Here is a 72,089-nt window from a genome sequence, read left to right as displayed (position 1 = left end):
GCCAGCATCGCTAATCACCAGGTGGAGAAAGCACCCACCCCAGCATGGCTCCCTTGGAAGGACCCGGATCGAGCACATTGGCAGCAACTGAGGAAAGGTGTGGTGTTATTTTATTTGTATTTTAATAAATAAACTTGCCTGAAGATCAGAACGCAAAACGGTCACATTAGTCAGCCACACAGGCCAGGCAGTGGTGGCACACACCTTTTATCCCAGCGGCCACACTAGATAGCCCTAGAGGCCGGGTGGTGGTGGTGCACGCCTTTCTTTAATCCCAGCACTAGAGAGGAATATAAGGCAGGATGAGACAGGAACTCGCTCTCTTTCAGTCTGAAGATTTCATAGAGGTAAGAGCTCTCTAGTGGCTCGGCTGCTTTGCTTTTCTGATCTTCAGGTTGAACCCCAGTATCTGTCTCTGGGTTTTTATTATTCGTGCTACAGAAAGGGGACTTCCACCCTTGGAACGCCTTCAGAAAAGGGAAATGCAAGAAGTGCCTCAATAAAATAGTTTTCTGGTTCCACACGTGTGGGAAACGGACACACACACACAACACACACACACACACACACACACACACGTGCTCGCGTGCGCATGAGTAAATTCAGGAATTAACTGTGATGGAAATGCAGAGGCTGTGGCAGGAAGATGCTGATTGAGGCCAGATTGGGATGTGAGGAGAGAAGGCCTTTAATGAGAGACCAGAAAATGGGGGCCAGTCCACCCTTAGGGCATCTTCTCAAGCTGCTGGCTGCAGCATCCTGTAACCTGACACCAAAGGGCCTCTGAGCACAGTTACCTTTGTTTTCATGACCCTGGTCCCCAGGGCCCAGGTTTCTGTAGCAGGCTTTATACAACCTGAAATTATGGGCATGGCCATGTGGGCACAAAAAAACTTGACTCTCGTCTTAAAGAGAATAAAAGAGACAGTCTTTCTGAAGCCATCTTGAGAAACATGGCCCAGGAATACAGATTTAGGTAACCTCAAATTCCATGGAGCAGTTTCCTGAAGCTTTACTGTTTTACAGAAGAAAGAGTCATAATTCAAGGCAAGTTTAAAATGCACTGGTGGATATATCAGAGGGGCTGGTACAGCAGGAGGGGGAAGCTTTCCTATGGGTCCAGATGCTAGCTGATGGCATCCTTAGCTTTTGGATTGATGGAAGCTAGTGGTCTGTTAAATTAATAGATTCCAAAGGGTTCTTTCTTCCTTCCTTCCTTCCTTCCTTCCTTCCTTCCTTTCTTTCTTTCTCTTTCTTTCTTTTTTTCATCCTTCATTCTTTCCTCCTTTTTTTTTTTTTTTCTTTCCAAGACAAGGTTTCTCTTTGTAACAACCCTGGGTGTCCTGGAACATGCTTTGTAGACCAGACTGGCCTCAAATGCAGAGGTCTGCCTACCTCTACCTCCTGAGTGCTGGAATTAAAGGCTTGCACCACCATGCCTGACTCCCAAAGATTTTTATCTATGAGTTGCAAGATAGTAGTTCAGAGAGGTGGGCAAGGAAGGCAAGGAACGGCTGCTCCAGAGGGCTCGACTTAGTTTAAGATAAGGTAATTAGTCTCTAGACCTGCGCCATTCCAATCTCTCCACAGTACTGGGATTCCAATCAATCGACCAGTCTCTGCAGACACACTGTCTTCTCAGGAGTTTTCCTTCACAGTAGTTTGTACTGAATCCCCAGAACTCTACACTGGCCAATCAGAACTGTCCTTCACCTGGTGTAAATTACAGGCTTGGAAACTGCGTGACCCCGCCCCCCACTGCTCATCCGTTGTGCACTACAGACAGCACAGCACTTTATCTGCTCCCTTCCCAGCCCAAAGGCTTCTTGCTATACTCAGCAAACCATTTTCCCTGTTGTGGTCTAAAGAGAGATTCATTCACTGCATGTAAAGTCCTTTCCAGCTACCCTAGTGCTGGATACCAGTCCACTACCTAGCTCCAAGCTGGCCTAAACTATACAGTGTATACAGTGTAACTGTCTTAACAACAAAACAAACCAAAAACCAGGGATAATTACAACTTCCCATTCACCTTCTACACTTTCTTCCTTTTCCTTTTACTCATTTGTTTTGTTTTGTGCTATTGAGACAGAGTCTCACTCAGGAGCCTTAGTTGGCCTGCAGCTCCGTATGTAGACCAGGCTGGCCTCAAGCTCACGGAGAGCCACCTGCCTCTGCTTCCCGAGTGCTGGGATGAAAACGTGCACTACTATGCTGGGCTTGTGCAGGGTTCGCCCACCCCAGGATTATTTTTGAGGGCTCCTAGCTGAGCACATGTCTTGGTGTGGGCCATGCATGGGGAAGACAGAGGGAAGGTATGACTGAGATGTGGGGTGAGGCATGTCTAAAAGTTCAGAGGTGCACAGTGACCTGCGGAACCTTGCACCTTGGGGTTACTTCCGTTTTTATTTCTCAGCAATGTCGTTCTCTAGGTCTGTGCCTTAAAGCTCACTGCACTTCTGTTCCTCATCCACGTGCGTGCGTGTGTGATTGTGTATGCGTGTGTAGGTTTGTGTATGTGTGTGTATGTTTGTAAAGGCCAGAAGTCGACACTGGGTGTCTATCTTAAGCACGTACCACCTTATCATTTGTGACAGCATCTCTCTTTGAGTCAGTGCTCACTGATTGGTAGGCTGGATGACTTTGAACTTGGGATCTGTCTGTTGCTACCCTGTCTGTTCTCAAGCCTGGCTTTGTGTGTGTGCTGTTGGTGATCGGATTCAGATCCTTATGCTTGCGTGGAAGGTACTTCACCCACACAGAGCCATCTTTCCAGCCTTGTGCAAGTATGTAGGAACCCCAAAAATCTAGCATGAAAGCATCAGCATTATGGAACTGTACACCTAGAAATGGTTACATGTGAGCCGGGTGGTGGTGGCAAATGCCTTTAATCCCAGCACTCTGGAGGCTGAGACAGGTGGATCTCTGTGAGTTCTGAGGTCAGCCTGGTCTACAGCAAGAGTACCAGGACAGGTTCCAAAGCTATACAGAGAAACCTCTGTTTTGAACCCCCTCCACCACCAAATTGCATGTATATTTCACTACAATTAAGAAGCCAGTGGGGGGGGGGGGAAGAAAAAAAGAAAAAAAAAAGAAGAAAAAGCCAGTGGGCCAGTGAGATAGCTCAGAGAGTAAAGGTTGTTGCTGGGCAAGGACTGGGGACCCCAGTTCCATTCCTATAAACCATATATAGGTGGAAGGAGAAAACGGACCCCACAAAGTTATCTTCTGATCCCCACAGGTGCAGTTCTCTATGCTCCACACACAAAATAATAATAAACAAAAGAAAAAATAGTAAGGATATAGGCTGAAACAGACTGGGAGGGGCCAGCCGGCCTTCTGTCATGGTTTGACACCCGTTGGAACAGACTCAGGTCGGGCTGTGGCTGGGGAGTTCTCCGCAATCATTCCAAGGCCCTTTCCTTTCTAGTAGACATTTCTTTGCCCCCTTTGGAGCCAGTAGAGTCTGTGGGCAGGAAAGGAGAGGATTGCGGAACAGCGGTCTGAAAAGCCCGTCAACTGCAGACCATCTGCGAGGGCGGCTTCCTTGTGCTTGCAGTTCTGAGGGTCCCTCGGGCCCTCTTCGTGCCTCCTCTGGCCCTTCCATCCGGATCGCCTCCTGCTGTATCGACCCGATTGTGGCGCAGTCTCTGACAATTGCCAGAGCACTGTCCACAGCAGGCTCAAGAAAACACTGGGAAAATGGCTAGGGAAAGGAGCCGGTCAGCCAAAGATAAATACAAGCCTGTGCTGCCCCCTGCCGGAAATCTCTGCGCATAGCCCTCTCAAACCAGATTTAGCTGGTTCCCCAAAAAGAGCAGGGATAAGGGCCAGAATGAGAGCAATAGTCTTAAAAAGGTTGTCCAGAATCCATGACGACCCCTCATGAAAGTTCTTTGCCAGTCCCTGTGGTGCCCCCATCGATAATGCTACCCTAGTGTCCGGTAGGTGAGCTCCAACCGCATCGTGGGGCTGTTCTGGCTCAGCTTTGATCCCGTCCTGTCGTCCTCTGGCCTCCTGCATTCCCCCCCACACTTTTTCCCCCCTAAGCCGGTCTGCCCAACGTCACTCGGGTTCCGGTTCTATCATCAGAGTTTCCGAAGAGTCCGTCTGATCTGTCCAGAACCTTATCACATTCCCACGTTCTGCCTGATTTCCTTCAAAGTCAGCCTGACTCAGCGTTGTTATGGAATCCATAACAATCCTTGATGTCTGATTCCCATCCTATCCACGTTTAATCGCGTCGTTATCCTCTCTACATTTGCACGGGCCGTGGATTCCCGCGGCAGTTCCATTTGCTAATTGTGAGATCTTAGCTGAGCGACCCCTATAGCCTGCCTCGATGTCTTCATCTACGACGAGGATAATGCATTAGAAGCAGGTTTCTTGGGGTTCTGCAGTACAGGCACGAAGCAGGCAGTGCATGAGAAGTGTCAGCTTGCCTGCTCCTTGGAAGCGTTGGCCATCTCTTCCCTTTCACACCAACTTGTGCGTCTATCTGGGTTGCTTGAATATTCACTAACCTGCTCCACAAAGCTCAGAGCAGCTCCGTGACGTCAATTCCAGTCACTTTTCTCTTCCCTTTTTAAAAAAATATTTTTATTTTATTTTATATGTATGGGTGCTTTGCCTGCGTGTATATCTATGCACCGCTTCCAAGAGGCCAATTGGGAGGAGCGGAATCCCTGGAACTAGAGCTACATTCAATTGTGAGCTGCCATGTGGGGGCTGGGAGCTGAACTCCGGGCCCCTGGATCCCAGTGTAGCGCTGCGCCTTTCTCAGGGTACATTTTTCTATTTGCTGTTGCTGTTGTTTGTTTTAAGATAGGGTTTCTTTGTGCAGCAGTCTTGGCTGTCCTGGAACTCTCTTTGTAGACCAGGCTGATTTCGAACTCACAGAGATTCGCCTGCTTCTGCCTCCCCAGTGCTGGGATTAAAGGCGTGCGCCACTACCGCCCGGCTCAGGGTACGCTTTTTAAGCCCTAAAACCAAGGTCCCTGTGTAACAGCAGCTGTCACGTGCCTATGAAGCTGTGTCTGAAAGCAGCGAATCTGACAAAGAGAAAGCTACTGACAGAGTAGAAAGGAAGCAGGCTAAGTCATGGCCAGATACTCGGGAGAGGGAAAGCAGATAGACCAGTGGGTGGGCGTGGTGGCGAGGAAAGAACGTTAAAAGATGTTCGTATGGAAGGGGTCGGGCGTGAGACTTAGGTGGTTTCCAGTTTCGCAAGGAAAACCAAAGAGAGGCTCTCAGTCAAAAATGAGAGAAGAGAATGAGCAGGAGGGGGAAGGGAGAGGGACTGAGGGCTTTAGGGAGATGTGTAGGAAAGACGGCCAGGATTGGGATACCATCCTTTCAACGGAAGCCATCATTGGGTGAGTTGGATGGAGATGGGAGCTAGAAGAGTGGGTGAGAGCAGTTGCTGGTACGTGTGAGCCATAGTGAGCCAGGGCAGAGTGAGCCCAGGTTAGCCTACAGAGGAAGGCAGGAGAGAGAGAAAGGAGAAGCACCTGCGGGCTAGTAGTCTTCGCTCTCACGGCGCTGACGGTGTGAGAGGCCTATGAAGATGAACTCCAGGATGTCTTCGGGGATGGCTGGGTTTATGAGAAGAGGCCACTGTTGGTGAGGAAATCAGAGAAAACTTGGGTGGGACATCACCACGGAGTTGAGTTTCCCAAGAATGATGGGGATGAGGTGGAGGATGAGACTTCAAGACAAGAGATAAAGCCTTGGCTCTGTCTTCGAGGCAGCCGGAAATCACGTCCGCTAGCATCTCTTCCAACTATGTTTCTGTGAATGCTTTGGGATTTCATCTTTTCCATTTCTCTCCAAATAGCTTATCGACGGGCACAATTAGCTTGTCTCGCCAGCAGGGGGAGGGAGAGACTGCAACCAAAACTCTTGTGCTCGCGGTGGCTGATGACTCCACTTGACCAAACCCTGCGACCCGAATTCCGTCTCAAGGTTTATCCCACATAGCAAGAAAACCGACTCCCACTGCTGTTTTCTGACTTTCACTGACTTTCACTTGCAGATTGTGGCATGGCCCACACCAAGAAGTAAAAGTGTAATTTAAAAAACTTAAAAAGTTGGCCGGGCAGTGGTGGTGCGCACCTTTAATCCTAGCACTCGGGAGGCAGAGGCAGAAGGCCTGGTCTACATAGTGAGTTCCAGAACACATCCGGGACTACATAGAAAGACCCTGTCTCAAAAATAAAATAAAATATAAAAATAAAAAGTGAAGGGATACACGGTCCCCTCCTTGGGGCTTTGGTAACAATTACCACTGGCCTGGTGGTTTAAAACAACATAAATTTATCCCGAGAGACTGCTGCTATTTTCCCCCTCTAGTTTTGTGAGGATTAGCATTGGAAATTTGATGGAGATTACACTGAATCTGTAGATTGATTGTTTTTGGTAATGCAGTCATTTTCACTACATTAATTCTGCTAATTCATGTGCATGGGAGGTCATTCCATCTTCTACCATCTTCTTTAATTTCGTTTTTCTGTGTTTTAAAGTTTTCGCTGTAGAGGTCTTTCACTTCCTTGACTATGTTTATTCCTCGTTGTTTTTATTTGTTCCTATTGTAAATGGAATTTTTCATCTGACTGTTTCCTCAGCAAGTTTACTATTGATACATACAAAAAGCTACTGAATTTCCTGTGTTAATCTTGTTACTTTGCTGAAAGTCTAAAGACTTTCTGGTGGAGTCTTTAGAGTTTTTAATTAAAAAAAAATATGGGTAACAGCCCACCTACTGTGGCCTCCCTTTACTCTCTGCCCCCATTCCCAGGGGACCCCACAAATGATCTTATCCTTCCTCCCTTATACTGTCCCCTTGTCTTAGCCACCAACACCTGGAAGCACTTTTTGCTTGGAACCCACTGGCACACTGGCCTGGGAATCAGGTAGATGATCTTTAAGACAGGAAAGAGGGGGCAGGTTTACAAACCCTGCAACTACCCAGGCCCAGAATCAGGGTTCTGTGTTGTCCTTCATCAACAACCACCTCATCTGTGATCTGTTGGAGTGTGTGTGGGGGGGTCAGTCTCGGGGACCCAGGGCTGCAGAATCTCCGCGACATGGGGCTGCAATGGGTCCAGGAAGAGTCCCAGTGACGGCCCAGCATCGATGGTGCAGCAGAGACCAAGGGCCTCGAACCAAAACAATGATTCTTTGCTATAAACGCCTGCATGTAAAAATGTATGGATAAAGGGTTTACTGGTTTACTGTGTGACTCACTGTGTCACACTCTCTCTATGATAAGATTTCCCTCTTCTTTCTTTTCTTTTTCCTTTTATTCTCTTAAATTGTATTTGTTTTATTGGGGGGATGGGTGGAATCAGGAGGCGTGATATGAGAGACAAAATACTGAATCAAAAAAAGAGAGAGAGAGAGAGAAACTGTACTCCACAAAACTAGAATATCTAAAAGAGCTGGGTGGTGATGGCGCATGCCTTTAATTCCTACACTCAGAGGCAGAGGCAGGAGGACAGGAGGATCTCTGTGAGTTTGAGGCCAGCCTGGTCTACAAAGCGAGTTTCAAGCTGGGCAGTGGTGGCACATGCTTTTAATCCCAACACTTAGGAGGCAGAGACAAGCAGATCTCTGTGAGTTCGAGACCAGCTTGGTCTACAGAGTGAGTTGCAAGACAGGCTCCAAAGCTACAGAGAAACTCTGTCTTGAAAGACCAAAAAAAAATTTTTTTTTAAAAGAAATGTTTGTCTTGAAATGTAGATATGTACCACCTACCAAAGTTAAATCAAGATCAGATAAGCAATTTAAAAAGGCCTATAACCCCTAGTAAAACAGAAGCAGTCATTAGAAGTCTACCAAACAAACAAATGGCCAGGGCCAGATGGTTTTAGTGCAGAATTCTACCAGACTTTCAAAGAAAAGTCAACTTCAATGCTCTTCAAATTATTCCACAAAACAGATCACTATGATCAAGGAGGCTTCATTCCAGAGATGCAGAGAAGGCTCAACATAAACGAATCAATAATTGTGATCCACCATATAAGCAGACAGAAAGACAAAAACCACATGGTCATCTCATTAGATGCAGAAAAGATCTTTGGCAAAATTCAATACCCCTTCATGATAAAAGTCCTCACTGCGAGGTGGGGATCTTTCCCCCTTTTCCTCCTCCACAGTGCAGTCTGGTGCTGCTGTGGCTACATGTGAGAGGAGACTTGCCAAGCAAAAGGTTGACTACTGAGACCAGATGCTTCTCGGCTGAGAAACTTCATGCAAACCACAGCTTACCTGGAAAGTAACAGAGACGACAGCAGGCTTGTTGTCTGAAGCACAAGGGGAAGCCCCTCTTCCCTCAGAGGAGAGCTGCTAGAACCATCTGAAAACCACTGGACTCCACTGTGAGGTCAAGTGTGTGAATGAGAGAGCGAGAAGGGCAACAAAAGCTCACGTGGGAAGAGAAGCGAGGATGCTGAGGTCAGATAACAACGTAGTCGGAACAGTGTGTTGCAGATTGTTACAGATTATCAGCCTTTAGAGAGAGAAGTGCTCTTTGCAATTCAGAAAGGACATTGGGAGGAGTAAAACTAAAGCTTATAAACCTACTTTAAAGATGGGATGGTTTGAATGACAGTGGACCCAATAGGCTCGCATATCTGAATGCTTGCTCAGCAGTTGGTAGAACTGTTTAGGAAGGATTAGGAGGTGCCTTGTTGGAGGAGGTGTGCCACTTGGGGAGGGCTTTGAAGTTTCAAAAGCCCATACCATTCCCAGTTAGCTCTCTGGTTGCCTCAAAATTGTAGATAAGGATGTAAGTTCTCAGCTATTGACTCAGCACCATGCTGACTTGCCATTCTTACTGCCGTGATGGTCATGGGACTCACCCTCTGAAACTGTGAGCCCCCAGTAAATTCTTTCTTCTATAAGTTGCCTTGATCATAGTGTTTCTTCATAGCAATAGAAAAGTAAACTAAGATGTTTTAATAATGTTTTATCAGAACAACCTTCTCCACTAAACAAACCATATCAACATCATTAATTTAGGCCAAATCCTTTAGGGATTTTTATTTATCTATCTATTTTTTTAAGACAGGGTTTCTCTGTGCAACCTTGGTGGTCTTGGAACTCACTTTGTAGACCACACTGGCCTGGAACTGAGATCTGCCTGCCTCTGTCTCATGAATGCTAAGATTAAAGGCATGTGTCACCACACCTAGCTTAGAGATATTTTTTAATGTGACTTGTGGTATTCACCTGAGAGATGGCAAATTATTTTCTTCTCTGAACATTTTAATATTAATAAAAATTTTCTTGGTCTGGGGTAATGGCTTACTTTGTAAAGTACTTGCCATACAAGCATAAGGACCCGAGTTTGAATGTCCCAGACCCATGTAAAAAGCCAGGTGTGGTATAATCCCAGTACTGGCTAGGCAGATAGGCATTCCCAGGGTTCCGGCCAGTTAATCTTGCTGAATCGGTGAACCCTAGTTTCAGTAAGAGACACTGCCTAAAAGTAGGGTCTGGAGAGATGGCTCATCATTTAGGAGCACATAATATTCTTGCAGTGGACCCAAGTTCAATTCCTAGTGTTAGTGGGTGGCTCAAAAATGAATTCAATTCTAGATCCAGGGAATCTAATACTCTATTCTGGTCTTAAAGGGCACCTACATTTATGTACACACACACACACACACACACACACCCCAACACACACACACATTTAAAAAGGCAGAGTAGGCTGTGGATACCAGGCAAATAAATGGTGCATAGACATATATCCGTGCAAAACATTCATACACATAAAGTAAAATAAAAATAAAAAAATACTTCAAAGAAAAAAAAGAGTAGGATTGAGAAGACCAGCAGCAGCCTTTAGCCTCCATACATAGACACATGCATGTGCACGTGCACATACAAAACACATGCATGTGCGCACACACACAGATAAATAGAGAGTATTATCATTGAAGACTCAACTACTGAGATGCTGTTAAAATGTTTTCAGAAAGCTGGACATGGTAGCACATGCTTTTAATTCCACCCAACACTTGAGTGGCAGAGGCAGGTGGATCTCTGTGAGTTTGAGGTCAGCCTGGTCTACATGAGGAGCTCCCAGGACAACCAGGACTAGAGAGGCCCTTTCTCAAAGAAAAAAATCAAACCAAAAAAAAAAAAATTATCTGAAGCCTTTTCCTGTTGTGGTTAGAGAACACCAAGATCTAGCACGTGAAGTCTCCAAATTAAAGACATCATCTCTCCTGCTGCCAAAAGACGACAATTTCTTGTAGACTTCAAAGGTCCTTTTCTTTTTGTCTCTTAGACATGAAAATCTTTATTTTCTCCTCCATCAGGTATGAGTACCTAACGTAACAGCTTCTGCACTGATTTACAGTCACTGCAATACCTTCCCCATCATTTTGTAACAGCAAAAACAGCACTGTGGTCTAGGTTTGAGTCATCCGAGGCACATGAACATCTCAGGTTAGCCCAACAATCGGTTTCTTCATCTATAATTACAAGCCCGTTGAAGGTTAAATGAGACTGAACAAAAAAAAAATGCTCATCTCAGCCTACAGAAAGTGGTGCTATCCATTGCTCTCAAGCCTAGCAACTTAATGGCAAACACTCACATGCTATTTTTACTACTTACAATGCTATTTATCCACCATGTTCAAACCTGATGAAAAACATGGTGCGTAGGTAGGACCAGATTTACTTTGGTTTGGTGGTACTATGGGTCAGATCCAGGGCTTTGGGGGTGCTGGGAAGCACCCCCCCCTTGGTTGAGTTATACCACCAGCCCAGCTTTTCTCAGATTGTAACATGAATTAGAAACAAACACCTTGTAATTCACGACATTAAAGTATGCGTGCTGCAGCAGTGCTCATGCATGAGAGTGTGTTTACACAAGATAAAAACATGTCCTCAGGAGAAATTCATCAAAACTGGGGCAGTTCTATATGATTGCACTCATCTATATTTTAAAGTTGCGTAACAGCTCAGTATGTACACTTTGGAAAACATAGCTAAGAAAATCAAAAATATAATCCCAACGTAGATAAACTGTTATACTGTTCTGGGTTGGTACACAGACTATTTTATACACTAATAACTGGTCATGTTAAATCTGCATTTTTGTTTGTATAAAGTGACTTTGGAGCGAATAAAATTCAACTATAACTTATTTTTATTTTTTAATTAATTATTTTTGTTTTTTGAGATAAGGTCTGTCTACCCTGGCTGTCCTGGAACTCTCTATGTAGACCAGACTGGCTTTAGACTCAGAGATCCACCCATCTCCTGAGTGCTGTGTTCCTTTATCTGGCTTAATTTATGTGTGAGTGTTTTGCATGCATGTATGTCTGTGCATGCCTAGTGCCTTCAGAGGCCAGAAAAGGGCATTGAATCCTGCGGAACTGGAGTTCCAGACAGTTGAGAGGTGAGTCAACCTGTGGTTATTGGGACTCACACTGGGTCCTTTGGAAGTGCAGTCAGTGTTCTGAGCTTTTTCTCCATCTTTGTGCAATTTATTTTGATGTACATTTCCAATCTTATGAAAATACTTTACAGACTTTAATAACAGACATACTCTACCTATATAGGTATGGTTCTGAGAAAATCAAATGTGATTCTTTTGAAAGGACTGGTAGTTATGAGTTTTGCATGAAATGAATCTCACTCTATATAGCACAGGCTTCTGTAGTTCAGGCTGGCCTCCTACTTGTAGCAATCTTGTTTCAGCCTGAATGCTGGTCTGTAGGTATGAGCCACACGCCTGGCCAAAACAGTGGTATTTTATAGGAATAGTTTCATTTAGTACTGCTAACTCTGTGAGGTTCTTTAGGCCCTCTGGTGTGCTACAGCTCATAACCCGCGACTGTACAGAGAGGAAAGCAGTCATTATCTATGAGACAGGAAGCCTCTTCACGTGCAAAAGCCTAACTTGGTGTATGGGGCCCTCAAGCATTTTCACCGCTGCCAAGTTGGAAATGACAGTGCGCGCACTTACACATCATTCTCATGCTTTACGTGCATTTTTCTGTACAATAGTTTGTTCATATCAGAAATATGTCATATAGTTGTGGATGTAAAAATTTTAAAATAGTTAGGCCTGGATAAAACTTACAGTATCAAAATATGAATTAAAGTGTTGGGATCAACCTCAGAAATGGGAGTTAAATAAACAGTGGAATATATAAATTCTGAATTTTTATGTGTATGTGTTTGCCTGCATGCCTGTGTGTATCCATGTGTGTCTAGTGTCATTAGATTCCTTGGAACTGGATTACAGAGGGTTGTTAGAATCCACCCTGAGGTTCTGTTTGCTACCAGCTGGCAGCTAGAAGCAATGACAAAATGTGGATCAGTGGAAGTTCAAATAACAGGAAACAAGAAAAACCCACAAAAGTAAAAATACTCAGATTTCATTCTCATGTTAAACTTGTGCCCGTATACAAATCAATTACCTAAGCTCCGGCCTTATGACTTTGTTTGCTGAACTTGACAAGAATTTGTGACTTACTGACAAGGCTACCTGGCTGCTTCATGCTCAAGCCAAAGACTTGAAGCGTCACACACTTTTAGGATGAAGTGGGAAATGTCCATATGCTGGCTGTTTTTCTGTTTCTGACACAGACTAATCATTCTGGAAGAGGATGGGAGAAAATGCTCCCATCAGATTGGCCTATAGGGCCTGTGGTGCCTTTTCCTGACTGATGACTGATATGGGAGGGGCCTAGGACACTGGGCAGTGCCACCATTGAGTTACTGGTCCTGGTTGCTCTAAGAAGGCAGGCTGAGCAAGCCAGCAGGCAGCATTGCTCCATGGCCTCTGCAGCAGTGACTCCCCTCAGTGATGGAGTATAACCTGAGGGCTGTAAGCTGAAATAACCCTTTCCTCCTCAAGTTGCTTTTGGTCATGGTGTTTATCACAGCAATAGAACTGAATGGGATGTGAAGGTGAAGTCCAAGTTGTAAGAGATGCCAGGATGTTAGAAATGACAGCACCTGCCATGTCTGCCAAAGAAAGCTGCTGGCGTGTGATTAAACCTACACCCTTGCTGATTTTCCAATATAGATGGCTTTTATTTTTCAAGCCCTGGCTAGAACTTCAAGCACAACGCTAGACAGAATTGTGAGTGAACAACCTTATGGTATTTTAGTTATTTTTCTTCTGTTTGAAACTTTTTGGGGAGGCAAAGACTTTATATGTTTCGGGCTGGTTTGGTACTATGTATTTCAGGCTGGCAACAACTTTACAATAATCCTGTTTCAATCTCCTAACAGCTAGGATTAGAGAAGTCCACAAGAACACCGCCTTATTCCTGATCTTAAAGGAAAAAGAATTCAGCATTCAGTCTATTACCTTTAAATATTCTTTTCATGTCGAAGGTCTCCTTTATGCTGTTATCACGAAAGGATGTTAGAGTTGACTTTTTTCCTACTTACCAGAAGGATATACAAGATTATGTATTTGTGCTCTTACTGATTTGCTGTATCTACCCCCCAAATCAACACCTGTGGAAGTACTGTGGTTATGTGTAGATAGGATGTTTCCAGTTGAGGTCTAACAAGGCAATGCTCTAACTTCCCGCTGTAGCTCTCTGCAGTTGATAAAAGGATGGAGATGAAAATAAGGCAGGTCAGTATGTTATGCCATGGGCCAAGTTGGACAGGAAGTGAATTCCAACTACAGTAACTCCTGGGGTAGCCTCACTGAATACTCTGAACCTCATTTTCATTTTTGTGAAATCAAATCTAAGTTGGTGTGTTCAGCGACTTCTAGAACACAGCTACCATGAAAAGTGAAAATCAACTGTGTATTAGCCTAATTGACTTTTGGACACTAAACCAATCTTGAGTTCTTGGGATAAATCTTAATTGATAAGGTTTATAATCCCTTTTATGTATTGCTAGATTCAGTTTGATAGTATTTTATTAATGATTTGGTGTTTGTATGTGCAACAGATACTGGTTTGCAGTTTTGCTGTGATGCTTTGAACTTGGGGGGAATAGTAGGATATATTTTCTATTTTAGGAAGAACTTGCAAGAAAGGTAGGGCTAATTTTAATGTTTGTCAGGACCGAATAGTGACAGCATCTGTTTGTAAGATTTTCTTTGTTGGGGATCTTGTGATTACTGATCTTTTTGTTAATCTTGTTATTTCAAGTTGCTTTTAAGTCTGCTTGTAGTCAAATCAAAATGATAAGGCTATTATCTCTTGTGGCTTCTGAAGTTAAACAAGGAAGCAAGAAAGCCACTTTCTTTTTTTTTAAAAAATATTTATTATTTATTCATTTATTATGTCTGCTTGTATGCCTGCAGGCCAGAAGAGGGTTCCAGACCTCATTACAGATGGTAGTGAGCCACCATATGGTTGCTGGGAATTGAACTCAAGACCTTTGGAAGAGCAGGCAATGCTCTTAACTGCTGAGCCATTTCTCCAGCCCAGAAAGCCACTTTCAATGATGGGAAAAGTCAGCAGTCACCAGAACTATTCAGTTAATCTCTATTCTTAAGCCCTACTGTTAGCTTTAAACGTAGACAAATATTTTACCACCTCCTCATTGTTGCATGAACTTATGAACAAGAAATTTCAGTCTGTTCCACATAAGATTTATATACAAGCCTCTTGACTAACACTTGAAGCAAAGTTCTGTAATCACAAAATCATAAGCAGTTCTCAGGGTTATAAACAGCTCTCTCTCCTCCCTCTTCCTCCTTAGATACACAAATAATACCTACCTAAGACCCTGTAGGGAAGGAAGTGCATAGTAGGAAACCACTGGCATGGAAATTTGAGACTAGAACTCAGACGGCAGCTTGCCTCGGTTTTCTCCATTGATAAATTGAAGTTGTTAAGTCTGGTGATTGAAAAGGTTCTTGCTGGGGCTGAAGCAATGGCTCAGTGGTTAAGAGCATTTGCTATTTTTTATTTTTGTTTTTTTGAGACAGGGTTTTCTGTGTAGCATTAGCTGTCCTGGAACTTGATTTGCAGACCAGGCCTGTCTCTGCCTCCCGAATGCTGGGATTAAAGGCGTGCACCACCACCGCCAGGGGAGCACTTGCTATTCTTGCTGATGACACAGGCTCGGTTCCCAGCATTCACAGTGAGTGGCTCACACCTATCTGTAATTCTAGTTCTGAGGATCTGATACCCTCTTCTAGTCTCCATGGGCACATTATACATTCAGGCGTACACATACACACACATAATAACTCTGAAAAAGAAAAAGGGTTCTTTTTTGGTGCCAACAATATAACTCACTCTATAGCAATGCCATTCATACTGCTTTTCTGAGTAGTCAAAATGAAAATATTTGGTATATATACGTATACATTCAAATAATTTATTTCCCCCTCCAGTAATGATCAAGCCCAGGGCCTTCCACGTATTAGCTGAGATTGTACCATGTATTGTACCAGTTGTAAACACTGAGCTATATTTACAGGCCTTATACTTCACTCTTATAGAACAAATTAATTCACAAACTCTTAAAATGAGACAAAAGCAAGATATATAGTCTGATTAAATAATGTATTTTTTTTTCTCTTTTTGGTTTTTCAAGACAAGATTTCTGTGTAGTCCTGGCTGTCTTGAAACTCACTTTGTAGACCAGGCTGGTCTCAAACTCAGAGGTCCATCTGCCACTGCCTCCTGAGTGCTCGGATTAAAAGTGTGTTGTCACCACCACCCAGCTTAAACAATGTAATTCTAGTACCTCCCATTCCTGAGAGCCTGCTATAGACAGTTGTTGCCAGTTTTCATGCTATGAATATGCATTTGCTTTCTCACCTCATTTTATAAAAGTGCTATTTCATGTGAAAGCACTGTAATTATTCTAATTTTCAAACACATGAAGGTCAGTTTTCAGAAATCCTAAGCCTGTCAGAAAAACTGAATGGTATTTCATCGGTTGTCTCTACCGGCACATTACTTCTACCAAACTGGCAGGAGTAATGGTGGGTGGGATAACTTGAAATAAAGGCATGTGGAGTCCGGCTGCAATGACACCTGTCTGGTGGCATATCACTGTCTGAGTTACCAAGATGTGAATGGTACACACCATGGAAGGAGTCCTGAGACGAATGAAAATGGCCTGCTCCCCCTGCGGTAGGTGTGGAGCTGTGATAAGGCTCATCAGGCAAACGGCAAGCTTGGAAGCAAGTCTTCCTGCCCAGTCCTCGATGCATGTCTAACTTGGCAATGAGAGGCTTCCCAACATTCACTTCCTGCTTCTCCTCCACAGTGTCTTCCAGTCCTGAATACTGATATGACAAACATACTGTGAAGATCAGGTGTTCCTAAAAACGAAAAGAGGTTTACCATGTTTATTAACTGTGGAAACCTTGAAGTACCACTCCCTACCCCACAACGAAGCCCCACTCAGCTCCCTCTCTGAGGTTTCTTTCCAACACTCATAAGCCAACAGCAGGCTGTCTCGTTCAATATTTATCTGTTTAATGAAATTCCAGTTCTTACTAAAGTAAATCACATAATTTGTAAGCTACAACAAGTTCCATTTCTGATGCACTGTGAAAGGCATTTCCAAGCAGTGAGGCACTGAGATCTCAACCTTCCCCATAACCAGAAATAAAGTCCTTTAATGTGAACTCATCTATTTCACAAGGACATGAAAGTCCTAAGCTGTTTTAATGTATTACTAGACAGTAACTCAATCAGAAAATGGGAAGAGAGTTGATGTAGACTAGATATGAACAAATAATAATAGTATGTTGTATTCCTAACAAGTGTTCCTAATTTTTGCTACACTGCAATCATGTAGCCAAGGAAAAAATGAGGAAGATTTTTTTTACAAGGATATGTTTATATTAGAAAGCTTAACTGGACAGAACCAGCTTCTCATTTGTCAGTCAATAAGACATAGAAGAAGAAGAAGAAGCAATTCCTATTTTAATTTGCTGTTGTTTGTAGAAAGTGACAATAGAGAAATCATGCCCTAACTTCTCAACAGCATAGAAGACAGAAACGTCCCTAGGCAAGTATCAGAGACAGAATTTAATGCCAAAAGTATCACTGAGAAGACCCACTGTAAATTGGTTATTGCTGCTCCAATTTAATATCAAATGAAAAAACTCATCTATGGATTATGCCACAATCAGCTTTAGTCCCACAGTTTTTTCCTTAGTTGCTATAAACAGGAAAAGCAGTAACCTTCAATTTTTGTAGTGAACTGAGTCTGGTATAGAGGCAATGCTTGGGGAGCTCTTTGGATACTAAATAGCTGCCAGTTTCTTCAGGAGTCCCTTTATTTGCATGTTTTGGATCAATATCTAGGTCCTACAAAAAATACAAACAAATAAGTGAATGTCAGTGATGCCATCAATGGAAGTCATAATATTGTCTATAACATAAAATATCTCCATAGATACTGTTCTCTCAAGAGCACTGGTTTGAATAGGTAATCCCTTACCCAGGACTAAAGAAACATGCAAACAATCTTCTAAGGTTGCAAGTTGCCATAGGAATTCTGGCTTCTATACAATTAAAAAGTAGCTATATTAAAAGCATTTAAAATTGCCGGGCGGCAGTGGCACATGCCTTTAATCCCAGCATTCGGGAGGCAGAGGCCAGCCTGGTCTACAATAGCTAGTTCCAGGACAGGCCCCCCAAAGCTACAGAAAAACCCTGTCTCGAAAAACCAAAAGCACTTAAAATTATTTCTAAACAGATAGTTGCCTTCTAAACTACTCCTTGAAACACTTTGTAACCTATTTCAGTTTCCTTTCTAGTCCTATTATTTGACTCCTCAGTTTTCTCTGTCTTTATTATCATTCTGGGAAGGTACATGGAGATTCATATTAAAATATTTAGAAAGAATAAATGAGCAAGATAAAAAAAACTAGCCCCTCTCCTTTTCTTCTTTTAGAGCTAACCCACTAGTGAAAGACAGGAGGTGTTCTGCTCCTCCACAGGGAAGCCTGTGGTCTTCTCTGGCCCCAGGGAGGACTGCAGTCCATGTTACATAATTTGTTCTCACATGAAGCTATGTCCTTCATGAAGTCTCTATATGTAACAACAAAGATAGTAGGAATTTCTTTTTTCCCTAGTCTTTGCTTAATTTGTCACATGTACATAGGGAAGAAAATAGCTATTATTGTTTTTTTTTCCTCCCGAGACAGGGTTTCTGGTTTCTTCATAGCTTTGGTGCCAGTCCTGGAACTTGCTCTGTAGACCAGGCTGGCTCTGCCTGTCCCTGCCTCCCGAGTGCTAGGATTAAAGGCATGCACCACCACTGCTTAGCTTATATTTTGTTTTTAAAAAACTAGTCCAAAATGATATCAGAACTAAATGTCTGGGAAGAACAGATTTCTGTTCTTCTTATGGCTACCATAGCTTCACAAATCAACCTTTTTTCTTCAATGTTTACTTATTTTTTATTTATGTAAATGTATATATGCCTGGCTGAGTATATGTGTATCACATGCATAAGGATACCTGTGGAGGTCAGAGGATGTTGGATGCCCTGGAACAGGAGTTACAGGTGGTTGTGAGGTAGCTAATGTGGTTGCTGAATCCTGGTCCTCTGCGAGAGCATTAAGTGCCCACAACTTAGAGCTATCTCTCCAGCTCCAGCAGGGAATTTTATGTTGTAATAAAAACTTATACTATACACAAGTTTTTAAAATAAAGTTACTCAGCAGGGTGGTGGTAGTTCATGCCTTTAATTCCAGCACTTGGGAGGCAGAGGCAGGCAGAACAAAGCGAGTTCCAGGACAGACAGGGCTACTACTCAGAGAAACCCTACCTTGAAAAACCAAAAATAAATAAAAATTAGTAATAAGTAAGTAAATAAAGTTACTCATGACATTTATACATATACACACTTCGTATATGTAATATTTCATTCTTCTCACATTTAAAATTCTACTTAGAAGATAAGATACTGCAGACATCCTTCCAGAGTGAACTTTAAACACTTCTGAATTTGACAAACTTAAGGTACTGTGGCAGCTATTAAATACTATAATCAGTGTCGTACAAGTAAGCATGCATAAGAACATATACTTCCTTTACACTTATCATTGAATCTTATGGTTTTATTTATTTATTTATTTATTTGAGACAGGGTTTCATCTGTAGCTTTGGAGCCTATCCTGGAACTAGCTCTTGTAGACCAGGCTGGCCTCAAACTCATAGAGATCTGCCTGCCTCTGCCTCCTGAGTCCTGGGATTAAAGGTGTATGCTACCACGGCATGGTGTATCTTATGGTTTTAAAAGTTTATTATTTAAGTGACTTTTTTTGGGGGGTCTAGGGCTAGAACACAGGGTCTTACATATGTGACGTAAGCACTTTATACCTTCATATATATATAAGGCCTCATCTCAAAGTTTAGTCTTTAATAAATAAGACCCTATCACTCTAAATAAAAGAAACGAGACTTACAAGTGGGAAATCGGTAACGTAGGCATCACACATTATTATCTCAGGTGGTTTGTGGATTATACTTGTGTAGATTATCATGACATTAGAGAACTCTGCGGCAAATCCTAATTGAATATGAACACCACATTGAAATTTAAGGCACATACTTTCTGGAAGCTCTGGAAAAGAACAGCAGAAACAACATATAATACTATCATTTAAAGAGTGCTTGGTAAATTTTCTGATGGAAAGCAAATAAAACATGGGGAAGTATATGATTAGACCATTTGCTTAAAAACATTATGTAATGTTACTGGTGAAACATATACACACAATTAGACCAAACCCCAAATTTTTGCAATCTATATAGTTTTTTCTAGAAGTAGTAAAAATATACATAAATTTTTATTGATGACTCAATATTTACAATGAGAACTTGTGTGTGTGGTGTGGTATGGTGTGAAGGATAAAGTTAAGGGTTTTGTGCGTTTTAGGTAAGCTGTCTACTATCAAGCTAAAACCTCATACCCAAACAAAAATTTTATAAAATGTATTGTCACCAAGTGGCTTTGATAATTTGTTCACTAGTCATTCAGCCACTCCTGGATATCTACAGTATTTTTGGGATTTGATATTTTTCTTTTCCTTTCTTTCAAGACAGGGTTTCTTAGTATAGCCCTGGCTGTACTGGAACAAGCTCTGTAGATCAGGCTGACCTTGAACTCACATAGAACCACCTGCCTCCACCTCCTGAGTGCTGAAATTAAAGGTGTGCACCACCACTGCCCAGCTTGATATTTTTCTATTAGCCAATATTTAATATATTTAATACTTCAGATTGTTGAAGGTAGCTATTAGATGGTTCCTACACATGGATCATACTGTTAATTGACAAGAAATATAAATATACTAGTTCCACTAAAACAGGGTTATTTTTTGAGTGTGTGGGATTAAAAAATGAAATAAATGATTTTAAGTATCTCTCTCTCTCTCTCTCCCTCTGGTTTTTGAGACAGGGTGACAGATAGGTTCTGGGTAGCCCAGACTGACCTGGAAATCACTAACTAGCCTAGGCTAGTTTTAACTTTCAATCCTCCTGCCTCAGGCTCTCAAGGGCTGGGATTGCAGTAGTAAACCATCACACCCAGTTAGGTATTATCTTAAGAAAGGTTTTGTTTTCTGTTGAGTTTACTTAATTTTAATTTTGTGGTATGGTGCTGGGACCCTTACCTGAGGACTCACGTATGCCAGGCAAATAATTACAAAGCTAGACCCTATCCCTAATGTTCATCTTTACCACTATAATATTGTTTGTGTTGTACACACACACACACACACACACACAATGTTGTTCACACATACACAGTGTTGTTCACACACATATTTATATAAACGTATATATGTGGAAAAGACATTCAATTTTAATTATTTGTGCAATCATCTAGAAGATGATATATTTATAGCACTTTACCCCTTAATGTGCTCTAACATGCTAAAATTTGCCAAAAACTACAACTTAAGAGAACAAAGTATTATAAATATTTTTAAAACAGAAGTTCAAGAAATACATTATTTTTCTATCTTTTCTATGATGAAAGACTCAGAAAAGATACCTGGGAAATTTCACAGAAAAATCCTTTCCTTCAGGCATTAATTTAAGCTCAAATTTTTAACTACACTATATAAAACTACTAGAAGGTCATTAAGGTACAGATATGATTTTCCTCTGCATCTTCTTTTTCTTGCCTTTGCCACTCCACCCACCAATGAAGTGTCACAGACAGCGTGACAATAACAGCCATGAACCATGTAGTCTACAGAGGTGAGCGTGCAGTTAATATCTACAACCCTACGAGAAAGCAGCTGCTTCTTAATTCTAGACAAGCTGAGTGCATGGTAGAATCCAGACCTGCCTGGCTCCTGACAGCCGCACATTTCAAAAGTCACACTATGGAGAAGCAAAAGACTTGCCTGCATCCCACATAAATAAAAGTTTAACTTACTTTCAGAACAGAAGAATCAAACATGATCATTTAAGTTTTAGAGTTCTAGGCCAGCCTAGGTTACATGATGAGGTCTTTCTCAAAAGACAAAAACAAAAATAAATTTGTTTTCAATAATAGTAAAATAATAAACTAAATAACTTGGTATTTCTAGCATAAACCAGTATAATATATACAACTGAAAGATTAGTTTTAGACTTGCCTACTAGGTGAACATGCGCTCTTTTGTATGTAGACTGGCCAAAAACTCATGATCTTTCTGCCTCAGCCTTCCAAGTGCTGAGATTACAGGCACACACCACCCCAATTTCATTGTAAAACTTGGGGGAAAACTGTTAGAATAAAAAAGATGTATGATTTTAAAAATAAATTTATGCCTGGGAATGGTGGCACACACCTTTAATCTCAGCACCCAAAAAACAGAGGTAAGTGGGTCTCTGAGTTTGTGGCCTGCCTGGTCTATAACAGTGAGTTCTAGGCCAGGCAGGTCTACATACTGAGACCCTGTCTCAAAATGCAAAGCAAAATAAACAAACAAAAAACAAGACAAAAAGTAAATTTCCTACAGTTCTCACAGGAAACAGATTACCATACCATGAGCCTTGGCCCACTGTAGATTCCGCACCAGAGACTCTGCAGAGCAAGCTGTCCCCTGAATTGGATCAGTAAGTGCTCTCTTTTCAGACAAGCTGCTTCGAATCTCTAGAGCTTGTTTGCCTTTGGTAAGGTGACATTTACCCATATCTGAAAGACAAGAAGGTAAAACATTTTTTAAAGACTGATCCTTTTGTTATGTCTAAAATATTCAGCAGGCATGGTGGAGAACACCTTTAATCTTGGCACTTAGGAGGTAGAGGCAGGAGGAACTCTGTGACTTAAGGCTAGCCTGATCTATGTAGTAAACTCCAGCAGAGTTAGCAAATATAGAAAAATCATGTCTCAAAAAACAAAAACTTAAAGTTAAGCATTTCTTAGTAAGTCAGGTTATATTCCCAATACCATCTGTTAACAAATATTTACGCAGTACCTACTATGTACTGAGCATAGTTCAAAATGCTGGGGATGAACCAGTGAGCAAACATAAAAATACTGACCTAAAAGCATATTTCCTAATTACTAATTATGAGTTTTTTGAGAAAGGGTCTCATGTTGCATGTGCTGACCTCAAATTCATTCTCTGGACAGGGGATCCTTACTGAGTGGAGATAGTGAGTAACAGAGTGCATGCATTAAAACACGGCCTTTTCCTGTTGACTGTGGATGAAGTGTGACTGGCTGGTCCAGTCCCTACCACTACCACCTGGACCTCCTGTAATGATGGGTGTGACCTGGAGCTGCGACAAACAACCCTTTCTCTCTTAGTTGATTTTGTTAGGGTATTTTATCACCACGAGGGGAAATAAAACTAGGACTATCATGCTACATTTAACTAATACTTTATTAAATTGTACTTATTTTGTACAGTTGGTTGGCTGCTACCCATGGAATGAACAGTATGTCTAACACTGAACTATATGTTTTATTCTAGTCTTTTCTTGTATGGGCAATCTTAATTATGGAGGCATGCCAGCTCTGAAAGAACAGCAAAACTTAAGAAGTTAGTAAGAAGTTCAAATATACTCTAAGCAAAAAACAACCAGGTGAACATCATAGGTAAACAAGCATGTGATTTTTATTAAGTTTTAAAATAGTTAAAATATACTTTGGGCAAGTACTCTAACAAAAGGCTCCACCTCCAGCTTTAAAATATACTTTAAAAATCCAACAGGCCAGAGCATGATGGCTCATGCCCCTCCTACAAACACTTGGGAGGCGTGGTTGATCATCAACACAACTGCCGTTCCAGGATGGCTAAGGCTACCTACTTCCCACAAAAGAAAGAAAGTTTATCCAAAGAGAGTCTGGGGCAGCACCATACTCCTCAGTTTGAAGATAACTGAAGTAAATCCAAGGGCTTTAAATTTGAAGAAGCAGAATGTTTTCATACGAAAGCTTAAGAGGAAACTCAATATGTAAAACAGATAAAGAACTTCTCCAGCTGAAGCAGGCAGGGCAAAGTCTAAAGACCTGGCAAGTTAATGTTAAGTGATTATGTCACATGGTTTCTGTGTATGTGTGCTCACCTAAAAAAAAGTGATCAACAGCTGTTAACAAAATATTTTATTTTCAATGTGCTACATCTGAGTTGTTTGGTGGCCTGTGCCTGTACTACCTGTCCTCAGTAGACTAAGGCAGGAGCAGTGCTTGAGCATTTGAGGTCATCTTGGGCTACCGAGTGAAACACTATCTTAAAAAGCAAAACAAAGACTCAAGAAACAACTAAAACCTAACCTGTCAACTCTGTAAGAGCTGTGAAATGTTAAGTTTTTAGGGCTTGCAAAGGGTGCACCTTCTTTTTGATGTGGTTTACAAAAGTTCATTTCAAAAAATATACTGCAAAGCACAGTACTTAATAGTCTGAGGCAGGGGCTGGAGAGATGGCTAAGCAGTTGGCTGCTTTTGCAGAGGACCCAGGTTTGACTCCCAGCACCTACATAGGAACTCACAACCATCTATAACTCCAGTGAGGGGATCCAATGCTTTCTTCTATCCTCAGGGTCTAGGCATGTACGTAGTGCATAGACATACATGCAGACAAAACAGTTATACATATAAACAAAATTAACTAAAAAAATAAATTAAGAAGGCTAGGACAGAAGGAATGTGAGGTAGAGGCCAGTCTGGGCTACATAGTAAGTCCCTATCTCATAAAACAAAAACAAAAACACCAAATTCAAAAACCAACAAAACAACAAATTCAACCACACTGTAACCCACATATTTATTTAAGAGGTACAGATTTGGAATTGTCATGAGTTATAGCACTGTATGAACAGACAAAGAAGGGGACAAAAGGAAATGGAAGATATCATCTTTAAGGTCATATACTTAAAGCAGGACCTAGAAAAACCTGAGTTCATCAAAGAAATAAGGAGGCTGTTTTTTTTCTGGCAGGATGTGCACATTTCTGAAAGGTGAGTTGTAGAGGAAGACGCCTTGCTTGGCAGAGACTCCCCACCTCACATTTCCCCCCCCAACAACTAGACTGGGCAGCAGCAAAGCAGCAGGCTGATAACAAGACAGAGCTCTGAGGACAGAATTCTATCTCACCACTGCTCATGATATTCGCTGAGACAGCAAGGAAAGAGAACTGAGTAGCATCAGAGTTGCTGAGCACTAAGCCAAAAAAACTGCTTCCTGAACCACATGATAATTCCGAACCCACACAGTATTGAGAATAAAATAACTAGAGAGCAAGGAACCCCGAGTGGGTTTCCCGCAACTGCTGGTTTTCCTCAGTGGACTACTCGGGTTAAAATTTTACCTTCTGCAACTTCATCCAGTAACACAGTAATTTTCTTGTCTTCTAATAATCTATCTTTTAAAAATTTCATAAAAATCCCATTTGCCAATCCAGAATGCTGGATTTCAAAAGCTTCTGCTCCTTGGCACCTTAAGAAAAAAACAAGAGAAGAAGGTGAAATAAGCCAGGCCCAGAACAAAAAAACCATGTGTTAACTGACAAACCTGACACCAGAAGTCAAAGGCAGAACGGTGGTGACCCGAGGCTGGGAAGATGGGGTAGGAGGGAGATGCCAGTCAGGGCATATTGCTTCTTTCTCTTAGACAGGGGAAGTAAATGGGTATGAAAGGAAACTGAAATGCTAATGGGGTTCATACAACCAGTTCATGCTGTGTACATTGTAGCATCCTGTATTCCACAAATATATACGCTTACAATCTGTCATTTCCAACAGAAAAGAGACCAACAGAAAGAAAAGTCAGTGTTTGCTAGTAGAGTGCCCATACCCACAGATAAGCTTCCCTCTATCATTTATCCTTCAATGGCTTCCCAACTGGAACTGAGCTGGAGGCAAAAGTGAAAGAATCTGCTGCTCAGTGTGTAAAGGTACCGAGACAAGTGCACAGCTGAAGCTATCTATCAAGCATGTCAAGACGGTAAATTTATGCCTAGATGCCCATGGATATTTCTGTCTCTAATCTACAGTCAAAACAGACATACAAGAATAAAGACAACTGAATATAGGTTTTCTTACGTGGCATATCCAAACACAATATTGGCAGTGACTTTCAGTGCATCCAAGATTGGAATGGTATCATCATAGTCATTTCTATTTATATGTATGGGAAGGAGAAAAGAGCAAATACAAGTATGAGGAATTACACAGTGTTCTTCAATGAAAAATATGATAATACTTTTAGTACACATAAAATGACAGATTTAAATTCTTTTACTAAGAGAGCTACATACATACCAAAAGCAACCTAGGCGCTTACATTATGAAAATATTAAGCAGCCTTGTTCTCTCTCTCTCTCTCTCTCTCCCTCTCCCTCTCCCTCTCCCCTCCCCCCCTCTCTGTTTTTTCAAGATAGGGTTTCTTTGTAGCTTTGGAACCTGTTCTGGAACTCACTCTGTAGACCAGGATGGCTTTGAACTCACAGAGATCTGCTTGCCTCTACTGTCTGAGAGCTTGAACTAAAGGTGTAAAGCCGGGTCATGGTGGTGCATATGTTTTTAGTTTTTTTTGGTTTTTTTTCAAAAGCTAGGATCTTGCTGTGTAGTGTGGGCTAGCTTCAAACTCAAAATCCTCTCACTCTCAGTCTCCTGATCGCTAAGATACCGCTATACCTGGCTTTTAGTTTTTTCCAGACAGGGTCTCATTATGCAGCCCTGGCTGGCCTGAAACTTGCTATATAGACCAGGTTGGCTTTGAACTCACAAAGATCTGCCTGCTTTTGCCTCCTGAGTGTTGGGATTAAAGTTAGTTCACAACTGGCTTTTTTGTTAACTTTAAAAATGAAGTTATATCTGAACTCCCTCACTGAATTCTGATGGGTAAGCAAAAAATCTAAGGAATAATAATTGGTTCTGATCCTTGGAGACACAAAGGCAGATAAGCAGATTTAAGACTTTCAAAATCTACTCAACTATACTTTTTGCATTTTTAAAACAAGACAGACTGGTGACTACATGCTCTAAATTCAAGGGTGTGACTTGTTAATTTTGGAGAATAACAGCAGTGACTGCCAGCAACATGAATACGCATTCTAGGGAGCTGATGCTTTGGGACACAACTATGTAAGTTGTACCTTTTAGTTCCTTTTACAGCAAACAGAAAATAAGTTAAAATAATTAGATATCCATACTGAAAATATATTGTCTGCCATCAGTAGCTCACAATTCCCACTGGTTCTTAGCATTTTACTGAATTGCCTTAGGTTGCGTTTGTCAAGGTTGATACTTGATTCCAACAACAGCTTTATAGAGATTAGGAATTTTACCTTTTCCGACACATATCCAACAGGAACACATTGAGTCCAGTTTCCTTTTCTTGCATTAATTTCAGTATGTTTTGTACACATAAGCAATTTTCAGACCTATATGGATTTGGAGCATCAACAGGGACCATAAAACTGTTCCCAAAGTTCTCATAACCGTGTCCTGCATAATATAACAACCCTGGGGGTGGGGAAAGGAGAGATGTCAACTCTCAATGCATTTCAACATTTACAGATATATACTGTAATAAAGAAAACAATGTAATTTTCCTTCAGGCTGATGGAGGCATATCTAAAAAACACCTAATTGCAGAAATAAACAATAATCAAAAGTTGAAATATATTCTAATTTAAAGAAGTAAGACCCAGTTAATAGTATACTATTGAGTAGAAAAAGGTAGTGAGGACTTCTTTCCTAGTTTGTTCCCTCATGAGGCTAAAATGCAGAAAAGAACCTTGGTAAATATTTAACAGGTTCATAAGAAAACACAATTCAAGATGTTTAACATCATTTACCACTAACAAATCAAGACTATGGTAAGATACCATTTAATTCTTACTAGGACTGTAATAAAAAAACAGGCAACAAAGATGAGGAATCATCAGGATGCTCATTTACTCGTAGTGGTAATATCTTCACCATAAGATTGGCCTTCAGGAAATCTGTGGGATATTTTTTAAAATTAATAATTGACATGGGTGGGCCCAGCTCACTGTGGGTGGTTCCACTCTTAGGCGCCCTAGTCCTGAGTTATATAAAAAATCAAACTGAACAAGCCATGGGGAGCAAGCCATGAAGCAGTGTTCCTCCATGGCTTTAATTCTTACTTCCAGGTTCCTACTTGGAGTTCATGTCTTGACTTCCTTCCATGATGTGCTGTGATCAGAAAGTGTAAGTCAAAACTAAACCCTTCCTTCCTCAAGTTGCTTTTGGTCATGGCGTTTTATCACAGCAATAGCAAGTAAACCAAGAAAGTGCTGTAGGAAATCATACAGCCAATAGCCTTTAAATTAACCGCCCACCAGGGCGTGGCCTCATGTAAAGCACCTGTCCGCTTTCTTTTCTGGCTGCAGGATTCAGTCTCTGTTCTCTGTTCCAGCAGAGGATTCTGATTTGTGAGTCTACCTCTAAGTAAATAACTGTTTATTATTCTCAATTCTGAGCTAGTGTGGGATTTCTTTCAAATGTCCTTCTTCAAGAAAGTGTGTGTGAATGCTAGAGCTCATGGAGTCCAGAAGAGGGTATTAGATTTCCTGAATCTAGAGACACAGTCACTTATGAGCTGTCTGTTATGAGCACTGGGAATTGAACTTGGTCCTCTGCAAGAGCTGCAAGCGCTCTTAACTGCTGAGCCATCATCTCTCTAGTTCCAGTGGTTCCAATTATATGAAACATTTAGAATTGGCAAGTTCCTAAGACTGAAAGTACATTTGTGGTGGTCAAAGACTGGGTTAAAGAGACATACAAGAGGACGTGGCTCTCCTTTACCCAGTAATAAAATGAGGACTCAGACATATGACCTGTGCACAACTTGAGAATATTCTGACCCACTAAACTGTACTTTTAAAGAATGTAAGTTATACTTTTAGCAAGTGTTCAAAATACATCTATATTCTTTCTTCCCTGATGTGGGATTCCCCTCTGTATGATGTGAATATCATTGGTTAATAAAGGAACTGCTTTGGGCCTATAGCAGAGCTATAGGGAAGCAAAGCTAGGTGGGGAAAACTAAACTAAATGCTGGGAGAGAGTTGGCAGAGTCAGAAAGAAGCCATAAGGCTGCCGCTGGAGACAGACATGCTGAAACTTTTTTTTTTTTTCTCATGGTTTATTTTTATATTTAAAAATTTGACATGCTGAAACTTTGCTGGTAGGCCACGACCTTGTGGTGATGCACAGATTAATGGAGATAGGTTAAATTAATATGTAAGAGTTAGCAAACAAGAAGCTAGAGCTAATGGGCAAAGCAGTAATTAAAATAATATGGTTTCTGTGTGATATTTCGAGTCTGAGCTACCTAGCTGCCGGGAACCAACAAACAGCCCCTTTCCAACATATTGGTGCCCACGTGGCCAGCTAAAATCCACTTAAAACCTGAGAGGGCTTGCAAAGGAATTCTACACACTAAAAACCAAAAACTAAAAAACACATTTCCCCCTCCCCCAAATGGGCTTTGCTTGCTGGCGGCATGCTGCAGCTCCTTTAAGAGAGGTTTTCCTGAGTTAGCCATAGCAGAAAGAAAGTCGCAGTTTCAAAATGCAGGCTTTCTGAGTTGTGCTACCACCAGCATGAGGTTATTAAAACAGGGTCTTACTTTGTAGTTTGGCTGGCATAGAACTCATTCAGCCCAGGCTGGTCTCAAAATTGTAACAATCCTCCTGCCTTAGCATGCTGAGTGCTGGGATGACAGGTGTGTCACAAAAGAAAAATAATTAAACAGCTGTTTCAAGTCACATGGCTGAGGTGTCTGGACTCCACAGGCGGTATTTCCACCACTGTACTGTGTAATGTAACATTCTTGACTGACCACGTCTTTTTCTGTCCTTTCCCTGCATCTTTCTGTTATTACAGTGCCCCCCAGAACACTGTCACCTCTGTATCTGTACAGATGTAACAGGAACTCAGTAAGCACTTGACACTAGCAATCAACAGAGTCCAGCAGGGAAGGACCTTTTAGAACTGGTGCCATTTTCACAACCGGTATAAATTAGATACCCAGTCATAAAGCCTGGGTGCTGCCCCAGCTGGCTCTGACAAGATTCTGCTATGGAGAAGCAGCAGTTCTGAGAGTGGCTTGGCTCCTACTGAGACATAAAAGGGAGGCGTGGTTCCATCACACGGTTGCCATGTCCTCAGCAACCACTCAAATTAAGACATTTACTACACAATATGCTTCTTCCTTTCCAAAATCAATGTGCAAAATGTATCGAGTCTGCAATGAGATTATATAATTTTTATGTAAAGTAAGCCAGTAAAAATAGTTATATTTTAAAAATTCCATCTTCACTACTGCTAATTCTCTTAATTATTCAAGGAAAGGGGGAAAATAGATACCTTTAGAAATATCAAGCTATTTAGTGTAGTTAGAAATATAATTATGCAAATTAAATAATTAGAGAATTTTGTATCTTGGTAACATGATTTTCAAAAATCATGTTGGGGCTGGTGAGATGGCTCTTTGGGAAGGGGTGATTGCCACTAATTGATGATCCACGTTTGATCCCTAGGATCCACATTGTAGGAGAAAACCGACTCCTGCCAGTTGTCCCCTGATCATCTGGCACTGTGGTACACACCTACCTACATACAAATGCATACACACTAAATAAATACATGTAACTGAATTAGTTTTTTGAGACAAAGTCTCACTATGTTATTATAGCTAGACTAGAACTCACTATATAGCACAGGCTGGCTTTGAACTTAGGAATCTCACTGTTTCTGCCTCCTAAATGATAGGATTAAAAGTGTGTGCCACCAAGCATGTGCATTAAATTTTTTTTTAAAAGCATAGCCATTTATTTTTGGCTATAGATAAACTATTTAAGTGGTGGCACATACTTGTAATCCTAGTACTACAGAAACTGAAACAGGAGGAGCCTGAGTTTAAGGACAGTTAAGGCTACATAGTGAAACTGTCTCAAACAGAACAAAGCAAAACAATCAAATAAGAACAGTAACATTTGGATTTGCATTCTACTTTGCAGAGAGCTCTGTTGAGAATCTCAAGTCACCAGCTCTGGGGGACTCACATACTCTCCTAGCAAGGCAGGCAATGGCATCGATCCCCTTTTACATACACAGGAGCTCGAGACACTGAGAGGTTTAAAAGTTCAGTCAAACTCCAGACTTTGGATGCAGGTGAGCTTGATCACTGTGCTGGCTTATAACATTAATGTAGTGCACTGATATTTCATTGTGTTGACCGCATTATAGTTTATACCCCTACCACCACTATTATTTTCCCCAAAGAAATCTTAGGAAGACTCTTAATACACCAAATCTGATAAGTTGGTCTTCTCTAGTCAAGGCCCAAAGTGCTACCCAGCCCAAATCTCTAATCTAAAGGACAGTCTGAATTCCTTTAGTAGATTCTTAGAGTGTGTGTGTGTGTGTATACATGTATGTTGAGTACATGCATGTTTACATGGCTGTGTGCACACTTGTGTAGAGATGTGCATGTGTATGGAGGTCTGGAGTTGATGCTGGGTGTCATCCTTGATCACTCTCCATCTTATAGATTGAGGCTGTCTCTCACGCAGACCCAGAGATTGCAAAATAGGCTAGTCAGCCGGCTTATTCCAGGAGCCCATTTCTGCCCCTCAACTGCTTGGGATTACAGGCAGGCTTCTATGCATGCCTTTCAGTTACATGGGTGCTGAGAATCCCAACTGGTCCTTATGCCTATGCACCAAGCACTTTATCCACTGAGCCAACTCTCTAGCCCATTTAATAAAATGTCAAAAACTGTAATAATAAAGGATACAATAAACCAGGCAGTTTGAGTATGTCAGGCATGAGGGTAATTATTTTTTTCCTATAACAGCTTTGATAATTGAGTTCTAGCTACTTTATAGATCTCTTTCAGTTTGGAAAAATTACATAACGATAAAATCAAAAGCATGGATATGGGCGAATTTATTCCAATGCTTAACCATTGACTTACACTGAACTAAATGACTGACTCCACGGTAAATGGGTTTTTGTCATATTCTCATCAAGTTCATTTAATATTCTCTTCCACAAAAGGCATAGGTAAGTGGTAAGCAGTGATAAACACACAACACATTTGGTGAGGAGGACAGACCTCCATACAGTTACTTTTTTCTCTACCAATCTGTATAAGATAACTATATGTAAACTATTTCTATTTTTGGCTGTTGCTTGCTGACATGCTATAGACGGATTCACCTACTTTTCTGTTTTACTACTTTTCTTTTATAATTGGGCAATAAGAGAGCATCAACTTGTGTCTCGGTTTCTGTATCTAAAGTTCTTCATGCTGAAACTCCTCTACCTTCCCCTCATCCCTAAAGGACCACTAGTTACCTGGGGACACCAGGAGAGGTAAAGGCATGGTCCAAAAGAGAAATAAAAAGTCTCGTTATGGCATGCCCTACACCATGAAGCCTTTACCACACTTACATTTAATGTAGATGTGTCTGATGTTTTGGGTAGTCACAATACTTCAAAATATAATGCAGTCACCCTGTTAAGACATGAATTAGGATTTTAAGTTTTTCTAGCTTTCTTAAGCTGCCCTTTGTTCTACTGTTTATTGTTCTTTATTATATACCACAAACTGATATTGTTAACAGAGGGGAATGTGTGTAAAGTGTCAGCCAAACTGAAGTCTTGTCTCCTAACCATCCTTTTATAGTTCCAGCTCTCTGCTTTATAACATGGACAATTAGAAGTTCTGACTTAAATAGTCAGAGCTGGAAAGTTATGACAACAACTGCAGTAAAAAATAAGAGTAACTGAACATATAACTATTTATATAATTCTCTCACTCTCTAGATATTTACCAACCCAGAAACCTAAATTTAACCTAAATCAATACTTATCATTACTTTTTTTCTTACACTTCACTGTTTCCAGTGCAGTTTTAGAAGCAATTCCCTATTCAAGTCACCCAGGCACCTTGAAAACAGATAAATTACATAACATACTTAAGCAATCCACTTTTTTTCCCTTAGTTTTTGTCAAGACAGGGTTTCTCTTTGTAGTAGTCCTGGCTGTCTTGGAACTCCCTCTGAAAAACAGGCTGGCCTCAAACTCACAGAGATATGTCTGCCTCTGTCTCCTGAGTGCTTAGATTAAAAGTGTGTGCCACCACTGCCTGGCTCATTTTTTAAATAAAAAAAACAAACAAACAACACAAACTTTCATTTATGGAAGACTCATACAAAGTTAAGTTCTCATAGATAATATTTTTACAGGGAATTTTATCAACTGTAGTCATAATTTTTTTAAAGATTTATTTATTTATTATGTGTACAGTATTCTCATTATTCTGTCTGCATGTATGCCTGCAGGCCAGAAGAGGGCACCAGGTCTCATTACAGATGGTTGTGAGCCACCATGAGGTTGCTGGGAATTGAACTCAGCACCTTTGGAAGAGCAGGCAATGCTCTTAACCACTGAGCCATCTCTCCAGCCCCTGTAGTCATAATTTTTAAAGCTACATCCCACACAGTGTACAACAATGAATGCTGGGAGAAGGAGGGTCCCACCTTGGGTCTCAGCTGTGGAAGAGGCCTGGCATGTGATTCAGATAAGGAGTGACTGATAGTCTGGTTCCACCCTCTGCATGTAATGTACCTGGATGCTTAGTTCACTGGGTGAATACTCTTGTAGACAAGTTTTCTCAAAATGCATTCTCTGTTCCCTTCCTATTGCCATGATTCCTTTTCCTTTATTCTTTGACAATTTCTTTTTATCATCATTACTATATTTTTCATTATTTAAAATAATTTTCAAATTCAAATGTATTTTGATCATACTGAAACCCACTTCTTGTCAGAATGAAAAATATAGGCCAGCTGTCAAAAGGCCTATTTGCATGGAATATGCTTTTCTATTTTTAAAGATCTACTTTTCTTATTTTAAATTATGTGTATGTATATATGTCTGTGTGTGAGCATATGTACATGAGTGTAGGTGCCTGCCAACATCAGAGGCATAGTATTCCCCTGAAGCTGGAGTTCCAGGCAGTTGTGAGCTGCTCAATGTGGGTACTGGGAACTGAACTTGGGTCTTCTTGAAGGGCAGAATGTGCTTTTAAATGCTGAGCCATCTCTCTAGCTACTCCCCATTTTTGTAAGAAAAATGGATGAATACATCCATTAATCATCAATTTATAATGCTCATTAGAAAACTATTGCTTCAAAATCAGCATAAAACCTAAAGTAGCTACCTTGCTATTCATGTGCACTACAATAGTAACCCTCATTATTGAGAGAATGGATCATTTAAATTATAAGGCTTTTCAACATCCCTTAGTCAGCAGTTTGCTAAATCTTCAAAGGGGTGTTTTTTATTTTTATTTTTTTAAATTCTACCTCAAAGCCAGGCAGTGGTGGCGCACGCCTTTAATTCAAGTACTCGAGGCAGATGCAGGTGGATCTCTGTGAATTCAAGGCCAGCCTGGCCTACAAAGTGATTTCCAGGACAACCAGAGTTGTAACACAGAGAAACCCTGTCTTGAAAAAACAAACAAACTAAATCAACAATAACAACAAAAAAGAATGTTGTTCTAACATGTTAAAAAAACACAGGGGGGCTGGAGAGATGGCTCAGTAATTAAGAGCATTGACTGCTCTTCTAGAGGTCCTGAGTTCGATTCCCAGCAACTACATGATGGCTCACAACCATCTATAGTGGGATCTGATGCCCACTTCTGGCCTAAAGTCGATAGAGCACTCATACATAAAATAAGTAAATCTTAAAAAAAAAACACAGAAGACATTAAGATAATTATCTATTCATACGGAATAAAGATAAAATTTATTTTTTTACAAGAATATTAAAACCCTTCAACAGGTTTACCTACCTTTACCTGATTTCTATTATTTATTTATTTATTTATTTTTATATACACAAATGTTTTGCTTGTGCACCACTTGTGTGCCAAAATAAGGTTTTAGATTACCTGGAACTGTAGTTACATATGATTGTGAGCCACCATGTGGGTGCTGGGGATAGAACTCAGGTCCTCTGGGAGAACAAGTGCTCTTAACTGCTGAGTCATCTCTCCAGCCCATGACTTCCAACTCTTTTTTTTTTTTTTTTTTTTTTTTTTGGTTTTTCGAGACAGGGTTTCTCTGCAGCTTTAGAGCCTATCCTGGAACTAGCTCTTGTAGACCAGGCTGGTCTCGAACTCACAGAGGACTTCCAACTCTTAATGAGTATAATAGGAACGGCATACAATTATAAAGAAGAATATTAGAAATATCTTACCATATACTCCTTTGTCTAAAAGTAGTAAAAATTCATCCACAGCATTGCACATCTCATATTCAGTAAGATCCAACAATGAAACAACTTTGAAATCTAGTTGCCTTAATAAGTTGGTCAATTCATACACATCCACCAAAGGAGCTTTAAGTTTAGGGTGCTCCCAGTAATTCATATTTCCTATCAAAAGAGCAACCTTGTCCTTTGCTGTAAGAAAAAAAAGGGGGTGAGTGGGAGGGAAATAAAAGAGGGTATAAATATTAAAATTTATAGAAGCATTAAAATGAAAAACTTTGCTTTAAGATTACTTATGACATTAAATTTCATTTTAGAGATATTACTTTACATAAGAGACTAAGAACACAACAGCCTGAAACATCAAAAACTTAAGACTAAATATGTATTCTTTGGGAATCAAAGAACATGTATTAGTTATATACGAAATATATACTGAAGTGTGCTTTCATCGAATTGGTTCTGTTTTACTGAGAATGGGGGAAGTAAAACAAAGCAAACACCTAAAGAGGGATAGGAAGAATTTACAGAGCTAGGAGAAGAGAGACCAAAGAGAGAAAAGAAGGAACTTCACAAGGATCACATTTGTTCTATAGTAGTTGTGTGGATGGACTATCTCCTCCTACCTCTAAATTAAAAAAAAAAAAATCATCATCATCATTATTATAGTATTTATGAATGCAGACACACATGCACAATGGTGTGTGTGCAGTTCAGAGGGCAACTTCATCTTGCCTGTTCTCCTTCTTAACTTTTTAAAGACACAGTTCCTGTTTGCCTGGGATAAGGCTACTTGAGGAACTTTTTGAGCTTAATTTTTTGACTTGGCTCAGAAAGGTATTTTAAGGTGGGGGCATGCAAATGATATGTACTTATGCCTTAAAAAATATCAGTCTACTTAGGGGTGTGGCCTGGCCTGAACAGTTATAAACAGTTAGGCAAAGCTTAGTGCTTAAGGGACTTCAACACTGCATCTTTCTTGACGGTCTTTGGTCTTTGGGTGACAATGGTGGCAAAGTGTCAAGAGACTTACATACTGCCAGCTGCATAAAATGAGAGCACAGAGAATTACATAAAACATACAATACTTCATAGTAAAATTAAAAACTACACTATTGGTTTATATATTTACTATATAATGCTTTTCATTATTAAATTTTATTTTAAAAATTACAAATTTCATCATTATTGTAGAGTATATGACTTCTACATATGAAAAAAAAACATGGTCTGTTAGCAGCAGCCTCATATGCCTTGGGATTTACTATATTTCTTCAATGCACTGGGACAGTAATTGAGAAACTGACCTAAAAGGTCTAATGACGCACGTCTCAAGACACATCTCTATCATTCAGTAATGGTAATTGGGAAAGAATGATTTACAGAATACACGAGTCCAAGAATGTAGGAGCGTGAAAATACCAATAATTGCCCAAAGCTCCTGTAAATTTATTTTGTCAATGATAATTCTTAGATTATATAACTTTTTAAAGTTTCCTGATAAAGATGGTGGGTCTTACCTTGACCAGTCTACTTGTGAAGCAGTTCCTAGTTGGCAGGAGAGCTGAAGTGGACTTTAAAGAATAGAGAAGTAGGGCGGTGGTGGCGCACGCCTTTAATCCCAGCACTCGGGAGGCAGAGGCAGGCGGATCTCTGTGAGTTCAAGGCCAGCCTGGTCTACAAGAGCTAGTTCCAGGACAGGCTCCAAAGCTACAGAGAAACCCTGTCTCGAAAAACCAAAAAAAAAAAAAAAAAACAAAAAACAAAAAACAAAAAAAAACCAAACAAACAAAAAAACAAAAAACAAACAACAAAAAAAAAAGAATAGAGAAGTAGAGATGGCCTGAGACAAGATGACAAGGACTCATTCTAGGAAATGGTTGTGACAAAGAATCCAGATAGAGAATGGAATAGTAAAATTTGAATTAAAGAAGATGAGAGGAATAAAGGAAACTTGTATGTAAGCAAATTATCATGGGGTTTAGATAATAAATTCAACAAATTTATTATGAAATCATTTACTGTAAGAGCCGCCCACAAGTTCTTGAACACAAACCATCTACTGGAAAAAGGACACATGGGGCTCAGAGCACAGCTCAGTGGTTGAGTGCATGCTCAGCATGTGTGAGGTCCTGGGTTCAAAAAATAAAATTCTATTTGATTATATAAAGAACAATAAAATCACTTTAGAAATATACTTACTAGAGGATCCTAAACATTTTCCAGAACTTAAAGTAGTTACACTCTTCAGCTTTGGCTGTCTTAGAACTCACTCTGTAGACCAGGCTGGTCCTGAACTCACAAGAGATCTGCCTGCCTCTGCCTTTCAAGTGCTGGGATTAAAGACATGCACCTCTACACCTGGCTAAGCTTTCATCCACAAAATGTGAGGAGATAGTCTACATCTCAGGAGTAAGTTACACATTTTATAAAGCAAAATCAGTAATCATTGATGAACTTTCAATATCTGCTCAGATACATTTGAGTTTATCATTTGTGTGTAATTATTACATGTGCTTCTCACTACAGAATACAGTAGTGGCTTTGTTTGGATTACTATTATAGTTGGTCTTTCTTACCAAGTGAGCTGGGGGAGGGGCGGTTCTAAGGAAAGAACTTTATATATGTAGCCTTGGTCACCAACAGACTATTAACTACATAAGAAACCCTAAGAACCATCTGTAAAGCCCACAGAATCAGGAGATAAAATGAACTGAACTATGTGAAATTTTACCATTATAAATGAAATGTAGAAGTTTGTTTTTAAAAACAGTAATTAGTAGCCCTGTGTCTTCTTCATTATCAAGGCTAGCCTGAACTATGTTAAGATACTGCCTCCAGCCAGGCAGTGGTGGCGCACGCCTTTAATCCCAGCACTCGGCAGAGGCAGAGGCAGGCGGATCTCTGTGAGTTCGAGACCAGCCTGGTCTACAGAGCTAGCTCCAGGATAGGCTCTAAAGCTGCAGAGAAACCCTGTCTCGAAAAACCCAAAAAAAAAAAAAAGATACTACCTCCAAAAAAGGAGTTCAAAATTCTGATAAAAGCAATTAGATATTATTTTAATCAGATATTCATAGATCAATATGTTAACTATTTCTACTCTCTAAACATTAGTCTACTGAGCCTTTATGAATGGCTCTCCTGGATCTTCCTCCTTGTGTCTTCTTCCCCAAAGCACACTTAAATGTCATTACCCATTAAATCTTCTTATCTTACATCCTTCCCTTCCAGTTGTGGAAGGTGGGAAAGCAAACTTCAAGACTCATTTCCACCTACATGGTATTTTCCTAATTTCCACCTCACCAGAGAACAGCAAGAACTGCTTCTTCCTCTATGGAGCATGCCTATTTCTTTCTGTTTATGTGTTGCCAGAAACAGAAATTACTCCTTAGAAACTGACTTGAAACCAAAAACAAAAGCTGTAATCTTTTTAAAGGTTCTTCCATAATTTCTTTTACCAAAAATAAAAATCTGCTCCAATGTCCTTCAATCAATCAAGGTAAATAACATAAATTCATTCGTAATAATCAAAAATTGGAGTTAAATACTATAATTATATTTGATCATGTACATTAAACTCAACTCACCCAAAGGCTGATCAGTTGTTTCTTCTTTATTATCTGTACAAAGATGAAAGAGCAAACAGATGCTGTTATTCATGGTATATCTTCAGAGCTAATGAGATAAAAGCAATGAATGCAGACAGCAGGATATCACTTAAATATGATAAATATATTAGAGTAGATGTCACAGAGGCTAGAAAAAGGAGGGGAGACAGAGGGTAAACAAGAGGGCACAAAAACAGAGGAAGGGAAGTGGATTTAATGTTATATGGCGTAATAGGGCAACTATATCTCTAACAATTAAGAATTGAAGAATTATTAAAGGGGAAGCTCTTGAAGGCTCTCAGCACACAGATTCATAATATTTAAGCAGATAGAAAGGCTAATTACTGGACTGGATCATTTTATACTGTCTATATGTATCAGACCACAATACAGTACTTCATAAATAATTATGAGTAATAATTTAAAAGAAAAATACAGAATATTGTTATGAATAGCTAATTTATAATTAAGACATTTTTGACAAAATATATAAACTTATCACTATCATACATAGAATGAAATCACATTCAGTCTCCAGTACCACTAGGAAGTGACACGGAAAGATGAAGTTCAGTTCTCTGTGAGCTCACTATCTGGGGAAAGGGGAGTTTACTTGTACATTTAATAATATTGATGCTATAGGAGCTCACTATATTGCCATACATTCGTTGTCTTTAAACTCAAGGTTTGGTTTCTTTGAATCTTGGAAAAAAGGAAAAGCAGGCCTGGAAAATGTTAAAAACTTAGTGATGGGTATATGCTAAAGTTTTCATGAAGTAATTTTACAACTTTTTAAAAGGGCAAGATATAGCAGATATTTTAGGGAAAGGGATTCTATCAATACCAAGAGAAATGATTACTAGGATGTTTTCAATCAGTCTTCAGTTTGGGACACTTGAAGCAATTCTTTTTGAGCTTCACATGAATTTGAAGTTACTACAGCAAAAAATATCTATTGGTCACTGTGGCTTTATTTTGCCTAATATGCTTACATATGGTCAGTAGAATCCAGACAGAACTTAATAACCTCATGCCTTCTTAATGCATTTCTGTGTGATTTGATTAAATCTATTCATGGACTCTATTCCTGTCTTTCAAAATGTCCACAGCTTATACTGACATCCTCTTTCTTTATATGATCTTCATTACTGCAATGCCCTTGTCCCTGGTGATAGCTTTCTCTTTAGTTTAGCTTATTCAGAAATCTGTTCTGATCAAAACTTGCCTAGAAACTGTCATTGTTAGTCGCTTAATAGTTATAGACAATTTATCCGTTTACTGCCAACTCTCTCCACTAACTGCCTTTCATCAGGGGAGGGCACCTGCTCAGCCTCTCCAGGGATGTTCTGTGTCTGACAGTTTGGAATGTCATGTGTCACTCTATCAATATGTCACTCTATCAATGTGCATCCAGTCTTCCACATTAAAAGCAATATACTTCTTTCTATAAGGAGCAACATAAAAGGATTTTTTTTTTTTTAAAAAAAAGGATCAAAACTGGATGGTGTAATCAGCACTCGGCAGAGCATATATAAGACTCTGGGTTTAATCCCCAGTAACACACAACAACAACAAAATTGTTCATTATTTTTTTACATATTTGTTTATTTTGTGTGGGGGACCATGGTGAATGTGGTGGTCAGAGGAAAACATGAAAGAATTGGTTTTCTTCTCCTACCATGTGGGCTCTAAGGGTCAAACACAGGTAATCAAGTATGGCCATAGGTAATCTTCCTCATTCACCTATACTGTCAGGTCAAGCACTGATATTTTATTGTTACCCAAAATACTTTTTCAACCCTTATGGTCTTATATTCAATAATATTTTTGTACTTTACTTGCTTTAAATTGAACTTCATGTAAGTAGTAGTAGCCTAAGAATGCAGGCAAGAATGTCTATTACACCTTTACTGTATCAAACTTACCAAACCTAAAACAAAACTTTGTAATACTTACCAGGACGCCCAAAATTATTTAATTCATCTACGAATAGAGTAAGAGAAAAGAGATTAATTTTATATAATCTAACAGCCAACAGCACAAATAATAGAACGAAGAGAAGCAGTTTATGAACTGTTAGATCATGTTACAGTGCTTTATTAGTTTAGAACTTTTCAAAGTTAAATGAAGAAGCTATAAAAATAGGGAATAAGTAAGAATACTGCTGTTAAACCACGCAGGACTTCGAAACTGCTCCACTTTCTCTAAATTACAAAAAACTAAATAATTAAACTCATTTATAATTTGTTCAAGTTTTAGGTAATTTCTCATAAATTATCTTTCAAGATAAAAACAAACAAAACCTTTAACTTTAAAATATCAGGAAACTGGATGAACTATTGTGGGCTACTGCAGAGGGTTCCTGTGTATGCTAAACCTAGTTTCTCTATTATTAACATCTATGTTAGTATACTACATGTATCACAACTAATGAGCCGTTTATGTTTTCCCCCAAGGCCTATTTAAGATACCAGAAGCATTTACTGTGTCTTCTTAAGACACTCTTGGCTGTGATAGTTGCTCAGACATTCCTTGTTTTTAATGATAAGACATTTCTTTTTTTTAAAATGGCCATTTCAATTTTGAACAGCAGAATGTTCTCCAATTGGAATTTGTGGGTTTTTTTTAAAGTTAGACCAAGGAATGCGTACTTTCTGGGGAAGCAGAACGGCTTCAGAATCAACTTGCATCCTCCATACACCTTCCACACAGAGTAGATAGATACTCTGACCACAAGTCTATGACATAGAGTCATCATTGGTTCTTTTACTTATTAAACTTTATGAAGACAAAAGTGAACATGAAATAAGTTGCAAGTAATACAGGATTCATAAAGTATTATATGGGAATATATTATTTGGTTTATTTGCTTGAGATGATGTCTTGGTACATAGCCCAGGTTATCCTTAAATCTACAATCTTCCCACCTTAGTATTCCCTGTCCTGGGATCACAGTCACATCACTATACTAAGGCTGGTGTTTTCATACTATATAAATTCAGCTTAACAGGGAGTGGTATCAACTTGTTCACACAATATGTACAAATTTTTTTGTTTTTCATCTTACTGCATAGACTAGTTTCTACATAGGTAGGTCAGCACTTTACCTCTTTTCAGTAAGGATGTTTCATACAACTGTAATACAGTTGGATGTTTCTGTCATATTCTACCTTCCATCTTTGGTGCCTTTCTTTTGGCCCCCTAAACAACTGTTTAAAATTTGCATGGTCTCACTACCCTAAACCACAGGTGAGCCTCACCTCTTCAACTACACCCCTTGTTCTAATAATATTCTTACAAAATACACAAAATGGAATAGCAGTCATCCATCATGTACTCTACATTAAAATAAGATGTAAATAGAGGATACTGTTCATAAGCAATCTATCAACTACGAAATGTGTTAGGATCATTGAGAAAAAGAGTTGGAACTGATGTTCTCCATCTGAAGATTTTAGAGCAACTCTAGCTACACTGTTATCTCTGTGTTCTAAATAGTTATTTGAAAGTTATTAATTGATTGTTATCATCAATGAAAAAACTGCATAGTGAGCTGTACAATTACAGAAACAGCAGGGCAGGGTAACAATCGCATGCTCACTCTGAAGCCAAACAGCAGGTGCTCTTTTATATTTATTTTTAAAGGTCTCCTATATGTTAGGAAGAGTAAAGAAACAAACATACATGCAATTAGGCAAAAGATGTAAGAGATAAGAAAAATTTGGTTAAGATTTCTCTACATGGCTTCCCTTCTGTAAGATTAACAGATGTGAGATTGAAACTTCTTGATAGGAGAATTCTGATTCAAAACTCTGCATTAGGATCAAAAAATTGAGATGAATGACAGGAAAACCAGGAAATGTATGATTGACTATTACTATCTTTCTTTACCCAAGTAGAAACTAAGGAAGACTATGTAATAGTTCAAAGCAGCAATTGAAAAAATACTTAGCTATCCACAAACCTAATTTTGCAAATCAATGTGATAGTACACTAAGGGGAGGTAACCTAAGTTTTAATATTGATTTATAATAATTTAAGTACAATGTTTTAGTTAACTGAAACAAGTTAGAAGTTTATACTAAAATGGATTTTCAGTTCTCTTTCCATAGTAAAAGTGGCATATAAATTAATCTAAAAAAAATCAGTTTTGAAAATCCTTATCAATATTATTTTTGGTATTTAATGTTTGAGAAAAATATATCAAATGATCTATTCATCCTGAAATTTTTATAGAAACTATATTTGCTTTTAAAGGGCATCTTAAATAAATAAGTAAAATAATCCAAACAAATATTGATGACAATATTTTAAATAAATTTTAAGATTAAAAATTAACATTGAATTGCAAATATTCACTATTTCTAACACTATGGAGGAGCTCCAGGCCTTATGTGCAATAGGAAGTCAGCTGAAGATTACTTTAGAAGTGTCTGTTCAATAGTGTTGAAGAAAATTTACACAACTTTAAGGAATAGGACACAGTATCCTTCAATCAAAATGGCTTATTTAGAGCCAGTATTTTTTCCATCACTGCACTCAGTAAGCTAGGACATTGCACCTCTTCCCAGAGTAACCAGCATGCAGGAGACCAAAGGATTATACTACCTTCGGTGCACTCCACTGCCTCATCTGTTCTTCCTTATGTTAGAGAAAACAAATTTGAATATATTATAACTCATAATCTTAGGAAGGGTAGTCACTAAGTAAACATAGATAAAAATCACAGAATCATTGTCAAAGAAACACAAGCATCAATATTTCCTACTATTGAAAACATCACTATAAATGCATTCAATATAATTGACAATAGCAAATACTGACGAATAATTATTTTTTATGTGTCTCTTGACTTTTTATTTTTCATTTAAAATCTTTTTCACCAAATCAATCTTTTATTAATTCACAACTACAAGGAATACATTTTGACACAAATATTTAAGATAAACTGTAATATTAAAAATAAGTAAAATTAGCTAAACTAAACAATTTTTCAGTTTTTTGTTTTACTCTTTGTATATAACTTAGGAGAATTAACTTAGTATGAAGTTTCTAGAATTTATGTGTAAACAAATTAACTCCTTATATGTGATACGTTATTAAATGGAATGGGACAAAAAGTACTAAGAGTTTCTATTGTTTAAGCACCCCAGTGCCCACAGCTGCTTACATTATGTTCTGTGTCAGAACTTCAATACTGCTTACCTATGATGATTTCTACCTTCTTACTATCTTGACTGTCTTGATCATTGTATACATGACACCAGTAGGTTCCTTCATGTTCTAGATCCACATATGGAACCTGTATCAATATCAGAACACATATTTCCCTTTAATTTAAATATTGCTTAAAATAAGTCATTTATATTTATAAAATTTCCCAAATGCAGATTTTAAAATATTTATACATCCTTAGATTATCTTCATTCATTAAGCTAAGCAATAGCAAGCAAATTATAAAATGATTCTAACAATGCAAAGTTTGGTGCAGTAATATTTGACATCTTATTCTGAAGCTTGGTTTAAAATCTAGTTCTGTTGCAAATACATGAAACTAGTTAATACTGAAACAAAGCACTTGAAAACATTCCAAAGTGCATGAGTATAAGTGGTCCCTTTACATCTTAATTGTGTAATTTATTTTATAGATTAATCCATCCCTCCTACTCCCTAAAAAAATCAACTGCCTACCACGTAATGCTTTTTTGTTTCATGTGTTAATGGTGATTCATTTTTAAACCACTGGTAGTGAGGCATAGGGCTTCCAATAGCAACACACTGTAAAACCAATGTGCTGCCTGGCATCAGCTTTTGGGACCTTGGTTCAACACAGATTTGCAACTTGGATTCTGAGACACCATCCACACTTCCTTAAATTAAAAGAAAAAAAAACTGAGTTAAACATAAAACCAAAAATTTCCTACAATTAAACAAAGATATATCTAAGTCTATCCTTTAGTTTTCACAATCATGAAAACCATACTTAAAGTATATTTTCATCAAAGTCCATAAATGTTAACAGATGTTCTGAAAAGAATACTGTGGTGAACAAAAACAGTTTAGGAATTCTGGGCTAACAGGTGGGGATACTCAAGAGAGGAGGAGTGAGGGGAGAAACTAAGCTTGAATTATAGCTGCCACATGTAAAGGATCAAGTTCAGCATCAGGCAAAGAATGAGAAGGGGCCATGTTATCTTCAGGGACTGACACAGAAAATGACGATCAAAGCATGTGGCGTTAACTCTTAATGACTCAGCCGTGACAGTTATACTCTGAAGCTATTTTTAAATAAACATTTAAATAAAATAAAGTGATCCACTAATCAATATGCAACTTCACTTATCACGTACCCTGGAAGCTTTCTGTTACTTCTGTCACATCACAGACGTCCAGCTGTGACCACTCGCTAAATTCAAAGGTGGAACTGTTGTTAACTCGGCAGACATAAAAGCCCGCATCTTTTACATGCACTGTGTTAAAAATAAGTTCTGATGAATTTCCATATGGGATCTGCAAAAGAAACAACAAGTGAGCATAAGTGAAGGATTCATCAAAAATTCAGCTTATAATACATGCTGTGTAAAATCTGATTTCATTACAGACCTTTGAAAAGTATGTTTCTTTTTTTTTTCTTCAAGTTCTAAAATGTGCTAGTTAAAGGAGTAAAAACTATGATTTTGAGGACTGGAGTATTAGAAATACAGCCCTTAACAAATCCATTCAACAGTGAGGTTAGCTGTCCCTCAGATCTTACAGGAGCTCACTGACCCTGTCTGTTCAGTCACTAAAATAGTACACTTATTTATGCAACTGTCACATATATATAATGTAGTAAACACCACAGTGGCATGAAGGGAACAAATTGGCTATTATTTTCATTTCTGGACAAATAGCTATGAATGTGTGCATAAACTATTTTACCTTGAGACTTCACTTTCTCATCTACGAAACACTATGAGACAGGCTGCTTAACAAAACCGTATCCAGCTATCTTTCAAGGTTTTGGCTTCATGGAAGCATGGACGTGAAAGGAAGAAATGGCTATAACGTTTTTGTTTTTTTCCACTTTGGTCAGAACCTGAAGCAATAGTGTTCTCTTCATGCTACTCTCGGATCAGAATAAATAAATCTATCACAAATTCTCTCAGTTTTATGGTCATAAAGAAGACTTTCACAACTTTATGAAGAAATACAAAACCCTTGTTCTTCTAGAGTCATTTTTTGAGTATGTAATTTTTTTGAGCATGTCTGTTTTGAGACAGGGTCTTATAATGTAGCTCTGGCACCCTTGAGCTCATTAAGATCCATCTGCCTTTCTGCCCCTCAACTACTAGAATTAAAGGTGTGGGTCAACCATCTAGAAACTCTTGTCTTTTTTTTTTTAAAGAATTTATTTATTTATTTACATTGGTCTTTTGCCTACATATATGCTTGTGTGAGGTTGATGGAATTATAGTCCGTTGTTAGCTGTCATGTGGTTGCTGGGAATTGAACCCGGGTCCTCTGGAAGAACAGTCAGTTCTCTTAACCGCTGAGCCATCTCTCCAGCCTGAAACTCTTGTCTTTTATGAAGAAATACACTTGATTTTCTCGTAGTTTCTCATAAGTAGACATATAAGCATCTAACTTTACCAACTTAAAAACTGCTTAATTTGTAGGTTTCTCCATGCATATAGTTTTTCAAAATACTTTACACTTATTTATTGTGTGTATGTGCACGCATGTTATGATGGCCAGAGGACAACTTTTGGGAATTATTCTCTTTTTTATCACGTGAGTCCTAGAGATAAACTCAGATCAAATACACATATGTACAGAGGCCAGAAGAGGCTATCAGATCTCCTGGAACTGAGTTATGGACAGTTGTAACCTGTTAAATTAGTGCTAGAAATCATACCTGCTTCTTTGGGAAGAACAGCAAGTGCTCTTAACTGCTGAGTCACTTCCAGTCCCTACTAATCCATCTTATTTGCTATTTGCAAGACCCAAGCACAGAGTCTAAGAGGGAAAGTTTTTCTTTCTCAATGATCCCATCTTCTCTAAAATTGTTCCTGTATTTTTTTTCTCGGCTTCAGCATGTGTTTTTTCCCTTTATCAAATAATTTTCAAAAACATACTCTAAGTCCTTTGTATCATAATCAGCAAATACACATTCTTTTGTTTACAGCTTCTTCTTGGCAGCACTGAAGAAGCTGGTCACCTCTATCTTCTTAAAAGACTTTGCTTTTTTTTACTCTTCTAACTTTCTTGACTGGTCCATATTTTAATTTCATTCATTATAGACTCTCACTATTGTCTGTCAGGATATACAAACTGCCCATGTGATTCCCTTGCACATGTAACAGGCATGGTCTGAAGTCACACTCTTATTTTCCCTCCTAGACAAAGACCTCACCAGTCTTCTCAAAAACAAAAACAAACAAACAAAACTTACAGAGTAATCATGGCTAAGATATTCAAGAGGAAAAGCTAGGGAGTTCTCCTTAAGGTTTTTTTTTTTGCTTCCTCTTGTTCCACACTGATCTATGGGGCTGGTTAAGCATACCCTCAGAACACATGCTAAAGCGTGCCCTGGGATCTCACTGTCATGAATTCACCAAGACCACACTACAGCTTTTTCTCAGCTTTTTTCTCAGACAATAGATACCTGGTTGTCTTGCTGTTCTCTGCCTTCTTCAAGCAGAGAGCTCGTATGTACAAAGGCCATCATCAATCCTGTTTAAAGACTGTTGGTTCCTCACATCCTGTGACCATGCTGCTTATGCTCCTCCTCGCTCTGAACTCATAAAGAGACTGCCATCTCTCTCTCCCTTAGATGTAGATTCTTTGGTGGAAAGAGACATTATGTGTCACTGTTCCATTTTATCATGGCTTGGCACAAAACAGGTGCCCACAAAAATCTCCTAAAACAGTCCAACACCATTACAGCTCTTTAAATTCAAGATGTATTCTACATTCCCTATATTCCTTTCAGTCATGATGTATTTTATAATTATAAACTTCATGTAGTTTTTTCTCTATTTCTTCAAAAAAATTCATTAAAATAAAAACAACTAGAAAAAAATATGATAAAATACTTTTAGTTACCATCTCTCAATGGTTAGATACATGTAGAATCTCACAACCTTGGTCACAAGAATTCACACAACCAGTAATGGTAACTAGGGGCCAACATAGACTTAACCTAGCACTAAATGTCTATGTAATCATTTTACTATACCCCATAGCTGCTCTGTCTTATTTTTATGTAGGAAAAAAATGTACAAAACCATAATTTTTCTATAAAATAACATAATCTGTTGCAAACAACTAGGTAGACCCTTTTCCTACAGCCTTCAATTTAACCCTCTTACAATTTACAATAGCCTCTCCTGAACACTGTATAAATCTCCACTGCAAGAAGAAACGTGTCTTGAAAAGAAAACTCAATCAACAAACTATTTCAGATGCACAAGTCCCAGGGCAGAAACAAAAGTAACATACATACAAAAATCATGACAATATGTCACCTCCTAAAGTTACTAATCCTGTAAGAATGACTTGGAAGAACTACCAGAAGATTATAATTATGTTCAAACAAGTAGAATTCAAAAGGTTTTAATTATGTTCAAACAACTCAGAGAAGATATAAAAATATTTCAGAAGAATAAAAGCAAAAAGCTGAGGGAAATGAGGAAGTCAAGGTAGACTTGCTGAAGAAAACCCAAACTGAAATCATGCTGAAAATAAAAAATCAATAAGCCAAATAAAAACCTCAGCAGAAAGCTTAAGCAATATAATGGATCATGTGGATGACAGTGTCAGAGATGGAAAACTTGTATTGCTCAGTAAAGGTGAATAATAATTTTTTTTTAAAAAAAGTATGGAACACTGGAGAACTTTGAGAAGACATAGCCTTAGAGATATGAGCACTGAGAAAGGAGAATGCCACACCAAAGGCATGGAGAATATTTTCAATAAAATAACAGAAAAAAAGTGTCCAAGCCTAAAGAAAGAACTGCACATATTCAGGCACAAAAGGCCTATAAAATACCAAAATAGAGATGACCAGAAAAGAAAATCCCCATGACATAATTATAGTTAAAATACTAAAAGCAGAGTATTAAAAGCTGAAAGACAGAAGGGTCAGTCACTTATAAAGGCAGGCCCATCACAATAACACCCAGGATTGTTCAATAAAAAGTTTTATAGCCAGAAGTACCTGGAAAAATGTATTCGAAGTGTTAAAAGACCTTGACTGCGGACCCAGACTATTATACCAAACACAACTATCGATTAAAATTACAAAAGATAAAAATTTTTACAATAAAAGCAAGATAAAAGGAATTTATGACCACCAAGCCAGTTCTACAGAGGGTACCAGAAAGAATACTTTGGATTTAAAAGAAGAATAAACAAAGTCAAGGGGCCACAGGGAATAATCACTACCAAGAAAGCACAAAGGGGGTAAGAGATGGGGAAACTGAGGGGTAGTGGGAGGCCTAACCAAAATGACGGATGCATGAAAAAGCTATAGGGAAACCCATGATCTTCCAATCTCCCCTACAGGCAGCATAGCTTTTTTCTACGTTTTCATTTAATAACATTACGCCTTCTGGGAGTGGCTTTACCCACCCACATTAGTGAAACAGTCAGGTATGATGGCTCACATTCTAATCCCAGCACTCAGGAAGCAAGGCAGAAGTATACCACAAATTCAAGACCAGTCTGGGTTCCACAGTGAGTTCCAAGGCAGCTTGTGCTACAGAATATGATCTTGCCTCCAACCAACTAAACAATAAACCTAAGTAGAATTAAAAGACATTTTAAAATTACCTCCTTATTCATTTTGAACCACTGATATTGTACAAAGGGATGTCCAGTTGCCCGGCAACACAGTTTTACAAACTGTCCAGCCAAAACTGCCTTTGATTCTGGGTTTACAGTGATCTTTAATCCTAAAACAAACAAACAAAAAGCAAAACTAGTTAACGAATAAACTTGCTTTTTTGCTTAGCATTCTGGGACAAAGATAAATGAGCTTAAGAACACCTAGCAGACATCCTGGGCTAGGTGAGTGTCAGTTTTAGAAGGAAGTCAATGCCAAGAAAGAAGAGGAAAAACATTATACTTAGGGTTCTTCTCTGTCTCTTAGGAAGTCTTTTCCACTTCTGGGTGTTTCAGGTAGAAATAATAATTTACCCTCATCAATTTGAGCTTGGGGTTTTGGTAGGTGTAATTGGCAATTTACCACCATATCTTATATTCCTAATTTTTCATATTAAAACTATATCAGAGAAGCTGAAGAGATGGCTCAGCGTTTAAGAGTATTTAGTGCTCTTACAGAGAACGCAGGTTCAGTGACCAGCACTCACCATCAAGCAGTTCACAAACTACCTATAACTTCAGCTCCAGGGGATTCTATGCCCTCTGGCCTCTAAGCACCTGCATGCATGTGGTGAACACAAACTTATATAGACGTGCACATATACATAAATAATTTAAAAATATATCATAACCAAGTTTGGCTATATAAGGAAACATTAATTAATACACCAAAATTGTGTAAAATAGAGAGCATCAAGTTTAACGTTTACAGTCTTTCCATGCTTGACTCGATTATTTGCTTCTAATGGAACATATGGCTAAATGGAATCCTGGAAAGGAGGCTTGCACAGCTGCTGCCACTAGCAATGTTTGTTTATCTGAAACAGAATCTTACTATGTAGTCTAGGCTGGCCTGGAACTCTTGGTCTTCCTTTTAGTCTCTACAGTACTGGGAATACGAACATGGACTACTACACCTGGCCCAATCAAGCGACTTGATGAAGGGTCCTTCTTCTCTGATATCACTGTAGTTCATCAACTTCACCCGCAGCTACACGGGCAAATTGTTTTCTATTTTTTTGAAGTAGCCCTCTCTCCAGCCTGTTTCCTGTTTGTTTTGTTTTTAATTTTGTATTTCATTTTTATTTATGAATACTTGTGTCTCTGTGTATTTCAGTGTATGCTATAGAAACCTTACATGTAAATACTTTAGCATGCACCTTTCTAGAATAGGGGAGTCTTGTACTGAACTATAATATTACTGCATAATTCTCTAATATTAAATATGTGGGTTACATTAAATTTTTAAAATAATTGCTTAAAATGTCTTATATAGCTTGCTTCTTTAACTGTAATCCAACACTTCTGATGCTTTCCTTTGGTCTCAACGGGGGAGGAGGAGAATGATGCTCTATGCATTTATATGTTCTAAAAATACCAAACACAATTTACCTGGTTAAAAGATGTGCTTTTCTCTAAATTTGATTCCATGAATTTTTGAGGAACATTCCCCAAGGAAAAAACAAAACAAAACAAAACAAAAACCATCTACCTGGGGGGTTGAGAAGCTGAAGAACCTCAGTGTGCTCCAAAGCCTGTAGGAAGTCGTTCAATTCTGTGACTGTGCATCCTTTTTCACCCATTAGTTTCAGTAAACACAAGCTTGGGCTTCCTTCTGGCTCCAGTACCTTAAGAGAACACTGCTCCAGGTCTAGGCAACTGAAACAACAGATTTAATTCATGATATGCCCAATATGTAGCTGGACCATTATAGGTGGTAGGAAACTAATTACATGATGAAAACTAAGCCCCTCCATTCTCCTTTCCCTCCTCCAGCATTCCTTCCTCTTCTACCCCTTAGCTCCTATAATTAATTTTAAAGAGTGCGAGAGAAATTTAGCTTTGAGGCTAATCAAACTTTTATCCTAAAATTGAAAGCAAGGAAAAGACTAGAAAATTTCTTCACTCTATTTATTTATTTACTTACTTACTAAAACAGAGTCTTACCATGTAGCTCTGGCTGGCCTGGGACTTCCTATAAAGATCAGCTGATCTTGAATTTAGAGCGTTACCTGCCTCTGCCTCCCAGCTGCTGAGTGTTAGGCATTGCACCAGGCCTCTGCGCTCTTCCTTCCTTTTCTTGTCACTCTTTCTTCTTTGTGGTTCTTTTTTTTAATACAAATATTTTTATTTGTGTATCAAATACTCTATGGTTAACAGTTGCAGTCAAGACACAAAAGGTTTGAAAAGCTATAGATGATAATGACTATTGGATTCAACCTCCTTCGATTATTTTAGACAGCATTTCTGATAAACTTCCAGCTGAATCTTAAGCATGATATATGTTCAGGTAACAGAATTACAGCTCCCTTAACTTTTTTAAAAGATGAAGTCGAATATGACTCAAAATGAAGGGACTACCCAGCTGGCAAGATGCTGCTCTCATCTGAGAGGAATATGCTTCTCATCCCATGAGGCCAAGATACTGTAAATCATAGCATGAACAGATACAAACAGTGGGAGAAGTACTAAGAACAGAGAAGCTAATGCCTCAAAAATGATACTGGATAGGACAATCAATGTTATAAAGTTAGCAACTGGAAAAGTCATAAGAAGCCCTTGTCAAAGATCATGTATTAGAAATAAGTTACTAAGTTACATGAATAGAAGATTCATAAATACATGAGTGCAGTATACAAAATATACGTTTCATGATTCAGAAGTTTGCCAGGCATTGAGACTTGAAATTACATCAGATATAAACAAGGGATGTTCTAACTGATATAAAAAAGTTCAGTGGCCAGAGTTTTCCTTCTTAACAAAGATCAAATTGAAGTTATCAAATTGAATTGATATTTCTGTCCCAAAGCAAGGTATAAAGCTAGAAGTAAGATTTTATATATTTTTTGCTTTACTGATTTTCTGCATGGGCACTCACTGGCTTTTGACTAAGGTGATTTACGCTTAGCCAACTTTTATTTTTCTTGTTTTACTTATGTTCTTGTAACAGTGTTTTGATGTGGTTTCTATAAACTTAAATTTAGAATTTAAACAACTTCTTTATCACTGAAGCAGCTAAAACTTTGCTTTTAAAAATTATTTTTAGGTCCTATAAAAATGGCTACAACCCCAACTTGTTTACTAATATTTTGAAAGAAGCATTTTTACTGTTGTATTTCCAACAGGTTGGAATAGGAAATAAAGGAGAACTCAAGCAACTATTAGAAAAAACTGGGTGAGATATGTAGGCTTAGCCTAGTGTGGCAGTGGATGCTGGATTCCAAATATATACTGAATACATACATAGCAGTCAGGATTTACTGACAAAGATGATGTATATACAAGTGAAGTCTGGAATGACTGGATTTTCTGGTTAACTGGAGAGATGTAGTAGTCACTCAGGTACAGAAAACTAAGAGCAAGAGGTTTACTGGAGGGTACATACTAAGTTTTGCACATGTTACATTTAAGATGCCTACTAGTCATTTAAGAGGAGACGGCAATAGCAGTCTACATACACACATCTGGGTAAAGCAGATATACTTAACAGTTGTAATCAGCTTGACTGTATTTAAAACCATGAGTGAAGGATAACATCAGAAGATTAGGTAGAAAAGCATTTAGAGATAAAAGCATGACTTCTAGCGCACTTCAAAATTCAGACTGAATAGATAGATAAGGAACATTTGCATTAATCTTTTAAATACATGTTTTCTTTTTTATCATGATCTGCTTGAGGGTAAGATTTCTGCAGCTAAAGAGCATCTTCAGGGCTGGAGAGATGACTCAGAGGATAAGAGCACTGACTGCTCTTCCAGAGGTCCTGAGTTCAATTCCCAGCAACCACATGGTGGCTCACAAACATCTGTAATGAATGAGATGCAGGCAGAATATTGTATATATAAATAAATAAATCTTTTAAAAAAAGAGCATCTTCAGGCTGCAGACTAGCGGCAACAGATGTTTCCCCCTTGGCTCATATTTCACAACCCTACTTTCAAGCGCTCTGCTTTAGATACTTTAAAGCTTTCTGAAAGTTCTGCCAATCCTTGGAGGTCAGCTGTTCCACTCACCACCAGCCAATATATGCTGACACTCTAAGACTGTCTCAACTGGCAGCAAAGACATCTGATTTCATGGTGGTGCATACCTTTGATTCTGACACTTGAGAGGCAGAGGAAGACCTCTTTGAGATCCTCCCTTAAATGTCTGATGTTAGATCAGTTTGAATACAATCAGGGTTTGAATGCAGGGCACTCCTACATGTCTCTGGTTATAGCAAACTAGACTACAAGCAAAGATTCAAACTAAATCATCAATAATCACCTGATATTCCTAATCTCTGGAGACAGCTCCGAAGGGACCCTCCCTGTGGTTTATATTATTAAATTCTCATGTCGCTTAATTAAAAATGTAAGGAGTGAAGGGGAAATGTGACGACAGGTCGAGTGAGCACGGTGGCATTCAGAAAGCAGAGGCAGGAGGATCATGACAAGTTTGAGGTCAGCCTGGTCTATGTAGTAAGACTTCTCCTCAAACCAAACCAAAGCAGCAAAAAAAAGAAAGAAGAAAAATTACTAGAAAAGACAACATTCTGAGATTAGGGCTGTGAATTCAATGACTGGGGAAAACACTTCACATTTCCCCACGACTTGTCATACATTCTGGGCCAGACTCTCACTCTGCAACCAGAGGGCAATGTCTCTACCACCTCTTATTACCAGACGCTCTTCTAACACCAGCATGAAGTCACTTGAAAAGAAAGTTTAAAAAGATCTTAAACACAGTAAGAATCACTAGCTGTAACCGCCTATCTCTTTGATTCAGACATGCCAGTTTCGGGTTTTCAGTGCTAACTTTTGTTGCTGTTTGTGAGATAGCGTCTTATTATGTAGCACTGGCTGGCCCAGAACTCAACACTGATCCGCATGCCTCTGCTTCCTGCGTGCTGGGATTAAAGGTGTGCCTGGCTTTCAGTACTAACTTTTAATAGCAACCAATTCTTCTAATTGTCAATGGGTGTGAGTTTACTACATCCAGATTCTCCAACCCCACCCCCCACCCCAACTAACCTACATGGAGCTATCTAACCACTATCTTGAAAAACTCATGAAATCTACCTCAAAATCTAAGATCCTAAAAGTGGACAGTAACTGGCCTTCTCTCTATACTAATAACTCCTTGTAATTTGCTTCAAATGTTTCCCTAAGTTCCCCAAACAATGATTAACACCATTCTGCAGTTTACTTAGCAATATCTTACTGAAGGCGTGGGAAGGAAAACTTAATACCCAGCATCAAGTACCCACTCCTTTTATAGTTTAGTAGCTTAGTACATTGACTTCTGTGTCTTCCTCCATCACCACAGAGGCTCTCTCCAGGAAGCCTAGCACCTTCCTTAACTGGATTCACAGTTAACGCCATAATACCCTGCAGATCTGCCCTCAAAGAAAACAATTTCTTGTATCATGTAAGTCTAGAAGTTGGGAAATTTATGAAGTTTGAATAATATTTTTGATCTTTTTGGATACCCAACACCAGTATCTTTTTTCCCTAGAACAGAACTACGTCCTTTGCTCAGTTTTGCTAGCCCACTGTTTGTCTGACTTCTCTGACACAGGGTCTCGTGTGCCTGGTCTTAAACTCCTTGATTCTCCTGCCTCTGCCTCACAAGTGCTAGGATTATAAGTATGTCATACCAGCTTAGTTTGCCATTTTCTGATTTTTTTTTTTAAATCAGGCAACATGGGCCTCTTCTCCTTGAGCAATAATCCCATACCGACAGTACTCTGTCTCAGTCCTAAACTCTGAAGCTCAGGGTTGTTGGGAAGGTTAAGGTGGATAATGCATGTAAACAGGACACTGTAACACACTATATGTTCAATAAAGGGTATTATTTACATCCAACCCAGCATTTCACATGTTACTGTGAATGTTCCCAAAAACCAGTCTATCAGAACTTCCAGCTAATAAGAAGCACTCAATCAATATAACTTTGAGTGAAGGACTCTCCTCTCGATTTAAGAAGTATTTGTCTAAGAGTTCTATGTATAAGAAATGACTTCTGCTCCTAAGCTTATAAAGATGCACACAAATAATTTCAGTAAAAGTCAGAGTTTAGTCATTTGACAAGAAACTGGAGGAGTTGAAGGACAGACTGAAACCCTGACAGGGGTATAAGGTAGAAGTTCACAGTTCCATGTGGGAGCCCCTGGTGCAGCTCCTGAGTCCACCTTCAGGTGACCCATAAGGTTAAAGCACTTTTTTTCTTACTAGTACTAAGTCACCATTTTCTATTTATTCTTCAAGGTGTATACACAAGTGTCTAGAGTTCCGATACGATGCTGCAACAGAATGAATCAAATACAGAAAAGAATCCAACTCTACAATTAAACTACGGCACCCGTAAAGTCGTCCAGAGCATTCAGCAGTTTGAGACAGTTAGAATGAAGGCTACAGGATCCAGACTAGACTGGTTGACACGGTGTTCCAGGACACCTCAGGCTACAGTGAGAGCCTGTCTCAAAAACCAAGAAGGGAAAAAGACTTCAAGATGAATATGACGGTGACAGCTTGGAATCCCAGCGTTAGGGATAGTGAAACAGGACAGAGAAATTTCAGGACACATAGCAAGATTTTGTTTTGAAAAACAAAAACAAACCAAATCAAAGCAACAGATTTTAAAAATGTTTACCAATGCTCTATTTGGTTTTGGATAAACTTTTTCTGAAGAAAAAAAAAAAAACCCTGACATTGTTTCTGCTACTGTGTAAGAATTACTGTTAAGATCAATATTTTAAGAGTTATTGGTTTTACTTTCAAATGGTAAATATTCGTATACACCTGCAGAAGATACAGAACCCCCATAAAACCTATCTGTCATCTTGAGATTCAAAACGTTGAGAAACACTGACTGTGGGGCCAAGGCATATGTCAGCGGTCCCTTTTCTCAGCAGGAAAGCTGTTTAATTTCTCAAGAGTCTAATATACGTGGTGAAGTCAGGACAAAGTTTGGTCAGCTCTCTGGACTGAAGCCGATTGGGGAATTTGGTCCGTCTTTTCCCCTCTTTCCGTCTCTCTCTACCCAGCCTCCTGGAACCCCTGCACGCCTCCCTCCTCCACCGGCCCGGGTCCCTCGGGATTGTCCTTTTGGGGTCCTAGGGCTGTGTCCACATCCCTCCCTTCTGCTTTAAAACCCATCGGATTACAACCCTGCGGATAAGCTTTCCTCCTCTTAAGACAACGAGAGTTCATTTCCAGACAGGGCTTTCACGGAAGGTCGGTGAGAAGGTGCCATCTGGCCCTAAGTGCCAGTCCCTTCCCGATCCCAGGGTCCCTGTTGGTCTCGCGCGACTCCCTGCCCCGAGGCACACCCCTCCACCCGAGGGTCCCGCGTCCCCGCTCACCTGAGCCTGAGGCGTCCCCGACTGCCCGCCAGCTCCGCCAGCTGCCTCCAGCCCCGGCCCTCGGGCGCGCGGTCCAAGCTCTCACTGAGCCTCCGCAGAAGCGGCTCCGGCAGGCGGTTGAGGGTTGCGCCGGCTGGAGGGGCGCTCGGAGGCCCCGAGGGCGCGGTCGGGGGAGGCTGCACAGCCGGGGGCAGCGAGGCCTGCAGCGGCTGCCCCCACAGCGACATAGCTACGCCGGTGGCCCCGCCGCCCAGCTCCAGCCGGTCACCTCGGGCCTCGGCGCCCGTGTGCACCTTCCGCTTGCTCCTCGCCGTCCCGCGAGTCGCAGGAGCGGAAGGAGAAGGCCGCCGCACAGCGAGGCCCTCACAGGAAGAAGTACAGCTCCCGGCCCGCGCGACAGGTTCCCCTGAGAAGCCTCGGGGCGCGCCGACTGAAGAGGGGGGCGGGCCTAGGGGGCGGGGCCGGGCTGCGCGTGTGTGGGCGGAGTTTGGGTGGGGCCTCGTTGCTATGTGCAGGTGGCCTCTCCAATTGCAGGGAGAGGTGGGCTTGGGGGCGGGCCCTAGGGGTGGGGCCGGTTCATGAGTGGCTACTGTCCACCTGCGGTGAGGGGGCGAGGCAGGGGGCGGGGTCTGGCTGCGGGAGTGCCACCGGCTTGCCTCCTCCTCTTGGCACGGGGCGGGGATGTGGGCGGGGCGAGCGGCCGCTCCTCCCGGGCGGCTTCTGAGTTTGCGAAGCAGGAAGGGATGGGTGGGTAGAGAAGTTGGAGGAAGCAGCGGTGGAGGCCTTGCCACAGCTAGGAAGCCTGCGGCGTAGGAGCTTCCCGGGACCGTGGGAGGATGCTTACCTCACGCCGGAGAGGGTAGCACGCACTTCCTGGCGGCGCCCCCACGCGCGCATCTGCTCTCCGAGGACCCCGGGCCTTGCGAATGTGCGGTGTTCACCAAGAGGCCGACAGCTCTCCACATTGGGCAGCCTCAGCAGACGCTTCCTCTGCAAGCGGATGATGTTGCCAGAGGAAAGTAGTGGAATTGGAGATTTAGATACTCATAAGGGAATTGACCCAACTCATTTCGAGTCTTTTTTTTTTTTAAGACTGAGAGAGATTCAATTGTGCAGTTAGGTGGTAGGGCTCTGGTCTGGCGTGTCTAAAGCTCTGGGGCCATCCTCAGCTCCGCAAAGGCAAGCAAGCAAAACCCAAATACTTCTGGTCTATTTTAACTAATCAGATCCTGCAAATGGATTTTAGCAGTAATGGTGTGGTGTCCTTCAGATCAAACTGTCACAGTGTTCATATTCCGAGCGGTTCCCCTGGATAATCTAGACCCTAGCTCACGAGTCTAGATCATAGATGATTTAGATCAAGCAGGGGAACTTCTTGGGATATGAACACCGCCTAGATTCTAGACGAAGGGGCAAGAGGAGCTACACTTATCTCTTGCCTCTCATCCACAGCAAAGGCTGTTATCCCGTTGGAAACTATAGGTTTGTTTGACAAAGGAACAAACAACTTAGGGTGACCAATCAGCCCTGAAGTACAAGCCTTCCCGGCTCAGTTTACCTCATGTAGTTCAAGCTGGCCTTAAACTTCTTCCTCTCTGCACGGTGATCCTGAGAGCTGGGGCTGCATGTGTTCACCACCGTGCACAGTTCTATGCAGACCTGGTTCTAGAAACCGAGGCCTGTCGTTTGCTAGGCAAGCATTCTATCAGCTGTTACATCCCCAGTCCTAAGTTTCCTAATCTATTGTCATTCTGCCTTTTAATTTAAATTCAATTAAATTTAAATTCAATAATTTTATTTCCCCTTCCAAACCTACTTGTGTAGGCCATTGCTTATGAAGGTTCTCCTATGTGAAAAGATCATAAGTTCATGCTTATACTATTTACCGTGTGGGTATCCTTTCTATTTTTAGTCTGGTCTTCCTTACGCAGTATAGCTCAGCTAGGTGCCATGTGGCTTCCCTTCCCATTCCCCTGTTCTCCAAGTGCCTCTTTCACTTCGCCCTCCTCCTAAGAGTTTTTTTTTTTTCTGTCTAGCTATTCTAGAGTCTACACAGTCACCTTTTCTGCCACCCTCCATTCCATACTTTGACAGACATTGCATTTTATGGTTGGTATATTTCTTCTCTTAATAAAGTCCTTATATTTCTACTACCTAATTTTCACTTTTCTTCTGAGGCATGTGTGACTTTTAAAGTTAGCTGTGAGTTCAAATCTTGATGCTGCTACTTATTGCTGATATCCCCTTCGGTGAGTTAGTGAACCTGTCTGAGCTTTAGTTTCTGTGCTTGTGAAAGGCAGAGGATCAATATAATGACTGGGGAAAGTAGGCACAGCATATCCATAACTTGAGGGTGGGAGTACATTCTGAGAAATGCATCGTGAGGTGATTTTTGTTGTGTGAACCCAGTCTCCTGGGACAACAGGTGCAGCCTGTTGTTATTCTAGTTTGATTTCTGCTGCTATGATCAACACCACTACCAAAAAAAAAAAAAAAAAAACCAACATATGGAGGTTTATTTCATCTTACCACCATTAAGGGAAGTCAGGGCAGGAACTCAGGCAGGGCAGGAACTGATGTAGAGACTGTACGGGGAATGCGGCTTCCTGGTTTGCCTCCATGGCTTGTTCAGATTGCTTTTTTATACAACTTTTTTTATACAACTTTGGGTAGAGATGGCACTACCCAAAGTGAGCTCGCCTCTCTTCCATCAATCAAGAGAATGCCCCTCAGATGTGCCTGCAGGCAATCTAATAAAGCATTGTCTCAGTTGAGATTCCCTCTTCCCAGATGCCCCTAGTTTTTTTGAAATCAATTAGCATAGTTGTTGACCACCATGTTATGTGACGTATGTCTATATTAGTTAGTACTTGGAAAATTGATACATTAATTTTGGGAACATTTTAATAACTTAGCTTTGTTTTCCTCTCCCAACAATTATATTAATGCCAAGAGAAAATGTATGAGTAGCTTTATTTTTTTTTTTTCCTAGACAGGGTTTCTCTGTAGCTTTGGAGCCTGTCCTGGAACTCGCTCTGTAGACCAGGCTGGCCTCAAACTTACAGAGATCTGCCTGTCTCTGCCTCCTGAGTGCTGGGATTAAAGACATGAGCCACAACCAACTGGAAATGGCTTTAATTTTTAACTTAAAATTTTCTAAAATTTTAATGAAAAATTCATTTATTTATTGTGTGAGTGTGTATATGTGGTGGTGGCAGCAGGCGGGGGGAGGGGGGAAGAGAGCAAACATGCAGAGGCCAGAAGACAACTTTTGAAAGAGGGTTCCCTTCTTTCACTGTATGTGTCCTTGGATTGAACTCAGGTTGTTGGGTATGGCAGGAAGAGCCTTTCCTTCACTGGCCAAAGATCACGGCTTCTAAATATCCCTTAAATATAATGCGTGTGTATAGGTAATAAATATCACCAGGAGTTTTTCCTTATTAGCTGAAAGGAATAAAAGTCTCTGTGAATCTGGACAATTTGAGGAAGCTTATGGTTACAGTCCGTAGAAAAGTCTGATGATGTAATCTTAATCTTACTCATGGATGTAGACACTGACTCAGTTTTTTTTTTTCTCTCACAGAATTTGATTGTGGATGTTAATAAAAAAATGACAGATGCTATAGTTCATAAATGAACAGGTCTTAAAAGACTTGTTATAGGAGAACATCTAAAGGCCTCTGGGAAGATCAGGGAACTGAAAATGATGACAGCTAAATGTCACTCATCGTCCCCATCCCTTACTCCATGTCTAAACCTTTAGTGACCTCTCTGACTTATCCATGAGGTAGGACCGTGAAGGCCGCACTCAGACACAATACTGGCCATATCCCCTGTAGCCCATTTTGGCTGATGTTTCCTAAAGAACAGAGGGAATTATATTATTTCACTTATAACTTAAACATGGTAGCTAAGTTCATCATTCCAGTGTTCCACACCCTATTCTCATAATTAATCATCTAGATCTTAATGCTTCTAGTTATTCTGAAGACTGTAGTTGTCTAAATCCATCCATTCAAGTGCCAGACAATAGTCACTGGGTGCTTATGTTGTGTCTGACTCTTGTGCCAAGTACTGTTGGAGGATAGTTTTGTTTTAAGTTAAAGGCATGAACCTCAGCAAATACATAATAAACATATGTCAAACATTTCATGTAACTCATTGTTTAGTGAGGGAACCAAAAATTGTTGCCTCTTTGGAAGAGATTCCAATGATGTGATTAACAGTGATAAATACATAGAAACATACAAATCCATCAGGGATGCTGGAATGTGTTTACTTCACAGACACAAAACTGGCCTTTTCCCACAGTGAAAGAGAGAATCAGCTGAGCTGCTACTTTACAGATTTTATTAATGAGCAAGAATTGCTTACATTGCTGTGAGGTTTCTCCACTTCTCAGCATTGTAAGACAGCCTTAGCCAAAGACAATGAAAGACAAAGATAAGCACTTCCTTCTTTGTGGCCTGAGAGAGAAGTGCTCTCAGAAGCAGAGCAGGAAGAGGACCCAAGGAAACCACGGGAACAACTGTGGTTGGTTCAGGCGAACTGGAGGCTCACAAGAAAAAGGACAAAGACCAAACTGAAGAAAGGAGTCAGATCAGAATGAGTCAGACTAAAGGGCTAAGTTGTTACAGGTTTGTGCCTACTATAGCATCAGTGGGCTATACAGGATGCCTTTTTAATAGCATGTAGATTTTCTTTTCATAGTATTTAAAAGAAAATGTCTATCAGAGTCATCAGTTCTCCAGCAATTTGACTAGAGTAATGCCAAATTTATTTAAGTTAAAATGTGATTTTTCTCTAAAGGAACCTATAAAATTACCAAGGCTACAAGTGGCATGTGAAGATGTTGAAATCCTAAAAGCTGGCAAGAGCTTAAAGTTTGAGAATTTCTGATTTTAGTAAGTGATGGGGAATATTTGAAATATTGCAATCATGATAGTTACTTCACTTTTGGATTTTTGAGAACTCATTTAGGCTGCACTAGAAAGAAGACTAGAAGTTCAAGGAGTCTTACAGCTGGCTTTGGTGGTGCAGGCCTGAAATGTGAGTACTCAGAGGGCTGAGATAGAAGGATAAAAAGTTTAAGACCAGTCTGAGCTGTATATCTGGACTCTGGAAAAGCAAAATCTAAATAAAAAGTATTACAAAATAGTATAGATGAGCGGTCTATATATAGTATAGTATAGTGTAGTGTAGTGTAGTATAGTATTTTGCTGTAGTAAGTGATCTTTGCCAATAGTGATCTAGGAATGAAAAAAAAGTCACCATAAATTGAAGAAATATATAGAGTTACTTTTAACCAGTCTTTGTAGATTTGAATGTAAAATATCTCCCACAGGCTCATGTCTTTAACACCTCATCCCAGCTGCGAGTATGATTTGGGAAATTATGGATTTGAGCCCTAGCTCCAGAAAGTGGGTTGCTTTGGCCTGGGCCTTGAGGGTTATAGCCTCACCCCTCTTCTGGTCCCAGTCTTACTACTTCCTGTTCAGTCACTCAGATGTAAATAAGCAGTCTTATGCCCCTGCCATAGTACCAGCTACTTCAGATACCATGCATTTTTCATCATGATGGATTATAAAGTAAATTCTTATTCCTTTAAGTTTTGGCTAATATGAAAAAAGTAAGGAATACAGGAAATGGATACTGAGAAGTAAAAGCTATTGCTATGATAATCCTGACCACATGGTTTGTATGTGTTTGGAAATAGAACATAGGAGGACTATGGGAAGAGCTTAGAGCCATGGGCTAGCAAAGCCTTAGTATGCTATAAGCTCGCAGTTCTAGGGTAAAGGGAGATGTCACGTTGTCAGGAGTTTAAGAAATCATATCCCTAATCAGGAGCAGAGAACACTTTATGTGGTTCACAATCCTCTGCCTAGGGAATGGTGCCATCCACAGTGGGTGTGTTTTCCTACCTCATTTACTATAAACAAGATGGTCCTTCATAGACATGCCCATGGGTCAACCTAATCCAAACAGTCCCAGGTGACTCTAGATTGCATCAAATTCGCAAACTCACCACCATGATAAGCAGACAAAACACAAGAGTTACAGAGTGTCTTAATCACTCTTCTATTGCTGTGAAGAGACATCATGACCAAGGCAACTCTTAACAAGAGTTCCACTGGGGAATTGGGGGCATGCTTACATTTTCAGAGGGTTAGTCCATTATCATCATGGTGGGAAGAAGACAGGCAAGGCACTGGATGGAGCAGTAGTGAGAGCTCTATATTCTGATCCACAGGCAGCAGGCAGAGAGAGAGAGAGAGAGAGAGAGAGAGAGAGAGAGAGAGAGAGAGAGAGAGAGAGAGAGAGAGAGAGAGAGAGAGAGACTGAGCCTGACCTGGGCTTTTGAAATCTCAAAGCCCATTCCAAGTGACATACCCCTCCTCAACAAGACCACACCTCCTAATCCTTTCCAAATGGCTCATCCACTGGGGACTAAGTATGGAAATATATGAGCCTATGGGGACTACTTTCATTCAAACCACCGTACAGGGCCATCATGCCTTGCACCGGAGTTCTTGAAAGCCATTGAATCCATGCAATATGTGGCACAGTCAGATTCCCTGGAGGGAGAAGTAGAGAGGCCATCGTATGGAGCCTTCAGTGTGATAGAGACTTCAAGGCATTGTGTAGATAACCGAAAAAAGGGATGTCTGTGGAGGAAAGCTGCCCACCAAGTAGAGCTGCCCAGAGATAGCCTACATGCGCCTCAGGTGGACCAGGGCTGTCCAAACTCATTGGCGTTCTGATGTTACCATAAGCTTTGGATAATGGACATGGAGCTGCAGAGTTTGTGTTTTCTCTGCTAGATTTTATCTTGTTCTGGTATAGTTTCTTTTCTTTCTTTCTTTCTTTCTTTCTTTCTTTCTTTCTTTCTTTCTTTCTTTCTTTCTTTCTTTCTTCTATAGTTCCATTCCTCCCTTTTGGAATGGGAATGTTTAGTCTGTGCCATAGTGTGTTGAAATTAAGTAACCTGATGTTTTGATTTGCTGGGACTCATAGCTAAGAGTGCCTTTGTGCTAAAAGATTCTTTTGACTTTTGAACAATATTGGAACTATAAGCCTTTTAAAAGTTTTTTTTGTTTTCTTCTGTGAGTTCGAGGCCATCCTGGTCTACAGGAGCTAGTTCCAAAGCTACAGAGAAACCCTGTCAAAAAAAAAAAAAAACAACCAAAAATATTTTTTATTTCATTCATTTATTTGTGTGTGTTACAGGTGTCAGACGCATATGTGTTCAATGATTATATATATATGGAGGCCAGAAAGATGACTTCTAGGAGTCTGTTCTCTCCTTTCACCACATGTATCTTGGGGATTCGGCTCCGATTGTCAGACATGGTGGTACACACCTTTTATCTGCTGAGCCACCCTGCCACTTTGACTGCAGGAAGCTTTAAAGTTGGACTCACTGAAAGTAGGTTGCATAGTGAGATAAGATGACCTTTGGGAGCCGTGAGTGGAACGTCACTGGAGAAGGTAGGCCTTCAGCTGCCAGGCCTTCTCTGTCATGACGGACCATACCCTCACAAACCATGAGCCCCAATCAAACTTTACCCTCGTGTTATTTCTTTTTTTTTTTTTTTTTTTTTTTTTTTTTTTTTTTTTTTTTTTTTGGTTTTTCGAGACAGGGTTTCTCTGTAGCTTTGGAGGCTGTCCTGGAACTAGCTCTTGTAGACCAGGCTGGTCTCGAACTCACAGAGATCCGCCTGCCTCTGCCTCCCGAGTGCTGGGATTAAAGGCGTGCGCCACCGCCGCCCGGCTCGTGTTATTTCTTGCCAGGTGTTGGGCCACAGAGCTGCCAGACTGTAGGAATGAATAATCATGACTGAAAAATCCTGAGGTATTAACTTCCACTTATTTTGTTCAGGAGGAACCAAAACAAATCAGTTCTGTTTATGTTTTGTGTATGTATTGCTAAGGACGGATGGACCCAGGTGTGTGTATGTGCACCAGGGTGTGTACTGTGGTCAGATTCCCTCCTTCACAATGTGTGTTCCAGATGTTGAACCCTGGCACATACACATAAACAGAATGAGCACATAAATACATGTAATTTTTAAAGTGTAGCACTGACCCACTCTGCTCTTTCTGCCACCCTCACTGACAACCATAGATGCCCCCAAGCAATGTATTTTCTCCTGTATTTAGGAACTACTCTCAGCCTCAAGTACTTTTTAGTGCTTGGTTTTGAGTCAGACTTGTTACAGTATCAAGACTGGCTTTGAACTCTCAATGTTGCAGCCTCTACACTTCTATCCCCAGTTGCCAGGATTATAGGTGTATGCCACCACAGCCAGACAGACACTTTTTTTTTTTAAATTGTAAAGCATCAAGAAAAAAGGAAGAGGTTAAGTTGTTTGGCTAATCTTGAGGTGTCTAGCCTTGTTCCTTGTTCCAAGATCAACAATTTCTTGCTTCCTTTTTGTTTCAGTATTTGTATTTTGTTACAGACTTGTATGTGTTGAAGTGTGGAGCTGCAGGACTTCTGCAGGGATACTACATTTATTTTCATCTCTCACTATCCTCCCCTGGGTCCATACACAGCATCCCAGCTGATGCCTGGGTGGAAGCTGTTGTAAAATCAAAGTGTTGTGAATCTTCACTGTCAACTCAGTTGTGTTTAGAATCACCATAGAAGCACACCTTTGGGGAGTCTATGAGGGGCTTTCCAGAAAGGTTTAACTGAGGGAGGTAGGACTGAAGTCTTGACTGAACAAAAAGGAGAAAGCCAGCTAAGCACCAGTATTCATCTCTCTGCTTCCTGACTGCAGATGCAATATGACCAGCCACCTCCTGCTCCCACCAGCGTGCCTTTCCCATTGTGATGGACTATATCCTCTCTCAAACTGTGAACCAAAATAAATCCTTTTGTAATTGCTTCTTGTCACGCATTTTCTCAGAACAACAGGAAAAACAACTTACATACAGTTCAATCTTCAGCAAGAAAACAGAACTTTGAAAAAGATAGTTGGAGTATCTAATATACATATATTAGTATATTAGATATATAATATTAATATATATTAGTATATTAGATATATAATATATATTAGTATATAGTATACATATAATATAGTATATGTCAGAGTGGAAACTCCCTGAGGATGAAGAGTATATTGCAGCATCAAGAACTATCATTGCTGTTAATTTTCAAGCCAAATTTTCTCCGCTTGATGCAAGAGGATAGTTTAGCAATGGTTTAAAAAATAAAAGACATTCACAAATGCTGCTCCCAATGATATTACCGTCTTATCCTTCTTATTTAAAAAAACATTTGAGCACAGGTGTTATGACAATAGTAAAACTAGACATTCTAATAAAAGTGACACTGTGATAGGAAAAAATCTTATATGGTTCATTATCTTCAAAGAAAAACATCTAGAAACTCTGATGTTTACATGCTCTGATGTTTACTCTGAAGACAGATTTCAGTTGCAGGTGGAATTACAAGTGAGGTGTCATTTCTAATAAAATGAGATAGTGTTGGGATTCTCAACCGTGCTATCACCTCGCTGACCATAAAACAGGTTTTTAAATTTCTGGTAATAACAATTGCATTGACTACAGTACAGCGTACAAAGACATTAATCTAGTAATGAACTCATTAACTTCTATCTACTTCCAATCTGCACTCTCTTGGATCTTAAGAGGGATGCTGGCATACTAGTGTTTTTCACCCTAGGCTACATGTTAAGACTCACATGTAAGACTACAGGGTACTGTAGACCCTCTAGGGGGAATTGATACAACCCATTTTATTAGTACATGTATATATACCCCAAAGAATTTAAATCAAGGACTCAAGTGTTTATGTACTAATGTTCATAGCAGCACTAAAACTGCTATAAAAATTCAAATTTCAAATGTGGTACGTAAATACAATTGAATATTGTTCAGATACCAAAAAGGAATATTTATGATCTTTGCTACAGGAGTTGGGGCTGTAGCTCAGTTGGGGCTGTAGCTCAGCATAGTACATACAAGGCCCTTAAGTACATAAAGTTAGATTTGATCTCTAACTTTAAAAATATACAAAGACTACTACAGGTTTTAGCATGGATGAACTTGGAAAGCATTATTCAGTGAATAATCCAGATGCTAAATGACAAATATTCTGTGACCTGAGGTTCATAGATTGTGTCATAGAGGCGGAAAATGGAGAGGTGGCTTCCAGGAGCTGGGGAGCCAGGGAAGCAGAAGTTGGTTGCTTAATGGAGAGAGATACTCTGGGGTGATGAAACATTCTGAGAGTGGATACTGGTTCTACTATGCTTGTGAACGCACTTCATGCTACGAACTTGGATCCTTAAAAGTGGTTACAATGAAGCCAGGCTTATAGTGCATGCCTATAATCTTAGAACTTGAGAGGTGCCAGAAGAAGGGTCAGGATTTCATATACTTTCACTATGTAGTGTGTTCCGCATTATGAGCCATCCTTGGATACACAAGGAATTTAAGGCCAGCCTGGGGTACATGAGCCTCTGTCTCAAGATGAGCAAGCAAAACCAATGAAATAAAAAGTGAGACTGGGAAGGTGGCTCAGTGGAGAACAGTGGTGTTTTCCCAGGGGACCTAGGTTCAGCTCTCAGCACTCACATGGTGGCTCACACAATCTACAGCTCTAGTTCCAAGAAATCTGATACCATTTTCTCACCTCCCGGGGCATCAGGCTTGCATGAAGTGCACGGACATACATGCAAGCAAGATACCCATACACAAAAAATATTTCTTTTTACATTTAAAATCAAAACACCAAAAGCCAAAAGCCAAAACCAAAGCAACCATCCCCATAAATTAAAATGATAAATTTAATGTTAGGTATAATCTATATCCTCAAGATTCATTTGAAAAACCCTAAGAAATTACTGATATCCCACCCCCAAATCTCTTAGACTGATTTAATTGGTTTGGGTTGATTTTTAAAGTTCCTTAACAGATCTTCCATGGTCTAAGAAGGAATAACCTTCAGGATATTGGTGCTCACCCTGTGATCTAGAGAGGAACCATTGAGGAAGGCTGGGTGTGGTGGGTTACACCTTTAATCCCAGCACCCAGGAAGCAGCTTTTCTATTCTTGACTTTCCAGACTCCAGAGCTATAAGCCGCATAATCCTCCATCATTATAAATCACTTCCTTGTGGGGCTTTGTACTTAGGGCCTAACATTGCCTTTAGAGTTAAGCAGCTGCAGCTGCTCTACCTGCAGGAGGTCCTTACAGCTGGGGCCTAGTGGTGGGTGTGGTGAGAGAGTCAGTAGACCCTAGCATGGAACCACAGGCCCCCCCCCCCATCATGTCTCCAGCCATGTGGTCTGGGAAATGCTAGAGCATGCAAGAGACAGGTTTATGGAAGAGACCCTGCCTATGCAGGTTCTGGGAAGTCATCATCCATGCTAGGCTGGAGTTGTGTTATGATGCAGCTATTTGGTGGTGGCATCAGTAGTCCCTCGCCCATAAGCTCATTGGTTCAACAAACCAGAGGTAGTTGACATAATTAATTTAGTCTGTCACTGGTGCTCTTTACATGGCCATTTCTATCACAGAGGTTTGCACGTGTCTCTCCAGAAAAGTTGATGGTTCCTGTCCCATGCTTTCTCCACCATAACAGGTGGTAGCCATCAAACCATGAACCAAAATAAGTCTTCCCTCCCTCTCTCCCTCCTTCAAGTTATTTTTTTGTCAGACATTTTGTCGTCAATGGAAAACAGTAACTAATAAAACAGCAGTGCATACTTACCTGGTCAGTCCTAACCAAGTCACACGGATAGAGCGCCTTAGCTGACCTGGTCCAGCATCCTGCCCATTTCAATCTGGACAAGACCTTGGAGCCTAGAAACATTTTCTCTCTCTCCTTTAACCTCTGTGACAGTGGTTCTCAAAGGATGGTCCTATCTCAGCAGTGTCAGCATCGTGGGAAGCTTTTTAGAAATGCAAAATCGCAGGTTCCAGCACAGACAGCCTGAACCAGAAAATGGAGATGCCCCACCACCACCACATACACTGAGTAGCTTCAAAACCCCAACAGGGGATTCTGGTCCATGCTAATGACTGAAAATGGCTCCCCCACACTTCAGCTTCAAAATATTTTGGGGGCAATAATTTCTCTGTGATCCCTTTCAGTCACATAGAGATTACTTCCTGTTTCACATCTAAATTTATCTTCTTAAAGCTTTGAAGGGTGGAGACCTCAGTCTTCAAAAGTGTAAGCTACTGCGCTTACATGCCTTTGTGGGTAACAACCCCAGGTGGGTCTCAGCAGAAGGGAAACCACGGAGGAGCTGAAGACACAGCTGGCATTGAGAAGGGGTCACCAGGGCCGGTTCTTGCTCTCCTCCCCTTGACCACCATTTAATCACTGGACAATCCAAGATTCGGTCCAAACAGGAGCACAACACAGTCTGCCATGGTTGAGTTTTAAAGGTTAACTACAGGGTCTGAGGAGTTGGGAACACTGTATATAGTGGAGATGCGAAGAGTCTCATTTATTGGTCAAGATTAGTCCAGAAATTGTGTGAATAAAGAGCAAAAAAGGGGTATAGGTCTCCAGGAGCTGAGAGCAGAGGAGGAATAAAAATGGCCCCAGATGACAGCGATTTAGAATTTGATGTTTGTTTCAGGGAACTCAACAAGTTTTATCAGGCTGTGATTTTTATCTTCTTTCTCTTGGCATTTGCCCAAGCTCACTGATGTCTACAATATAGTAGATTTTAAAGCTCCTACACTGTCTCCCCTATGCAGCAGTGATTGCCACCTTCCTCCCAAGGGAAGGATTTCCTTTGGGACTGAACTTGCACTTCCTGGCATCAAGCCAATGCCAGAATCTTTGTACGCTCTTACTTATGTGTGGTGTGTGTGTCAGTGTGTGGGTGCCTGCAGAGGCCAGGAAAGGGCAGCAGATCCTCAGGAACTGGAGTTGCAGGACCTTGTGGGCTATCTGATGTGGGTGCTGGAAACTAACTGTAGGTCCCCTGAAAGAGCAGCAAGTACTCTGAACCATTTAGCCACCTCTGCAGGCCCATTTTTTGCACATTCTTTAAAGCTATGATGACTTTAGGTTGAGAAAATGGATTTTCTGTGCATAAAATTTCCAAAGAATTTTATCGCTCAAAGTGATTTAAATCCCTTAGTTTGACAATATTAATCAAATTATGTCTTCCTTTTTCTGGGTACCACTTTACAATTTACTTCATGAATTATTTGTTTGTGCATTTAGATGTCCCTACATTTTTTTATGGTAGATTCCACTAATTGTCCTCTGGGAGAAAAGGTTTTAATTTAAAAAATACAGATTTACTTTTGGAAGTAGCACTGAGTGTTCAGCGTCCTTCTGGTCCATCGTCACCTTAACCAGCAGTAACTCAGTTTCAGCCTAGCTGTCTCAGGGTTCTTCAACAACAGACTGCCTAGTTTTGGTGACTAGTTTTAAAGTAGTTTTAAAGGTCTTCCATTTATTCAAGTGCTTCAAAGCTGTTTGCCTCAAAAATGTTTGGGAGCAAGGCTATCCCTAGAACAGAAAGCACAGGCTAAAACAAAAAAGCCCAAATGCTCCCAGCATCCCTAATTTGTGATTGCGCTGTGTCAGACTATACACAATGTGACAGCATAGACTCTAAGCTACGGCTGCAAACTTTGGGTTTTCACCCTCTATGTTTCCTCCCATTGTGGTTAGTATTTGGGAGGGGCTTTCCGGGTGCACACTCTTCAGTTTGTTTCCAAAAATGTGTTACATTGTTTTGCATGAGTGTATTTCCTACCTTGTGATACTTAGGTCTCAGAGAGCTGATATACTGTATAGGCACAGTCACATGATCACAGTTTGTTGCAGTGGTGAGGGAGGACATCTCTATCAACAAGATACCCGGTAAAATGTAAACAATGTAGAGTTTACCACTCGTCACACCCATTTGAAGTCAGCAGTTTAGTAGTGTTAAGCATAAAGTATAAATGATTAATATAAAGTAATCATTATCTCTATGAATCTCCAGCAGTTTTGCATTATACTAGGTAGAAACTGTACCCGTCTATCAGTAATTACCCAATACCTCTCAGTAATGGTCATTCTATTTCTATGTATTTGACACCCAAGGTAGTTTATGTAACTAAAGCTGTACAATCTGTCTTTTTGGGCCTGGTGAATTCATAAGCACGATGCCTTAAAGGCTTAGCATGTCTGTCGCAGGGTGTATCAGAATGTTATTCTTGCCAGGCATGGTGGCACAAGCCTCTAGGATAGGCAGGTAGATGAAGGAGGACAATGCATTTCAGGCAGCTTAGGGCTACATATTAAGACTGTATCTTAAAATAAAAATGTTTTAAAACCAGTTGTGATGGCACACGTATATAATCCTAGTATTCAGAAGGCTCAAGCAGGAGGATTGCCATGAGTTTGAATCAGGCTGGGCCTCATTGTAATATACCTGCCCCCCACAAATGTTTTTTTAAAGGCCAAATAGTTTGGTGTGTGTGTGTGTGTGTGTGTGTGTGTGTGTGTGTGTGTGTGTATGTGCATGCACTTCAGTGATAAACATCTCAGTTGTTTCCTTCTGCTGGCTGTTGTGAATAATGTTTCAATTAACATGGTGTGTCAGGACCCAAGTTTCCTGAGTCCCTGCTTTCAATTCTTTTGGGCATGTCCCTAGCAGGGTGATTGTTGAATTCTTTGTGGAACTAAAGACAATAAAGCTTTTGAAGTATCACAGTTTATCTTCACTAACCACAAGTTGCTCTCAGAGCCCCAAACACGATGTAACAGAATGCCTTCAAAACAAAACAAAAACTACCACAAAACCTCAGTGCCATATAAAACCATGTTGCTTAGAGTCATGGGTACGGTGCTAGTTAGTTCTTATTGTCAATTTAAAATAACCTGGAGTCACCTGGGAATGTAAACCTAGATTGAGTATTTACTTAAATCCGATTGGCTATGTCTGTGTAGAGATTTTCTTGACTGATGATTGACGTGGAAGGGCCATCCCACTGTGGGTGGCACCATCCCTAGGCTCTCTAAGAAAGCTAGCTGAGCATGAGCCAGGCAGCGAACCAGAAAACAGAATTCCTCCATGGTTTCTGCTTCAGGTTCCTGCTGCGGTTCCAGCCTTGACTTCCCTCAGGGATGGGTTTTGACCTGTAGGTATAAGCTGGAAGAACCCCTTCCCTCTTCCAGGTTACTTTTGGTCAGAGGGTTTTTTTTTTTATCACAACAACATAATAAAACTGGAATAGGTCTAGTTGACCTTCCCTCTGCCCTGATCCCAACCTTGATCCGAGGCCTGCTCCATGAGAAGGAGGTCATGTCTGGTACTGTAAACCTAGTTAGAAACCTGTGGCTTGGGAAGTCACGGCCCTGACTTGGAAGCCACTGATATTGTTTTGCTAAATGGATATGATGTACCTATCAGAGTCCCATTTAAATAATTATAAATTTACATTGTAATTAGAAATTAGCGCTGCTGTCAGTCTTGGTCAGAGAAGCTTCTTCCAGTGGCCAGCGGTGACTGTAACTGAACAAAGAGCTGACAGCGAGTGGCTATTGAATGCCCATCCCTAAATGGGACATCCCTCTCACTCCCTTCA

At 40.1% G+C, this 72,089-nt stretch overlaps 1 protein-coding gene across 2 annotated transcripts; it reads right to left on the bottom strand.

Moving 5' to 3' along the window:
• Window positions 1–15,307: 15,307 nt before the first annotated feature.
• Malt1 (MALT1 paracaspase) lies at window positions 15,308–56,903 on the bottom strand. Of its 2 annotated transcripts, XM_038331959.1 has the most exons (17): window positions 56,505–56,903; window positions 50,652–50,818; window positions 49,109–49,230; window positions 44,644–44,803; window positions 43,985–44,163; window positions 43,499–43,595; window positions 42,902–42,934; window positions 40,250–40,276; window positions 38,273–38,305; window positions 34,674–34,877; window positions 26,714–26,891; window positions 25,467–25,541; window positions 24,734–24,861; window positions 21,964–22,113; window positions 19,388–19,545; window positions 17,154–17,279; window positions 15,308–16,282 (listed from the first exon to the last, which is right to left on the bottom strand). In XM_038331959.1, exons 1-17 carry the CDS (start codon window positions 56,729–56,731, stop codon window positions 15,842–15,844), a joined length of 2,505 nt encoding a protein of 834 aa, XP_038187887.1. In that variant the 5' UTR covers window positions 56,732–56,903; the 3' UTR covers window positions 15,308–15,841. The 2 variants fall into 2 exon arrangements, with proteins under 2 accessions (XP_038187887.1, XP_038187888.1); XM_038331960.1 differs by lacking the exon at window positions 42,902–42,934.
• Between the last annotated feature and the right edge of the window lie 15,186 nt (window positions 56,904–72,089).

Source organism: Arvicola amphibius, chromosome 5 (assembly GCF_903992535.2).
Source record: "Arvicola amphibius chromosome 5, mArvAmp1.2, whole genome shotgun sequence".
NCBI classification, from domain to species: domain Eukaryota; kingdom Metazoa; phylum Chordata; class Mammalia; order Rodentia; family Cricetidae; genus Arvicola; species Arvicola amphibius.
Note: the sequence above shows the minus strand (reverse complement) of the source record. Positions and strands in the feature narration are given on the sequence as shown.

Coding starts and splice junctions, on each gene's coding strand:
- Malt1 (XM_038331959.1), bottom strand. CDS start 56,731: ATGTCGCTGTGGGGGCAGCCGCTGCAGGCCTCGCTGCCCCCGGCTGTG. Junction 34,878..38,272: donor AACAACTGATCAGCCTTTGG/GTGAGTTGAGTT, acceptor TTTTTCTTACAG/CAAAGGACAAGGTTGCTCTT. Junction 17,280..19,387: donor ACGTTACCGATTTCCCACTT/GTAAGTCTCGTT, acceptor TATTTTTTGTAG/GACCTAGATATTGATCCAAA.